Source organism: Bombina bombina, chromosome 3 (genome assembly GCF_027579735.1).
Source record: "Bombina bombina isolate aBomBom1 chromosome 3, aBomBom1.pri, whole genome shotgun sequence".
In the NCBI taxonomy this organism is placed as follows: Eukaryota; Metazoa; Chordata; class Amphibia; order Anura; family Bombinatoridae; genus Bombina; species Bombina bombina.
In genome coordinates, this window is record NC_069501.1 from 622,723,930 (window position 1) to 622,784,877 (window position 60,948).

Here is a 60,948-nt window from a genome sequence, read left to right on the forward strand (position 1 = left end):
AAGCTTAATATCTACGGAATGCATAGGTTCAAACGGAACCCCTTGGAGAACTTTAAGAACTAAATTCAAACTCCACGGTGGAGCAACAGGTTTAAACACAGGCTTGATTCTAACTAAAGCCTGACAGAACGACTGAACGTCTGGAACATCTGCCAGACGCTTGTGCAGTAGAATTGATAAAGCAGATATCTGTCCCTTTAAGGAACTAGCTGATAGCCCCTTCTCCAATCCTTCTTGGAGAAAGGACAAAATCCTAGGAATCCTGATCTTACTCCATGAGTAGCCTTTGGATTCGCACCAATAAAGATATTTACGCCATATCTTATGATAAATTTTCCTAGTGACAGGCTTTCGAGCCTGAATCAAGGTATCTATGACCGACTCAGAGAATCCCCGCTTGGATCAAATCAAGCGTTCAAACTCCAAGCAGTCAGCCGCAGAGAAACTAGATTTGGATGCTGGAATGGACCTTGAATCAGAAGGTCCTGTCTCAGAGGCAGAGTCCATGGTGGAAGAGATGACATGTCCACCAGGTCTGCATACCAAGTCCTGCGTGGCCACGCAGGTGCTATCAAAATCACAGAAGCTCTCTCCTGTTTGATTCTGGCAATCAAACGAGGAAGGAGAGGAAATGGTGGAAACACGTAAGCCAGGTTGAACGACCAGGGTACTGCTAGAGCATCTATCACTACTGCCTGAGGATCCCTTGACCCGGACCCATAACAAGGAAGTTTGGCGTTCTGACGAGACGCCATCAGATCCAATTCTCGTGTGCCCCATTGCTGAATCAATTGTGCAAACACCTCCGGATGGAGTTCCCACTCCCCTGGATGAAAAGTCTGACGACTTAGAAAATCCGTTTCCCAGTTCTCCACTCCTGGGATATAGATTGCTGATAGATGGCAAGAGTGAGTCTCTGCCCATCAAATTATTTTGGTAACCTCTACCATCGCTAGATAACTCTTTGTTCCCCCCTGATGATTGATATATGCTACAGTCGTGATATTGTCCGACTGGACTCTTATTAATCTGAATCGTTGAATATCGCTCTCAGTTCTAGAATATTTATCGGGAGGAGAGCCTCCACCTGAGTCCACAAACCCTGAGCTTTCAGGGAATTCCAGACTGCACCCCAGCCCAATAGGCTGGCGTCTGTCGTCACTATGACCCATGATGGCCTGTGGAAACACATTCCCTGGGACAGATGATCCTGTGACAACCTCCAAAGAAGAGAGTCTCTGGTCTCGATCCAGATTTATCTGAGGAGATAAATCTGCATAATCCTCGTTCCACTGTTTGAGCATGCATAGCTGCAGTGGTCTGAGACTGAAACGGAACTGAAACGGAACTATGTCCATTGCCGCTACCAATAGTCAGATTACCTCCATACACTGAGCCACTGACGGCCGAGGAATGGAATGAAGAGCTCGGCAGGTGGTGAAAATCTTTGATTTCCTGACCTTCGTCATAAAAATTTTCATGTCCACTGAATCTATCAGAGTTCCCAGGAATGGAACTCTTGTGAGGGGGATAAGTGAACTCTTTTTTACGTTCACCTTCCACCCGTGAGATCTTAGAAAAGCCAACACGATGTCCATGTGAGACTTGGCTAGCTGGTAAGTCGACGCCTGAATTAAGATATCGTCCAGATAAGGCGCCACTGCTATACCCCGCGGCCTTAGAACCGCCAGAAGGGACCCTAGCACCTTTGTGAAAATTCTGGGAGCTGTGGCCAACCCGAAAGGAAGAGCCACAAACTGGTAATGCTTGTCCAGAAAGGCGAACCTGAGGAACTGGTGATGATCATTGTGGATAGGGATGTGTAGATACACATCCTTTAAGTCCACGGTGGTCATATATTGACCCTCCTGGATCATTGGTAAAATAGTCCGAATGGTCTCCATCTTGAAGGATGGGACTCAGAGGAATTTGTTTAGGATCTTGAGATCTAAAATTGGTCTGAACGTTCCCTCTTTTTTGGGAACCACAAACAGATTGGAGTAGAACCCCTGCCCCTGTTCTGTTTTCGGAACTGGGCAGATCACTCCCATGGTATATAGGTCTTCTACACAGCGTACGAACGCCTCTCTTTTTGTCTGGTTTACAGACAATTGAGAAAGATGGAATCTCCCCCTTGTAGGATAATCTTTGAAATCTAGAAGATACCCCTGGGTTATGATTTATAAAGCCCAGGAGTCCTGAATGTCTCTTGCCCAAGCCTGAGCAAAGAGAGAAAGTCTGCCCCCTACTAGATCCGGTCCCGGATCGGGGGTTACCCCTTCATGCTGTCTTGGTGGCAGAAGCGGGCTTCTTGGCCTGTTTACCCTTGTTCCAAGTCTGGTTAGGTCTCCAGACTGACTTGGATTGAGCAAAATTCCCCTCTTGCTTTGCAGCAGGGGAAGAGGTAGAGGGACCACCTTTGAAGTTTTGAAAGGAACGAAAATTATTTTGTTTGGTCCTCATCTTATTTGTCTTATCCTGAGGAAGGGCATGGCCTTTCTCTCCAGTGATGTCTGAAATTATTCCTTTCAGTTCAGGCCCGAATAGGGTCTTACCCTTGAAAGGCATGGCTAAAAGCTTAGATTTTGATGACACATCGGCAGACCAGGACTTAAGCCATAACGCTCTACGCGCTAAAATGGCAAAACCTGAATTCTTTGCCGCTAATTTAGCCAGTTGAAAAGCGGCATCTGTAATGAAAGAATTAGCTAGCTTGAGAGCCCTAATTCTATCTAGAATATCATCTAATGGGGTCTCAACCTGAAGAGCCTCCTCCAGAGCCTCGAACCAAAAAGCAGCTGCAGTAGTTACAGGAACAATGCACGCTATAGGTTGGAGAAGAAAACCCTGATGAACAAATATTTTCTTTAGGAGACCCTCTAATTTTTTATCCATAGGATCTTTGAAAGCACAACTGTCCTCAATAGGTATAGCTGTACGCTTAAAGCACAAAAAGAAACACAGGAGCACCTGGAGATGGCCGTTACACAGTGATTTAATAGAAAACATGAACAGGGTACAAGTTTTGCAAAGACAATTCAGGGAAACGTCCCTATTAAGATAATATAATGCACCCAATACAGAGAATGGAGTGCAAAAAAATGTGAGCTAAATGACAGAACAGCGGCTAACGCGTTTCGGTGTGAGCCTTACTCATAGCCTCTTAAAACACAAGTGAAGAAAAACAGTTTAAAAAACTTAGCTCTAATCGTGATTGGAATAGGACAAACACACCCTCTAATCAATTAACCAATCAAATTCAAGCACACGCACACCCAAACCACCCCCTATCCTATTATTGTTCATTGGCTGACAGCTGACTACGTAATATCACATCCAATCAACGCATACACGTAAACAGGGAAACATCCTAATGGTAGTAATCATGATCCTATACAGAGATGTCCCAATATCCTTCATCACTGAGCACCCCCAAAATATAATCAAATTAGTTCCCAATAACTCAGGGCCCAACTGATGTCGGGGATCAGAGGATCAAAAATATATTGCGTTGACTGACCGCGTGATGCCTTAACGTCACATGATTCATATGTTCCAGAATTGGACGGGGCCCGCTGTCAGTGCTCACGAACAGGAAGGCTCTAATTGGTTGGCTTCCAAGGGCTCTACGCCTAGCCCACACATGGAGTCCGCTCCTGTAGTGCACGTCATCATGACAGGTAAGTAAATAAACACGGAACCCCGATGGGTAGCAGTAGGCAATCTAAGCGAACCAATTTCACCAGTAAACCAGAAAACCCGAATAACACTCTAGAGGCCAGTGGAGAAACAATACCTCCAAAGCAAATATATGTATGAATAAATAAATAAATAAATACGGAGGTTACAGCAATATGATCCCCAGGTCGGGACAACAAAACAAAACAAAACAATAGAAGTGTGAAGCTAGCCACACTCAGTACACACATATGACCTTAGCGATGAGTGTAAAAAGTTAGGTAATCTCAATCCATAAGCAAATACATATGTGAATAAATAAATAAATACAGAGGCTGCAGCGATAAAATCCTCAGATCGGGACAACAATAGAAGTGTGCAGCTAGCCACACTCAGTCCCCACGGATAACCTTAGCGTTGAATGTAAAAAGTTAAGTGGTCTCAATTCATTAGCTTAATCGGTTCTCCAAACATAGATTGTTTACCATTTACAACCAAGGAAAGTAAATTTAGAAAAGGACACATACAGGAACAAAACGAGATAATCCATATAGACCATCTGAAGCATGTAAAGTAAAGCAGGGACACTGAAAATGATTTGGCAAAACATCAATTAGGACCAATACTGAGAGAGCAGAGTAGCACTGCAAAATACTCAAAAGTAAAAATGCAAAAAGCAAAATGCTTGATGTATATAAATCCAAATACTAAAAACAAAAAATAGATCAATAAACAAATATGCAGATAGATAACCTCAATTGAGGAAAGACTGCACCAAGGAGGTTAGCAAGGAAATAACTAGTGGGGAAACATCACCATAGTATCTAGATACACAAGCTAGACAGAAGGATCTAGTAGATTGTCAGCGTGACCAAAAGTTGATCAAATCAAATTCTGAGTTCAGGCCCCCTGGAATCCTCGTCTTTAGCTTGAAGATCCAGAAGGCCTCTCTTTCACCAAGCTTATTCACTCTATCTCCCTGGCCACGTTTGGGGGGAACTTTATCGATAATGCTCCACACAAATGATCTTGCTGACTTATTGTGTATCTCTACAAAGTGTCTTACCAGGGGGGTAGTTTTGGACCCTATTCTGATGTCCGACAGGTGCTCCTTTATGCGGGTTCGGGCCTCCCTTGTCGAAAGCCCAATGTATTGCAAGGAACACACATTGCAAGTGATCAAATACACAATATACGTTTGTCTACAATTTAGACAGTGTTTTATCCTGTAGCTCGCACCTGTCGCTGAGGACTTGAATACATCCCCTACCACTACTTTTTCACAGGCAACACACATGTGATGGTGACACCTGAAGACCCCCACAGATGTCAACCAAGATGAGGCACTATGCCCGATAGGCTCCGACCAAATCTTGGTGGGAGCGACCATGTTTCCAATGGTCCTGTTCTTTCTATACGCAAATCTGATCCCCTTTTCCACCACATCAGCTAGTCCATCATCCGCTAGCAGGAGGCCAAAGTGTCTCCTCACTATTCAACAGATTTCTTCATACTGTTTAGAGTACTCAGTGATGAAAGACACTCTAGTAGTCATATCTAGATTGACCCCCTCTCTCCTTTTAGTTTCAGACAGTAATGTTTCTCTGGGGATTCTCCCTACATCTCTTCTGGCCTTCATAATCATTTGGGGATCATATCCCCTCTCCTTTAGTCTAAGGGTCAAGTCATCCACCTGTTTTTCATACACAGACTGAAATGTACAGTTCCTTTTCAGGCGGATAAATTGACCCTTAGCCACACCCCTAAACACTCTTCTAGGGTGGCAGCTTGATGCGTGCAATAACGAATTCCCCGCTATTGGTTTACGAAAAACCTCTGTACTAATTCCTTGGCCTTCTACACCTTCCAATGAGATATCTAGGAAGTTTACACACCTATCCTGTATCTCAGACGTAAACCTCAGACCACAGTTATTCTTGTCCAGATTTGCCACAAACTCACCAAGTTGTAAATCGGTTCCTCCCCAAATGAAAAGTAGATCATCAATAAAACGACCGTACCAAGCGATCTCTGATCTAAATGGATTCTGATCTCCAAAAACGTGGGACAGCTCCCACCACCCCATGAAGATATTCGCATAGGATGGGGCAAACTTGGCTCCCATGGCTGTCCCACGCTTCTGGAGATAGAACCGTCCCATAACTTAACTTTTTACATTCAACGCTAAGGTTATCCGTGGGGACTGAGTGTGGCTAGCTTCACACTTCTATTGTTGTCCCGATCTGAGTATTTTATCGCTGCAGCCTCTGTATTTATTTATTTATTCACATATGTATTTGCTTATGGATTGAGATTACCGAACTTTTTACACTCATCGCTAAGGTCATCTGTGTGTACTGAGTGTGGCTAGCTTCACACTTCTATTGTTTTGTTTTGTTGTCCCGACCTGGGGATCATATTGCTGTAACCTCCGTATTTATTTATTTATTCATACATATATTTGCTTTGGAGGTATTGTTTCTCCACTGGCCTCTAGAGTGTTATTCGGGTTTTCTGGTTTACTGGTGAAATTGGTTCGCTTAGATTGCCTACTGCTACCCATCAGGGTTCCGTGTTTATTTACTTACCTGTCATGATGACGTGCACTACAGGGGCGGACTCCATGTGTGGGCTAGGCGTAGAGCCCTTGGAAGCCAACCAATTAGAGCCTTCCTGTTCGTGAGCACTGACAGCGGGCCCCGTCCAATTCTGGAACATATGATTCCTGTGACGTTAAGGCATCATGCGGTCAGTCAACGCAATATATTTTTGATCCTCTGATCCCCAACATCAGTTGGGCCCTGAGTTATTGGGAACTAATTTGATTGTATTTTGGGGGTGCTCAGTGATGAAGGATATTGGGACATCTCTGTATAGGATCATGATTACTACCATTAGGATGTTTCCCTGTTTACGTGTATGCGTTGATTGGATGTGATATTACGTAGTCAGCTGTCAGCAAATGAACAATAATAGGAAAGGAGGTGGTTTGGGTGTGCGTGTGCTTGATTTTGATTGGTTAATTGATTAGAGGGTGTGTTTGCCCTATTCCAATCACGATTAGAGCTACGTTTTTTTAAACTGTTTTTCTTCACTTGTGTTTTAAGAGGCTATGAGTAAGGCTCACGCTGAAACGCGTTAGCCGCTGTTCTGTCATTTAGCTCACATTTTTTTGCACTCCCTTCTCTGTATTGGGTGCATTATATTATCTTAATAGGGACGTTTCCCTGAATTGTCTTTGCAAAACTTGTACCCTGTTCATGTTTTCTATTAAATCACTGTGTAACGGCCATCTCCAGGTGCTCCTGTGTTTCTTTTTGTGCTTTACTTCGTATCCAGGCCGGAGTGAGCACTGGTCCTGGGCCGTGAGTTGCTGGTTCACTGGATCGTCGAGGGACAGCTCGCAGGACTGGGGGTCGATGACAGTCCTCTGACTACAGCTTCGGTAATCAACTCTGCTATCCGGTGTGATATAAGGAAAGCCGCTGGAGCAGAATTTGACAAGGTATTTACCTAATGTATTCTCAAGAGGTGTCTGCCATGTTGCTATTTCAATAGTATTAGGCCTTAGCCTCTGGGATTGAGAGTGCTTATTTGGCGTATAACTATAGACCTGTTTCCCTGCACATAAATACCTGTACCCAGGGAGGGAGGAACCCTGCTGTACAGGACTGAACTTGAACTGTCCAACCTGAGGCAAATTTAGTGGTGGGTGTTAAAACGTTTTACTACTGTATCCATACACCACCATTATTGATTAACATTTCACTTGTGCCACATCTCCGTGTAAACACCCACTGTTCTTTGGTCCTCTTGTTTCTATAGCTGTACGCTTAGCAAGGGTAGAAATAGCTCCCTCCACCTTAGGGACCGTCTGCCACGAGTCCCGCATGGTGTCTGATATGGGAAACATTTTCTTAAAAGTAGGAGGGGGAGAGAACGGAATACCTGGTCTATCCCACTCCTTAGTAACAATGTCCGAAATCCTCTTAGGGACCGGAAAAACATCAGTGTAGGCAGGAACCTCTAGAAATCTGTCCATTTTCCACAATTTCTGTGGAACTACAATAGGGTCACAATCATCCAGAGTCGCTAAAACCTCCCTGAGCAATAAGCGGAGGTATTCTAGTTTAAATTTAAAAGCAGTCATATCTGTGTCTGTCTGAGGGAACATCTTTCCTGGATCAGAAATTTCTCCCTCAGACAGCAAATCCCTCACCCCCAACTCAGAACATTGTGAGGGTACATCGGATATGGCTAATAAAGCGTCAGAGGGCTCAGCATTTGTTCTCACACCAGACCTACTGCGCTTCCCCTGCAACCCAGGCAGCTTAGATAAAACATCTGTGAGGGTAGTATTCATAACTGCGGCCATATCTTGCAGGGTGAAAGAATTAGACGCACTAGAAGTACTTGGCATCGCTTGTGCGGGAGTTAATGGTTGTGACACTTGGGGAGAATTATATGGCATAACCTGATTCCCTTCTGACTGAGAATCATCCAGCGACATACTTTTAGTAGCTGAAATATGTTCTTTGCAATTTATTGACCTTTCAGTGCATGAGGCACACATTCTAAGTGGGGGTTCCACAATGGCTTCTAAACATATTGAACAATGACTTTCTTCAATGTCAGACATGTTGAACAGGCTAGTAATGACTACAAACAAGCATGAAAACACTTTATTTAGTGAAAAAAATAATCTTAAAAAACGGTACTGCGCCTTTAAGAGAAAAAAGCATACACGTTCTGTAAAACTGCTTTAAAATGCACCAAATTTTTCAAATTTTTGCATGCAGACTCAATATGTGTAGTTAAGTTTGCCCCACAAGGAAATTTAACATTTAACCCTTTAATGTGCAAACCGGATTGAAATGAGGCCTAAATCCGGAAAAAACACCCCCAGCACCTTGTCACAGCCCTGCTGTGGCTCCTACCTGCCCTCAGGGATAGTGTATATTGGGTTAAAGCTTCGATTTGGCCCAAAACATTCACAAGGGCCCTCAGGAGTTGGAGCTTGCTGCTTGAAAACAACTGCACATCTGAAGCGCGAAAATAGGCCCCGCCCATCTCAATCGATGTCTCTACAGCCTCAAAGAACCGCACCAGAGCGGTTTTAAACTAGCCATGTGGGTTCTGAGACCCAAAAAATAAGCCAAGTGTACCCTCAATAAAGTTGCCCAAAAACTTTATTGCCCACAAAAACGTTAACAGCACTCCCAGTTCATAAAATGTTTGCCCACAAACATTCAAAACTCAGTGTCAACCATTTTTTAATTAGCCCCTTATGCAAGCTTAGTAATGCCTGTCTATCTCTTAGGATTACTGCTTACCCTTATGGGGATACTATCAGTCTTTCTGAAATACACAGTCTCTCCAGAAAAAATGACTGAACATACCTCACTGCTATATAGCATGAAAATGTTCCTCACACTGAAGTTTCCTGTACTCCTCAGCCTCTGTGGGAACTGCACTGGATCTTAGTTACAAATGCTGAGATCATCATCCTCCAGGCAGAAGTCTTCATCCATCTGCTGCCTGAGAGTAAATAGTACACACCGGTACCATTTAAAACAAAAAACTCTTGCTTGAAGAAATTAAAAACTAATATTTTATCACCTCTTTCACTTTACCCTTCCTAGTACTTAGAGTAGGCAAAGAGAATGACTGGGGGGTGGAGCTAAGGGAGGAGCTATATAGACAGCTCTGCTGTGGTGCTCTTTGCCACTTCCTATTAGCAGGAGGATAATATCCCACAAGTAAAGGATGAATCCGTGGACTCGTCGTACCTTATAGAAGAAAATAAGACCTGGGTAAAAAATTTCAACATTTGTACAGAGTTTGGGTAGAGATTTCCAACCTTGTGGCTGGACAGAACTAGGAAGAGGAAGGGTGGTGCTTAGGAGTTACTTTCATACAGGAAACTGGGGGAGTGGTCAGCTCTGTCCACGCCCCTTGGCGGAGGGTTTTTCATTTTAATTATTAACAGGGAGGGCCAAGATATACATTTCCCATTGCTATGAGTCCATACAAGTCAAGCAATATATATATATATATATATACACACACACACACACACACACACACATACATATAAGATGCTCAAAAAACAAAGTAGTGCAGTATGCAGTGATACCTTTTTTATTGGACTAACATAATATTTCAAAGACAAGCTTTTGAGAGTTTTCCTCTCTTCCTCAGGTCTGAAGCAATCAGTGTTAATTTCGTCGACTAAAATGACTATAAAACTAAAGAAATTCTAATGACTAAAATACGACTAAAACTAAAATTACATTTTAGTCAAAAGACTATGACTAAAACTAAAATCAAAATTTTCTGACAAAAACATTTTATGCAAGGTGTTATAATCAATCCATATCCAATTTCTGCTCTTTTGTAAAATTTACGAAACTTAATTTTATTAAATTTTAAGAAAAATAAAGACATGTTATATACCACAACAGTTAAATCTGTTTTGCATGTTCAAACCTTAATACCATAAATAAAAACAGGTTAATAAACCTTAACTCCAGGAGTATATAATGAGTTTGGAAGTTCTAGAGCAGTGCTAATATCGTTGCCGAAAATTTTTCGAATCTGTGAACAATCAATTGATTCTTCTTATAGAAATAAGTATAACCTATGAATATGGGTTTAAGTTATGCTGTGCCTGTGCTAGCTGCAGAAACTTTTTGTTGTGTTGAGTTACTTGATACTTGTTTTAATTATTGCATTACACTTTAACTACACCCCTTAGATTTTAGTCAACTAAAATCTACTGGAGATTTAGTCGACTAAAATCTACTGGAGATTCAGTCGACTAAAACTAGACTAAAACTAAAAAAATTCAGATGACTAAAATACGACTAAAACTAAAATGGCATTTTAGTCAAAAGACTAAAACTAAGACTAAATTGAGACTTGCCGTCAAAATTAACACTGGAAGCAATACTGATCATTCTGATATAGATACACATCACATACAACAAATGGAAGGGATGTAGGGGGTGAGAGGGGTGTCATAAAAAGCAGAGAATGTGTCTGAAGGAGAAAATAGCTTAGAATAGCCAGAAAGAATAAACAGAGGAGAGTCAATTTGGCAAGATGAGAGGAAAAACAAAAAAGGAAAAAGAAACCAATATAGGACAAAAAGATGAGATTATAGAAAGTTATGGTAGTGTGTGAGAAAGCCAAAGTCTACATTAAGTCCTTAATTTCTGGTATTGAAATGTGTGATCATTTTCATCTCAAACGTCTTTCGTTCATGAGAGTCTGAAATTCCCTTTAAGGATTTTAATCCTGAGGTTAAGGATGGAGTGACCAGTCTAGGTGAAGTGATGACCAACAGGGGTACAATATTCATTTTCCTTGTTGTTTTTGATCGAGTGTCTGTGTAGATTCATTCTGAGATGCAGTTTCAGGCCATTTTCTCCAATGTAGCAACCTCTGTCACACGCTGTACACTGTATCATGTACACCACATTAGCAGATAAGCACGAATAGGATCCTTTAATATTATACGACGCGTTGTTGTGTCTGGCTGTGTTGTTGTCACATATATGTTGACACAGTTTGCAGAGTGATTTGTTGCATCGTGCAGTGCCATACTGTGTAAGCTTCTGTTCTGTGGTTAATTTGCTGCGGACCAATCTCTGTCTCAGGTTAGGCGGTTGTTTGAATGCTAGTATGGGGGGTTCAGGAAATATTTTTTTGAGTGTGGGGTCCTCTGAAATTACTGGTTGTAGCTCTTTAATTATTTTGCGTACTCCTTCCAGAATAGAGTTGTAAGTGACTACTATAGGGGTTCTTGTTTTGTTTTCATTTTCTTTGTATTGTAGGAGCCTTTCCCCTGGTGTTTTTAGGGCAGATTTGATTTTTTTTAGATATTGTCCTTTCCTTGTAGCCCTTTTGCCTAAATGACTCTGACAGTGTACTCAGGTGCTGAGCCCTGTCTTTTGTGTCAGAACAAATGCGGTGATATCTGATAGCTTGGCTGTAGATGATACCTTGTTTGGTGTGATTGGGATGGAAGCTGGAATTGTGGAGGTAGGTGTACCTGTCTGTGGGTTTTATGTATATAGATGAATGAAGGATGCCATTGGTGACAGTTATTGTGCAGACCAAGAAGTTCACACTATGATTTGAAAAGTCAATTTTAATGTTTATTGACGGGTGAAATTAATTAAATGATTTGTGGAAATCTAAAAGGCTTTCTTCTCCTTCTGTCCATATTATGAAAATATCATCGATGTAACGATAATATGTATAAGGTATTACTGCATACTGCAATACTTTGTTTTTTGAGCATCTTATCTACTGGACTAACACGGCTACTCCAATCTTCAATATATATATATATATATATATATATAATTTCATGTTTATTAAAAAAAAATCACTGTAAAGTTTATATATTTCAATAAGAAGCTCAGGAAAGTTTGTAATTTGTTGTTTATTCAGACTTTTTTTTTTTTTTTACAGAAAACATTTAAACTGTGTAAAACATGTATGCAAAATTGCACCCTTTTATGCTGCAGCAATATATTATAATTGACGCATAATGCACAAATGAAGAATTATCTGTGTTTCTAGCTGTTTTGGCTCTTTCTGACCCATTGTGTACAATGAAGACAATATGACCGCCTAAGGTAGACATCCTCAAACTTGGCCCTCCAGAGGTTTTGGAACTACATTTCCCATGATGCTCAGCCAGCTGATATGCTGGCTGAGCATTATGGGAAATGTAGTTCAAAAACCTCTGGAGGGCCAAGTTTGATGATGTCTGGCCTAAGGTGTTAAAAATTGCAAACTTAAAGGGACATGCCACCCACATTTTTTCTTTTATGATTTAGAAAGAGAATGCAATTTTAAACATCTTTCTAATTTACTTATCTAATTTGTTTTATTCTCTTGATATTCTTTGATGAAAAGCATATCTAGATATGCTCACTAGCTGCTGATTGGTTGCTGCACATAGAAGCCTCGTGTGATTGGCTCACCATGTGCATTGCTTTTTCTTCAACTAAGGATATTAAAAAAATAAAGCAAAATAAATAATGGAAGTAAATTGTAATATTGTTTAAATTTCTATTCTCTATCTGAATCATGAAAGAAAGATTTTGGGTTTAGTGGCCCTTTAAATTATTTCTCACAACAATTATCAAGACTGGGGACATGATAATTATGTGACTATATAAGTGTGTTATTTCTGCAAAAATGCTTGATTTTAAACAGTGGGTGACACATTTCAGGTGACATTTTCCTTGCATATATATCTATGTCCAATTATGAATAGGGATGATAATGATACATCTGAAGTTATATAACAATTTTAACATTGTTTTGTTCTGAAAGCAGCATCACAGCATAACGAAATATTCACATATAAGATTTCTCTTTTTTTTCCCAATGTACAATCTAATTGCATGCTATGTGGACTTATTACAAAGCTGGTAGTTTATTACATTGATATAACCCAATTTTCCCAAAGTATTGAGGGAGCGAGACAAGTATTTCATAGCTGCTATCTGTATAAAGACCATGCACTCACTTTGACAGTGTACTATAGAATATTTGCTGTCTTTTGTGCCCGTTGTAAACTCTTTTCCGCACAACAATCTTTACTCTCTAATTCTCTGCTGAACTCATGCTTTTGTTCTCCCGTACCACTTGTCTTGATCTGAATTCTATTATTCTCAGATTTGAATCCACTTTCTCAGTTACACATCAGTACACCAAGTTGCTTTACTAGGAAATTCTGGGGCTTCTCAATCATTAACAGAACTTGCAACACATAGTGTGATCCCCAGTATGGTGAGAAACATTCCAAGAAAAGCTCCTAGGATAAAAGACAGACAAAGAGTGAAGGCTAAATAAAATATTCACAAAACATACATATTAATATACTATGCTAGTACACACACTCTTCCATTAATGGGTACAATACATCCTATCCAAACCCAAATACCTGCATGCATATAACCAAAAACATACACATAGCAGAAACAAACATATTATCCCAGCACTGAGATGCCTTTAGGAAAGCTCATGGATACAATTCAAAATAACTGCTTTATAAATGTGGTTGCTTAAAGGGATATTGATTTGTTGGAATTAAATGTATTTTTAAGGATGTTTCTGTGCTGAAAAAAATAAGAATAAAACAGAGTAAAATTCAATTACTTAAAACAATAAATCTGGTGCACTCTTTTCCAAAGGGCTGGTGTGAGCTCCTAAACAGAAAATGGTAAAAAAGGAAATAAAGAGAGCTCTTATGAGAGAAGAATACAATAATCAATTAAAAATAAGATTGCAATTGAAGAGCGGTTTAACATTTATTTAATAAATACCCTTGGGATATTATAAAATAATCATATAATATATACTGATATTACATTTACATGGTTAAGGCATCTATTTTCACACTCTACTATTAATGTTAATATCCATAATTAGGTTAATTAATGATGGATTTTATAATAACATGTATCATTTGTAAATATTTGAAGTGGTGCTATGTATCAAATGAATACTAAATGAAAGTAGTTTTGTAAAGGTACCGGTAGTTACATCACTGTGAAATGATCTAAACCACCAATGGCCAACTTTCTAACACATAGGGGTACCGATAAATACCTTAAGGGCCAAATATAGATTTATGGCTATTAACCCCTTAATGACCGGACCATTTTTCAATTTTCTTACCCTTAATGACAATGGCTGTTTTTAAATTTCTGCAGTGTTTGTGTTTAGCTGTAATTTCCCTCTTACTCATTTACTGTACCCACACATATTATATACCGTTTTTCTCGCCATTAAATGGACTTTCTAAAGATACCATTATTTTCATCATATCTTATAATTTACTAAAAAAAAAAAAAAAAAAAATATGAGGAAAAAATGGAAAAAAACACACTTTTTCTAACTTTGACCCCCAAAATCTGTTACACATCTCCAATCACCAAAAAACACCCATGCTAAATAGTTTCTAAATTTTGTCCTGAGTTTAGAAATACCCAATGTTTACACGTTCTTTGCTTTTTTTGCAATTTATGGGGCAATAAATACAAGTAGCACTTCGCTATTTCCAAACCACTTTTTTTCAAAATTAGCGCTAGTTACATTGGAACCCTGATATCTGTCAGGAATACCTGAATATCCCTTGACATGTATATATTTTTTTTTAGAAAACATCCCAAAGTATTGATCTAGACCCATTTTGGTATATTTCATGCCACCATTTCACCGCCAAATGCGATAAAAAAAAAAGTTCACTTTTTCACAAAATTTGTAACAAACTTTAGGTTTCCCACTGAAATTATTTACAAACAGCTTCTGCAATTATGGCACAAATGGTTGTAAATGCTTCTCTGGGATCCCCTTTTTTTCAGAAATAGCAGACTTATATGGCTTTGGGGTTGCTTTTTGGTAATTAGAAGGCCGCTAAATGCCGCTGCGCACAACACGTGTTTTATGCCCAGCAGTGAAGGGGTTAATTAGGGAGCTTGTAGGGAGCTTGTAGGGTTAATTTTAGCTTAAGTGTAGTGTAGTAGACAACCCCAAGTATTGATCTAGGCCCATTTTGGTATATTTTATGCCACCATTTCACCGCCAAATGCGAGCAAATAAAAAAAAAAAAACTTTACATTTTTCACAATTTTAGGTTTCTCACTGAAATTATTTACAAACAGCTTGTGCTATTATGGCAGAAATTGTTGTAAAAGCTTCTCTGGGATCCCCTTTGTTCAGAAATAGCAGACTTATATGGCTTTGGCGTTGCTTTTTGGTAATTAGAAGGCCGCTAAATGCTGCTGCGCACCACACGTTAATTATGCCCAGCAGTGAAGGGGTTAAATTAGGTAGCTTGTAGGGAGCTTGCAGGGTTAATTTTAGAGATCAGCCTCCCACCTGACACATCCCACCCCCTGATCCCTCCCAAACAGCTCTCTTCCCTCCCCCACCCCACAATTGTTCCCGCCATCTTAAGTACTGGCAGAAAGTCTCCAGTACTAAATAAAAGAGTTTTTTTTTTTTTTTTTTTTAAATAAAAATGATAAAATATTTTAGCTGTGATGGACCCCTGCCTTAGCCCCAACCTCCCTGATCCCCCCTCCAGCTCTCTAACCCTCTCCCCTACCTAATTACCGCCATCTTGGGTACTGGCAGCTGTCTGCCAGTACCCAGTTTGGCCCCCAAAAAACCCCAAAAAGTATTTTTATTTTATTTTTTACTTAAAAACTGTAGTGTAGCAGACCCCCACAATACCCCCACCCCCACCTCCTCCCAGATCCTTTTATATTTTATTTTTTTTAAAAATCCCTTTTTTTTTTTGCCCTTTCTGCCCTCACCTCATTGGTGTCAGTGTGGCTAATGGGTGCACGTGCACCCTCACCCCATCGTGCACGCGCGCGCACTCTCACACCCGGCGGACACTGGCACCATCGCTACCGGTGCAGAGAGGGCCACAGAGTGGCTCTCTCTGCATCGGAGGCTTGTAAAGTGGTATTGCAGGATGCCTCCATATCGAGGCATCACTGCAATACCCTCAGAGCTGCTGGAAGCGATTGTGATCGCTTCCAGCACTCTGTTAGACAACTGACGTACCAGGTACGTCCATTGTCATTAACTGTTAGTTTTTGAATGACGTACCTGGTACGTCAGTTGTCATTAAGGGGTTAAACAAACAAATATTATGTTGCCTAAACATTTTCAGTGGCACAGGGACAGATTTATATAAAGTTGCAGGGTGTCCTTTGACTGCTTTTCAAACTCCAGAGAGCTATTTTCAGTTGCGGTCATCCCCAGAGCGCACATTTTTAGTTTAGCTTTTTCTTATGACCAATAAAAATGTTGGCAAGTGTTGTTAGTTCTGCTTTTCCCAATGGGAAGCAACAGTTAGTGCCAGATGTAGCCCTTAAGCCGCCAGTTGTCCACCCCTGATTTAAACTATTTTTCTTATAGCAGCAGCCTGTAATATACCGATACCAGATAGTGTAACTATATAGTATAAAGTAGCATCTGGATCTGATAATATTGTTGCCAATTGGTGTAACTGCAATAAACATTGAACAACTGCTAAAATGGGGAATTGTAAATATAAATATGACCACTGGGCACAGTGAAATTCAATGATAGTGTAGTGTGTGGTGTTTCAGTTGTATCGATAACAGCTTACACACTGTGCTGATACATTTTATAATATTGATTCTAATTTTTAATGACAGTGTATTGCAGATGAAAAGTAGATTCTCAAAAAATGAAATTAGTATGGCATTGAAAATTGGTGTTAGTGGCATGCCAATAAGAGTATAATCAGTGTCCCATTAAAATAAGGAGCCCTTGTGATCCCCAGCAACCCCCTTGATGCATTTTGCCATAAATTAATTTATCAAAGGCAGAAAGCTGCCACTCTCGCAGGTATGTAACTCTGCTCATGAACCAAAGTGACAGATCACTTCACAGGGATTAATTACCAGTAGTACTATTAGGGATATCTCGTCAAACTTAAATTTGACAGGTACCACGCCCCTTTATATGCAAATTCCCGCCCCTTTATAGGCAGATCCCCGCCCCTTTATAGGCAGATCCCCGCCCACTCTCCTCCCAATATTTTCACCCTATCCGCCCACTCTTTTCCATAGTTTACGCCCCTTTTAAGAGCATTTTAACTTGCAATTAAATTTAAAAAAACAAAACAGAACACATTTTAATTCAATGTATTCCTAATAAGGGTATTTAAAAAAAAAAAGAAGAAAAAATACAAAATATCTTCTCTGCGTAATGCCCGGGGGTATTACACAGAGAAGATATAAAATATATAGCTTCTCAGCGTGATGGGGGCTCGACCATTAGACAAAGAAGATATTTTGTATTTTTCTTCATTAACCAAGAGAAGATATTTTGTATTTTTTCTTTTTTTTAAATACCCTTATTAGGAATACATTGAATTAAAATGTGTTCTGGTTTTTTTTTTTTTTATTTAATTGCAAGTTAAAATACTCTTAAAAGAAGCCATAAAAGGGAATTATTTTAACATTAAATAAATGTTAAAATGCTCTTAAAAGAAGCCATAAAAGGGAATTATTTAAACATTAAAATAAATGTTAAAATGCTCTTAAAAGAAGCCATAAAAGGGAATTATTTTAACATTAAAATAAATGTTAAACTGCTCTTAAAAGAAGCCATTAAAGGGGCGTAAAATATGGAAAAGAGTGGGCGGATAGGGTGAAAATATTGGGAGGAGAGTGGACGGGGATCTGCATATAAAGGGGCGGGAATTTGCCTATAAAGGTGTGGGGTTTTGCATATAAAGGGGCGTGGTGCCTGTCAAATTAAGTTTGACGAGATATCCCTAATAGTACTACTCACGCCCCTTTATATGCAAAACCATATCCCTTTATATGCAAAACCCTGCCTCTTTATAGGCAAATCCCCGCCCCTTTATATGCAGATCCCCGCCCACTCTCCTCCCAATATTTTCACCCTATCTGCCCACTCTTTTCCATATTTTACGCCCCTTTTTTAAAGGGGCGGGGTTTTGCATATAAAGGGGCGTGGTACCTGTCAAATTAAGTTTGACGAGATATCCCTAACAGTACTACTATTACCATTACAAAACTACTTTCAGATGGGGAAATTAGTATTGCAAACAGACTATACAGTACTCGTTCCTAATTTGTAAATATTTCCTTGGATTTAAATGTAATTCCATTAAAGGTTAAAGGGACAGTGTACTGTAAAATAATTTCAAATAACTTGTTATACCAGCTGCTGAGTATAAAAATGTATGAGAAATTTCTTCACTGTGTTTATTTTGTACATTAAATTGCTAGTTTTGTTCTTTGCAACCAAAATCCATTAAAATGGGTTGAGGTTGCAGAAAAGTCGATTTCCTTATTTTTTTAACTTTCTGTTATCTGTATCAAAGCACAAAACCGAGAGAGAACTATTGAAAATTAACATTATATTACTTATCTCTCTCCTAACCACCACATAACTTTTCAATAGCCAATACTTTGGTATACAAACTTTCAGTATAGGTAGGGATAGCACAGGCATCTGCTATCTAAATTGCCGTAATAAAAGGTAAATTAGCTATTAAAGGGAAGAAAATTTGGAATATACTGTCCTTTTTAGTTTTAACTCCATTTAGTATTCATCTAGGATCCAAGGCACACAGTGCTAACAAAAGCATCCTTTGAGGGAATTATTTTTCTCTTTCAACTTATTAATTCTTTTATCTAGGATATCTCTCTCTTTCTCTCGCTCTCTCTAAACCAATAACCTTAAAAGGATATTAAAAACTAAATAAGTAAATGCTAGATACAATAATGTATTTAAAGCAAAGATTAGCATGATAATAATATGCAGAAGTACTTAAATCTGGAATCGAAAAAGAAATGTAAATCCTAGTAAATCATACAATTTTAAGAAATAAATCACATGAAAAGAGGACAAAATAAATCATGAAACATATTGCAAAGAATTTTTACTACACATAATTCGACATTTTAAATCAAAAGTATTTAATGTCCCTTTATATTTAACTGTTTTACATTGTAATCTTGATTAATGTTCACAAATACCTTCACAATATGTAATTACTCACCCTTCCCTCCAATGTCCTCTCCAATAATTCTTCCTGTTATCAATGTGAAGATCAAAGCCATAGAGTTACAGAGAGGCACAGCCAAAGACAACTCTGTAAGGAACACAAAAATGAAATTAGACCATCTATCACATAGGTACACCTTGCTAGTACCGGGTTGGACCCCCTTTTGCCTTCAGAACTGCCTTAATTCTTTGTGGCATAGATTCAACAAGGTGTTGGAAACATTCCTCAGAGATTTTGGTGCATATTGACATGATAGCATCACGCAGTTGCTGCAGATTTGTCAGCTGCACATCCATGATGTGAATCTCCCATTCCACCACATCCCAAAGGTGCTATTAGATTGATATCTGGTGACTGTGGAGGCCATTAGAGTGCAGTGAACTACTTGTCTTATTCAAGAAACCAGTTTGAGATGATTTGAGCTTTGTGACATGGTGCATTATCCTGCTGGAAGTAGCCATCAGAAGATGGGTACACTGTAGTCATAAAGGAATGGACATGGTCAGCAACAATACTCGGGTAGGCTGTGACATTTAAACAATGCTCAATTAGTACTAAGGGGACCAAAGTGTGCAAAGAAAATATCCCCCACACCATTACACCACCACCATTAGCCTGAACCGTTGATACAAGGCAGGATGGATCCATGCTTTCATGTTCTTTACGCCAAATTCTGACCCTACCATCTGAATGTCACAGCTGAAAGAAATCGAGACTCATCAGAAAAGGCAATGTATTTTCAATCTTCTATTGTACAATTTTGGTGAATTGTAGCCTCAGTTTCCTGTTCTTAGCTGACAGGAGTGGCACCCGGTGTGGTCTTCTGCTGCTGTAGCCCATCTGCTTCAACGTGTTGTGCGTGCAGAGATGGTATTCTGCATACCTTGGTTGTAGTGGTTATTTGAGTTACTGTTGCCTTTCTATCATCTCAAACCAATCTGCCCATTCTCCTCTGACCTCTGACATCAACAAGGCATTTTTGTCCATACAACTGCAGCTCACTGTATATTTTCTCTTTTTTTGACCATTCTCTGTAAATCCTAATGATGGTTGTGCATGAAAATCCCAGTAGATCAGCACTTTTTGAAATACTCATACCAGCCCGTCTGGCACCAACAACCATACCATGTTAAAAGTCACTTAAATCCCCTTTCTTCCCCATGCTAATGCTCGGTTTGAACTTCAGCAAGTCATATTCACCACATCTAGATGCCTAAATGCATTGAGTTGCTGCCAGTGTGAGTATGTATGTATGTATATATATATATATATATATATATATATATATATATATATATATATATATATATATATATATATATATTTATTTATTATTCCTTACCTGCCGAGGCTAAAGTGAAGTAAAACACCAGAGAGCCACACTGGTTCAGCAAGAAGGGGATCACATACTGAAAGACAGGAGGGAGACAATTTGACATTCAGAGGGTAAGAGCAATTTTGTTTTTTGTTATAGCACATTCAGTAACTAATTGGTAAGAATGAAATACTATTATTATTATTATTTAGAGCCACAAAAAGAGAATACAAAACAGAAGGATAAGAGTGACATCCAGATTTCAGAGCAAAGGAGAAGGTAGATGGGAAGGTAGAGTCAAAAACAAGGAGAGCAAAATACTTTTGCAACACCATACACAAGACATATGATAGATCTGCACAAATCCAGTCTGGTTACAACCTAGTCCACTTGAGCACTTCTTGAACCATACCCTGTAATTGGAAATCAGGAATGCTGCATCAAAGAGAAGCTGCCTCAGACTCCTTTGCTCTCTTACAACCTCCAGACCTTCTGCTCCTTTACGCAAAAATGGGTTTGTAGCTCCCCAGAGCAAGGACACCAAGAGCAGACAGCACAGATCCCCTGTGCAGATAAAGACAGGCAGTTGAACAGACAATATAAAACAAAACAGAAGAACACTCCAGTAAAACAAATATATCTAAGTCTGTTTCCGGTGGAGTTGGTTCACGTAATGTGAGGTAGCAACTTAAAGAGACAGTCATGATTCAGATAGGGCATGCAATTTTAAACAACTTTCCAATTTATTTTTATCATCATATTTGCTTTGTTCTCTTGGTATTATTTTTTGAAAGCTAAACCTAGGTAGGTTCATATTGAAATTTCTAAGCCCTTGAAGGCAGCCTCTTATCTCAGAGCATTTTGACAGTTTCACCGCTAGACGGTGCTAGTTCATGTGTGCCATGCAAATAACATTGTGCTCACTCCTGCAGAGTTATTTATAAGTCATCGATTGGCTAAAATGAAAGTCTGTCAAAAAAACTGTAAAAAAGGGGGTAGTCTGCAGAGGCTTAGATATTTACAGAGGTAAACAGTGTATACATATTACAGTGTTGGTTATGCAAAACTGGGGAATGGGTAATAAAGGGATTATCTATCTTTTTAAACAAAAAAATGTTCAAGTAGACTTTCCCTTTAAAACATAGTAGCTCAGTGCTATAGTGTTTTTACTGTAATTTTCATGCTAAAATGTCAATATTCAATTCAGGGAGTAGGAAATATAGTGCTGCTGCAATAGCATTATTTATTTTGGCAGGGATTGAAATGTTTTAATTTTTTTTGTCAACTTTGTGGTACAAAACAAAATGACATGAAGTCTCCACAAAGTGGGGTGCTCTCTGGAGCCCCGGATTGCTTCAGTGACAACAGACACTGCCAGCTTGTAGGTTTACTCACTAATACCTCAAACATTTGTGTTAGTGCAAACTTATTTTAATGTTTAAATGAACCAAGAACACAACACTTTTGTCATAAAATGTATAATAAATAAAAACAAAAAAAACTTTGCAATACATTTTTTTGCTCTCTTTTCCTGTACTTTACTGTTGGAAATGGTGTTCTTGTGAGCACCGAAATGCATATTTTACTTTAGAAGGTTAACCCTGCTACACTTGTTTATTAGTCCCTAACAGGCATCAGCAGATGAGATAAAAAGATTAAAGGGTCATGTACTTCAAAACAATGAAAATTGTGCAGAGACAGTTTAAAGGGACAGTCTACTTGAAAAACATTATTGTTTTTAAAGATAGATAATCCCTTTATTACCAATTCCACAGTTTTGCATAACCAACACTGTGTTATTAATTCACATATGACCTCTGTGATTACCTTGTATCTAAGCCTCTACAGACTGACCCCTTATCTCAGTGCTTTTGACAGACTAACTGTAAAAAAAAATTCAAAATGCACTGAGATAAGAGGATGCCTTCAATGATTTAGAAATCAGTGTGAGTCGACCTAGGTTTAGCTTTAAAAAAAGAATAACAAGAGAACAAAGCAAATTTGATGATAAAAGTAAATTGGAAAATTGCATGCCCTATCTGAATCATGAATATTTAATTTTGAGTAGACTGTCCCTTTAAATGAGTGGCTAGCAATTTTTTAAGTGAGCTATCAACCAGCATTTGGCTAGATTACGAGTTTTGCGTTATGAGTAAAAAAGCAGTGTTAAGGCTCATAACGCTGCTTTTTTACTACCGCTGCTATTACGAGTCTTGTAGGTACAGCTGTCCCGCACACTTTTTAGGCCGTACCGCAAATTAACTTACGCAATTTGTGTAAAGTCTTTTTTCAATGGGACTTCCATAGCGCCGGTATTACAAATTTTTTTTTTTAGGCCAAAAAGTGAGCGGTACAGCCTATCCCGCAAGATTCGTAACGCATTCTAAAGTCAGTAGTTATGAGTTTTACGCTACAAAGCTGTAACATAAAACTCATAACTGAAGTGCTACAAAGTACACTAAACACCCATAAACTACCTATCAACCCCTAAACCGAGGCCCTCCCGCATTGCAAACACTAAAATAAAATTATTAACCCCTAATCTGCCGCTCCCGACATCGCCGCCACTATAATAAACATATTAACCCCTAAACCGCCATACTCCCGCATCACAAACACTAGTTAAATATTATTAACCCCTAATCTTCCGCCCCTAACATTGCCACCACCTATCTACATTTATTAACCCCTAATCTGCCACCACCAACGTCGCCGCCACTATACTAAAGTTATTAACCCCTAAACCTAATTATAACCCTAACACCCACTAACTTAAATATAATTAAAATAAATCTAAAGAAAACCTACTATTAATAACTAAATAATTCCTATTTAAAACTAAATACTTACCTATAAAATAAACCCTAAGCTAGCTACAATATAACTAAAAGTTACATTATAGCTAGCTTAGGGTTTATTTTTATTTTACAGGCAAGTTTGTATTTATTTTAACTAGGTAGAATAGTTACTAAATAGTTATTAACTATTTTATAACTACCTAGTTAAAATAAATACAAATTTACCTGTAAAATAAAACCTAACCTGTCTTACACTAACACCTAACCTTACACTACAATTAAATAAATTACCTAAATTAAATAAAAATGACCTAAATTAAATACAAATACATAAATTACAAAAAAAACAAACACTAAATTACACAAAATAAAAAACAAATTACAAGATATTTAAACTAATTACACCTAATCTAATAGCCCTATCAAAATAAAAAAGCCCCCCCCCAAATAAAAAAAAAACCTAGCCTAAACTAAACTACCAATAGCCCTTAAATAGCCTTTTGCGGGGCATTGCCCCAAAGAAATCAGCTCTTTTACCTGAAAAAAAAAATACAACCAACCCCCCAACAGTAAAACCCACCACCCACACAACCAACCCCCAAATAAAACCCTAACTAATAAAAACCTAAGCTCCCCTTTGCCCTAAAAAGGGCATTTGGATGGGCATTGCCCTTAAAAGGGCATTTAGCTCTATTGCTGCCCAAACCCTAATCTAAAACCCACCCAATAAACCCTTAAAAAAACCTAACACTAACCCCTGAAGATCCACTTACAGTTTTGAAGAGCCGACATCCATCCTCAACGAAGCCGGGAGAAGTCCTCAGCGAAGCGGCAAGAAGTCCTCAATGAAGCCGGGAGAAGTGGTCCTCCAGACGGGCAGAAGTCTTCATCCATCCGGCACGGAGCGGGTCCATCTTCAAGACATCCGGCGCGGAGAAATCCTCTTCTTCCAACGACTCCCGACGAATGAAGGTTCCTTTAAGTGACGTCATCCAAGATGGCATCCCTTAGATTCCGATTGATAGAATTCTATCAGCCAATCGGAATCTAAGGGACGCCATCTTGGATGACGTCACTTAAAGGAACCTTCAATAGACAGGAGTCATCGGAAGAAGAGGATGCTTTGCGCCGTATGTCTTGAAGATGGACCCGCTCCGCGCCGGATGGATGAAGATAGAAGATGCCGTCTGGATGAAGACTTCTGCCCATCTGGAGGACCACTTCTTTCGGCTTGGATGAAGACTTCTCCCAGCTTCGTTGAGGACTTCTTGCCGCTTCGCTGAGGACTTCTCCCGGCTTCGTTGAGGATGGATGTTGGCTCTTCAAAACTATAAGTGGATCTTCAGGGGTTAGTGTTAAGTTTTTTTTAAGGGTTTATTGGGTGGGTTTTAGTTTTATAAATAAAAAGGGAGAAGCGCTCAACCTGGGAACGCACAATAGCATAATAGCTTGTTCTGTGCCTAGTTACCACCCAAGAAGCAGCCTCTTTTTGCTCAACATGTGCCTTTCACAGAGAAGAAGTTTCCTGAAGCATATCAGTCTGATCATGACTTCACAGTACAGTCCAGCCCCGAAATACCAGGCAAGTCCTCTCTGAACGAGAGAAACAACAAAACCCCAGACGTACGTTTTGGCCTATTGTGGGACTCGTCAGTGAGGTGCAGCCATATCCCTCTAGGCACACTGAGCAATGGGTCCACGTCTTGATTCCCGCATCACACTTAGGGAGACTTCCATAAGAGTCATAATTTGCATAAATAAAAAGGGAGAAGCGCTCAACCTGTTTTAGTTTTAGATTAGGGTTTGGGCAGCAATAGAGCTAAATGCCCTTTTAATGGCAATGCCCATCCAAATGCCCTTTTTAGGGCAATGGGGAGCTTAGTTTTTTTTAGTTAGGGTTTTATTTGGGGGGGTTGGTTGTGTGGGGGGTTGGTTTTACTGTTGGGGGGGTTGTTTGTATTTTTTTTTTACAGGTAAAAGAGCCGATTTCTTTGGGGCAATGCCCCGCAAAAGGCCCTTTTAAGGGCTATTGGTATTTTAGTTTCAGCTAGGGTTTTTTTTAATTTTGGGGGGCCTTTTTTATTTTGATAGAGCTATTCGATTAGGTGTAATTAGTTTAAAGATCTTGTAATTTGTTTTTTATTTTGTGTAATTTAGTGGGTTTTTTTTTGTAATTTAGGTATTTCTATTTAATTTAGGTCATTTATTTAATTGTAGTGTAAGGTTAGGCGTTAGTGTAAGACAGGTTAGGTTTTATTTTACAGGTAAATTTGTATTTATTTTAACTAGGTAGTTATTAAATAGTTAATAACTATTTAGTAACTATTCTACTTAGTTAAATAAATACAAACTTGCCTGTAAAATAAAAATAAACCCTAAGCTAGATACAATGTAACTATTAGTTATATTGTAGCTAGCTTAGGGTGTATTTTACAGGCAATTATTTATTTTTAAATAGGAATTATTTAGTTATTAATAGTAAGTTTTCTTTAGATTTATTTTAATTATATTTAAGTTAGGGGGTGCTAGGGTTAGACTTAGGTCTAGGGGTTAATAACTTTAGTCTAGTGGCGGCGACGTTGGGTGCGGCAGATTAGGGGTTAATAAATGTAGGTAGGTGGTGGTGGTGGCGACGTTGGGGCGGCAGATTAGGGGTTAATAATATTTAACTAATGTTTGTGATGCAGGAGTGCGGCGGTTTAGGGGTTAATATGTTTCTTATAGTGGCGGCAATGTCCAGAACGGCAGATTAGGGGTTAATAAGTGTAGGTAGGTTGCAGCGACATTGGGGGCGGGAGATTAGGGGTTATAAGTATAATGTAGGTGTCGGCATTGTCCGGAGCGACAGAGTAGGGGTTAATAAATATAATGTAGGTGTCGGCGATGTCGGGAAGGCAGATTAGAGGTGTTTAGACTCAGGGTTCATGTTAGGGTGTTAGGTGTAAACATAACAATGGGGCTGCGTTACTGAGCTTTACGCTACTTTATTGCAGGAGTTAGACTTTTTTTCAGCCGGCTCTCCCCATTGATGTCTATGGGGAAATCGTACACGAGCACATACAACCAGCTCACTGCTGACTTAAGCAGCGCTGGTATTGGAGTGCGGTATGGAGCACAATTTTGCTCTACGATCACTTCTTGCCTGTTAACGCCGGGTTTATAAAAACCTGTAATACCAGCGCTGTAGGTAAGTGAGCGGTGACAATAACGTGCAAGTTAGCACCGCACCCCTCTTACTGCAAAACTCGTAATCTGGCCGATTGTTAGCTGAGCATGACAGAAGCTGATCGGTGGCAGATGAACTTTGGGCATTTAATAGTGCTGACCTTAAAGGGTCAGCACTAGATTGTTCTTTGCATACATGTTTTGTAGATGATCCATTTAGGGGGGGGGGGGGGTGATGTAAAAATGTAAATTTTTACTGATGTATACAGACTTCAGATTGCTTTGGTTTGCATAATGGGTCTTTTTATATGCAGGAGTCGGTCTGCTCTCTGTTGCTTTCAGTAGGTGTCCCAGCTTAATCTCATCAACAGTGCTAAATTGGGAGCTTCTAATTACGTTTTTAAAAGGTTTTATACTGGATTTTCATATCAGTATCTGTGCAAGAGGCTGAAGTTGGCTTCTTATTCGGCCAGCTTCTTATTGGGCAACTGATTACAACCAGACAAAAAAAAAAAAGCTGCTTAAACAAAATATCTACAATTATTTGTATTTTAAATAAAATAATAGACTTCCCCAAAACCTAAAGAAACTTACATTTTATACATATGCATGTTATATTGCAATAAACAGATGGTAAACATGGCACAATTTGAATCCACATGTTTTCAGACTGGCCCAACGCAATTTATGGCAAATAAACTGGTGCCAACCTTGCCACTTCATATATTTTACCTTCTCTGAATAAGTAACTGGTATTTTGAAAGGTTTAAAATCCTTTGGGCCACTCATTTCAGTGTGGATATATACAGCTCCTGAGCACCTTCATCGGACAGACATGTTCTCAGCCTGGCCCAATGCTATTTATGGCAAAGAAACTGGTGAAAACATTGCCACTTTATATATTTTACCTTTCTGAATAAGTAACTGGTATTTTGAAAGGGTTAAAATCCTTTGGGCCACTAATTTCTGTGTGGATATATACAGGGCTTGAGCCCCTTCATACAATCCACATGTTTTCAGACTGGCCCAACGGTTTCTATAGCAAACAAACTGGTGCCAACCTTGCCACTTCATATATTTTACCTTTTCTGAATAAGTAACTGGTATTTTAAAAAGGGTTAAAATCCTTTGGACCACTCATTTATGTAAGGATAAATACAGGGCTTGAGCCCTTTTATAGGACAGACCTGTTCTCAGCCTGGCCCAACGGTTTTTATGGCAAGTAAACTGGTGCCAACCTTGTCACTTAATAGATTTACCCTTTTCTGAATAAGTAACTAGTATTTTGAAAGGGTTAAAATCCTTTGGGTCACTCATTTCTGTGTGGATATATACAGGGCGTGAGCCCCTTCATGCAATCCACATGTTTTCAGACTGGCCCAATGGTTTCTATAGCAAACAAACTGGTGCCAACCTTGCCACTTCATATATTTTACATTTTCTGAAAAAGTAACTGGTATTTTAAAAGGGTTAAAAATCATTTGGGCCACTCATTTCTGTGTGGATATAAACAGGTCCTGAGTCCCTTTCATAGGATAGACATGTTCTCAGCCTGGCCCAACGCTGTTTATGGCAAATAAACTGGTGCCAACCTTCATATATTTTACCTTTTTTGAATAAGTAACTGGTCCTTTGGGCCACTCATTTCTGTGTGGATATATACAGGGTGTGAGCCCCTTCATACAAGCCACATGTTTTTAGACTGGCCCAATGGTTTCTAGGGCAAACAAACTGGTGCCAACCTTCTTGCTTGAAATATTTTAAAAAGGTTAAATTTATGTGTGGATATATACAGGGTTTGAGCCCCTTCATAGGACAGACATGTTTTCAGGCTGGCTGAACAGTTTCTCAGGTAAACAAACTGGTAAACATGTTTTCTGACTGGCCCAATGCCTTTTTATGGCAAACTGGTGCCAACCTTGCCACTTCATATATTTTGCCTTTTTTTGAATAAGTAACTTGTATTTTAAAAGGGTTAAAATAATTTTGGCCACTGATTTCTGTGTGGATATACAGGGCGTTAGCCCCTGTATACAACCCACGTGTTTTAAGACTAGCCCAAATATTTCTATGGCAAAGATTTCCTTTCAAATTACCAGTTACTTATTTAGAAAAGGTAAAATATGTGATCTGACAAGGTTTGCACCAATTTGCTGTTTGTCAAAAAAAGCGTTGGTCCAGTCTGAGAACATGTCTATCCTATGAAGTGGTTCATGCTCTGCACATCTCCATACAGAAATAGGTTTTACAAAGGACTTTAACCCTTTTAAAATACCAGTTACTTTTTAGAAAAAGTAAAAATAAATGATGTGGCAAAGTTGGCACAAGTTAGTTTGCCAAAGAAATCATTGGGCCAGTCGTAAATAAAAGAAAAGATTGTATGAAGTGGCTTATACCCTGTTTATATCACTATAGAAATCAGTAGCCCAAAAGATTTTAACCCTTTCAAAATACAAGTTACTTGTTCAGAGAAGGTAAAATATATGCAGTAGCAAGGTTTGCACCGAACAGTTTGCCATAAAAAGCATTGGGCCAGTCTGAAAATATGTTGTTTGTATGAAGGAGTTCATGCCCAGTATATATCCACACAGAAATGAGAGGACCAAATTATTTTAACCCTTTTTAAATACCAGTTACTCACCAGTTTACCATAAAAAGTGTTGGGCCATGCTGAGAACATGTTTATCCAATGAAGGAGTTTGTGTCCTGTATTCAGAAAGGCAAAATATATGAAGTGGCAAGGTTGGGCCCGGTTTCCCATAGAAACCATATGTCCAGCCTGAAAACATGTTGATTGTATGAAGGGGCTCATGTCCTGTATATTTCAACCCTTTAAAAATACTGGTTACTTATTCAGAAAAGGTAAAATATATGAGATGACAATGTTGGCGCCAGATTTTTTGCAACAAAAAGCGTTGGGCCAAGCTGAGAACATGTTTAATCTATGAAGGGGCTCAGGACCTGTATATATCCACAAAGAAATGAGTGGCTCAAATGATTTTAACCCTTTCAAAATACTTATTCAGAAAAGGTAAAATATATGAAGTGGCAAGGTTGGCACCAGTTTGTTTGCCCTAGAAACCATTGGGCAAGTCTGAAAACGTGGATTGTAATCTGTCCTGTTTTATTATTAACAGTTCAGAGTGACAGTTTAGGGAATATGAAAGGGCATTATACACGACTTAATTGACTAGATTAATAAATAGAAAATATTTTTTAAAGCCTATGACACAAAGTATGTCAGCTTTATTATTCAGAAAAGCAAAAATATATTAAGTGACAAGGTTGGCACCAGTTTGCCATAGAAACCGTTGCGCCAGGCTGAGAGCATGTCCTGCCCTGTATATATCCACACAGAAATGAGTGGCCCATCGGATTTTAACCCTTTCAAAATACCAGTTACTTGTTCACAAAAAGGTAAAATATATGAAGTGGCAAGTTTGGCACCATTTTGTTTGCCATAAAAAGGCATTAGGCCAGTCTGAAAACATGTGGATTGTATGAAGGGATTCACATCCTGTATATGTACACCCAGAAATGAGTGGCCCAAAGGATTTTAACCCTTTCAAAATACCTGTGACTTATTCAGAAAAGATAAAGTATATGAAGTGGCAAGGTTGGCACCAGTTTATTTGCAATAAATAGCGTTGGGCCAGTCTGATTCTGTGAAAGGGCTCACACCCTGTATATATCCCTACATAAATCTGTGACCCAAAGGATTTTAACCCTTTCAATATACAAGTTACTTATCCCAAACATAACCAAAATTGTGCCATGTTTACCATCTGTTTATTGCAATATAACATGCATTTGTATAAAATGTAAGTTTGTTTAGGTTTTGGGAAAGTCTAATATTTTATTTAAAATAAAAATAATTGTAGATATTTTGTTTAAACAGTTTTTTTTTGTCCGATTGTAATCAGTTGCCCAATAATAGGCTGGCTGAATAAGAAGCCAACTTCAGCCTAGTTATCTGTGCATATTATTCTTTATAGTAGTGTCTATTACATGCAGTTACATGAAAATTGATGTATACTGTCCGTTTAATATTAAACAAGTCTACCGAAGTCTTTTAAAAACACGCATGAAATTGAAAGTTCTTTCCTTTTGTACGTTGAAGTGCGCTGTAATGGGATAGTTGTATGTCCTTTTAATACAAATCAGCGGTTGATACAATCTTAGTTTAGCGTTCTAAATTATTTTCTCAGCCATATCTTATTATTTTCCTACTAAAATTGGTATAGGGGTTCAGATGAGGGCTACCAACAATGCTGCAATGTTTGTGTCTCCAGGAACAAAAAGGGGAGCCATATTTTGGGGTGTAAAGTCCCTGTTTTCCCCATAGATTTTCCACAGCCAGCCAGCTCTGCTCACCTACATGGATACATTGTATCAAATTCTCAGCCTCTCAGTAACAACTGTACAAACTGCTGAGGAAATAATGTTCACAAAGCCTTAAAGGGCAGGATAGCACCTGGTCAAACAGTCTTAAAGGACAGACAAAAAAACCACACAGCCTTAAAAGGATCAACTAGCACCACACGCACACAGTCTTAAAGGGACAGATCGCAGTAATGTTCATGCAGCGCAACCTTAAAGGGCAGCTTGACACCTGCGCACAGAGCCTTAAAGTGACAGATCACCATAATGTATACGCAGCGCAACCTTAAAGGGCAGCTTGACACCTGCGCACACAGCCTTAAAGGGACAGATCACCGTAATGTGCACGCAGCGCAACCTTAAAGGGCAGCTCAACCCCTGTGCACAGAGGCTTAAAGGGACAGATCACCGTAATGTACATGCAGCGTAACCTTAAAGGGCAGCTCGACACCTGCACACAGAGCCTTATAAGGACAGATCACCATAATGTGCATGCAGCGTAACCTTAAAGGGCAGCTCGACACCTGCGCACAGAGCCTTAAAAGGACAGATCACCATAATGTATACGCAGCGCAACCTTAAAGGGCAGCTTGACACCTGCGCACACAGCCTTAAAGGGACAGATCACCGTAATGTGCACGCAGCGCAACCTTAAAGGGCAGCTCAACCCCTGTGCACAGAGGCTTAAAGGGACAGATCACCGTAATGTACATGCAGCGTAACCTTAAAGGGCAGCTCGACACCTGCACACAGAGCCTTATAAGGACAGATCACCATAATGTGCATGCAGCGTAACCTTAAAGGGCAGCTCGACACCTGCGCACAGAGCCTTAAAAGGACAGATCACCATAATGTGCATGCAGCGCAACCTTAAAGGGCAGCTCGACACATGCGCACACAGCCTTAAAGGGACAGATCACTGTAATGTGCACACAGCACAACCTTAAAGGGCAGCTTGACACCTGCGCACAGAGCCTTAAAGGGACAAATCACTGTAATGCGCATGCAGCGCAACCTTAAAGGGCAGCTCAACACCTGCGCCCAGAGCCTTAAGGGAACAGATCACCGTAATGTACACGCAGCGCAGCCTTAAAAAGCAGCTCGACACCTGCGCACACAGCCTTAAAGGGACAGATCACTGTAATGTGCATGCAGCGCAACCTTAAAGGGCAGCTCGACACCTGTGCACACAGCCTTAAAGGAACAGATCACTGTAATGTACACGCAGCGCAACCTTAAAGGGCAGCTCAACACCTGTGCACAGAGCCTTAAAGGGAAAGATCACTGCAATGTGCACGCAGCGCAACCTTAAAGGGCAGCTCGGCACCTGCTCACAGTCTTAAAGGGGCAGGCACACACAACCTTTTAGTGAGTTTGCACGCACAGTTTTAAATGGAGCAATAGTATGCATCCCCATGTGATGCACACAGCCTTAAAGGGACGCTCTGTCTTAACGGGACAGTGGCACGTGCACGCACACAAACACACAGAGAACTCTCAGCCTTTAAAAGGACAACTTGCACCACACGCATGCAGCCTAAAAGGGACAGATCACCGTAATATTCACGCAGCGCAACCTTAAAGGGCAGCTCGGCACCTGCACACACAGTTTTTAAGGTACAGGCACACACAACCTTTAGTGGTTAAACGCAGACAGTTTTCAAGAGAGCGATAGTATGCATCCACACGCAAAGCACAGCACCTTAAAGGGACACTCTGTCTTAAAGGGACAGGGGCACATGCACAGCCTTTAAAAGGACAACTTGCACCATAACCACACAGTGTTAACGGAACAGCTCACACCTAGCGCAGCCTTAAAGGGCAGCTCACCGCCTGCTCACACAGTCTTAAAGGGGCAGGCACACACAACCTTTAGTGGGTAAAGTCACACCACACGCACACAGTCTTAAAAGGGAGCGATAACAGTATACATCCACACTCAACGCACACAGCCTTACAGAAACATCTCACACAATGCTCAGTCTTTAAGGGGCAGGCACACAGGCTTTTAAGCACACCCAAATGCACACAGCCTTAAAGGGGCACCCAGTATTAAAGTGACAAACGCAGACTTTAAAGGGGGAGCTCACACCACACACACACACAGTTTTAATGGTACAGGTGCCACAATGTTCACACACACAGCTTTAAAAGGACAGCTCATGGCATTCACGCACAGCCTTAAATGCTTTAAATGAATGGTTTATGGTACACACAGACTTTGGGGTCGAATTATCAAGTTCCGAATGAAGCTTGATGCCCCCTGTTTCCACCCAAGCCTTCAAGCTCACCAGAAATGGCAGTTATGAAGCGGCGGTCTAAAGACCGCCGCTCCATAACTGATCTGCTGCCTCTGAGGCTGCGGTCTTCAATACGCCCGATCCTATACAACCAGGCTGATTGACACCCCCTGCTAGGGCCGATTGGCCGTGAATCTGCAGGGGGTGGCATTGCACAAGCAGTTCACAAAAACTGCTTGTGCAATGATAAATGCCGACAGCGTATGCTACGCTACATTGTATAATGTCCGTCCACACTTTAGTAAATCGGCCCCTTAGAGATGGCTCAAGGCAATCATAAAAAGAGTTATAGAGATTTTATGGCATTCACACAAAGCCATGAGCTGTGCTTTTAGTCTGTGAGTGTGTGTGTTTTTTGTTGTTGAGCTAACAGTTTGAAGGGTTCCCCAATCAGCCCTCTAGTCATACAGCACCTTTGTTTTAGTGGGATGATTGGAAAATATTTCAAACTGTTAGTTCAATAAAAAATATTACTTTTCAAGTTTGTGGCCAGAGGGCAGGGTATTTGGATTTCAGCGCTACATTAAAAAGTAAGTTATAGCACATCTTCATAACAACTGAAGAGTTAAACTCCTTCTAAAATATCTATAACATTACAGATTTGTTTAGACAAAGGGGAAAAGTTTACTATCACTTTAAGGACTGTGTGCATTGTGTGAGGGTGTCCGTGCCTTTAAGACTGTGCAAGCATAATGTGATCTGTGCTGTTAAGGCCGTGTGTGCTGTGTTTGTGCACCTGTACCATTAAAACTGTGTGTGTGTGTTGTGAGCTCCCCCTTTAAAGTCTGCGTTTGTGTCTGTCACTTTAATACTGGGTGCCCCTTTAAGGCTGTGTGCATTTGGGTGTGCTTAAAAGCCAGTGTGCCTGCCCCTTTAAGACTGAGCATTGTGTGAGATGTTCCTTTAAGGCTGTGTGCGTTGCGTGTGGATGTATACTGTTATCGCTCCCTTTAAGACTGTGTGCGTGTGGTGTGACTTTACCCACTAAAGGTTGTGTGTGCCTGCCCCTTTAAGACTGTGTGAGCAGGCGGTGAGCTGCCCTTTAAGGCTGTGCTAGGTGTGCATGGTGTGAGCTGTTCCATTAACACTGTGTGGTTATGGTGCAAGTTGTCCTTTTAAAGGCTGTGCACGTGCCCCTGTCCCTTTAAGACAGAGTGTCCCTTTAAGGCGCTGTGCTTTGCATGTGGATGCATACTATCGCTCTTTTTAAAACTGTCTGCGTTTAACCACTAAAGGTTGTGTGTGCAGGGACCTTAAAGACTGTGTGTGCAGGTGCTGAGCTGCCCTTTAAGGTTGCGCTGCGTGAATATTATGGTTATCTATCTGTCCCTTTTAGGCTGTATGCGTGTGGTGCAAGTTGTCCTTTTAAAGGCTGAGAGTGCTCTGTGTGGTTATATGCGTGCACGTGCCACTGTCCCGTTAAGACAGAGCGTCCCTTTAAGGCTGCGTGCATCACATGGGGATGCATACCATCGCTGTGTGTAAACTCACTAAAAGGTTGTGTGTGCCTTCCCCTTTAAGACTGTGAGCATGTGCCGAGCTGCCCTTTAAGGTTACGCTGCGTGCACATTGCTGTGATCTGTCCCTCTAAGGCTCTGTGCGCAGATGTCGAGCTGCCCTTTAAGGTTGCGCTGTGTGCACATTACAGTGATCTGTCCCTTTAAGGCTGTGTGCACAGGTGTCGAGCTGCCCTTTAAGGTTGCGCTGCGTCCATGTCACGGTGATCTGTCCCTTTAAGGCTCTGTGCGCAGGTGTCGAGCTGCCCTTTAAGATTGCGCTGCATGCACATTACGGTGATCTGTCCCTTTAAGGCTCTGTGCTCAGGTGTCGTGCTGCCATTTAAGGTTGCGCTGCGTGCACATTACAGTGATCTGTCCTTTTAAGGCTCTGTGCGCAGGTGTCGTGCTGCCATTTAAGGTTGCGCTGCGTGCACATTACAGTGATCTGTCCTTTTAAGGCTCTGTGCGCAGGTGTCGAGCTGCCTTTTAAGGTTTGGCTGCGTGCACATTATGGTGATCTGTCCCTTTAAGGCTCTGTGCGCAGGTGTCGAGCTGCTGTTTAAGGTTGCGCTGCGTGCACATTACGGTGATCTGTCCCCTTAAGGCTCTGTGCGCAGGTGTCAAGCTGCCCTTTAAGGTTGCGCTGCATGAACATTACTGCGATCTGTCCCTTTAAGACTGTGTGCCTGTGGTGCTAGTTGACCCTTTGGTAAAATATTAGTTTAGCGTTCTAAATTATTTTCTCAGCCATATCTTATTATTTTCCTACTAAAATTGGTGTGGGGGTTCAGAGGAGGGCTACCAACAATACTGCAATGTTTGTGTCTCCAGGAACAAAAAGGGAGCCCTATTTTGTCGAGCTGCCCTTTAAGGTCATGCTGCATGCACATTATGGTGATCTGCCCCTTTAAGGCTCTGTGCGCAGGTGTCGAGCTGCCCTTTAAGGTTGTGCTGCATCCACATTACGGTGATCTGTCCCTTTAAGGCTCTGTGCGCAGGTGTCGAGCTGCCCTTTAAGGCTGCGCTATGTGCACATTATGGTGATCTGTCCCTTTAAGGCTCTGTGCGCAGGTGTCAAGCTGCCCTTTAAGGTTGCAATGCATGAACATTACTGCGATCTGTCCCTTTAAGACTGTGTGCGTGTGGTGCTAGTTGACCCTTTCAAGGCTGTGTGGTTTTTTTTGTCTGTCCCTTTAAGACTGTGTGAACATTATTTCCTCAGCAGTTTGTACAATGTATCCATGTAGGTGAGCAGAGCTGGCTGGCTGTGTAAAGTCTATGGGGAAAACAGGGACTTTACACCCCAAAATATGGCTCCCCTTTTTGTTCCTGGAGACACAAACATTGCAGCATTGTTGGTAGCCCTCATCTGAACCCCCATACCAATTTTTGTAGGAAAATAATAAGATATGGCTGAGAAAATAATTTAGAACGCTAAACTAATATTTTACCCAGCGGTTAGTGTACGAGTGTAAGGAAGCTGGCTATACAGGAAGTTGGTTTGGCATGTAATTGTAGCGTATTAAATGTATCACTTTAATAAGAGGAATGCATTATTTAAAATTATAACGTTATGTGGCAACAAATGGCAGCATAAATCAAGAATATAAGAAATGTATCCAAACAGGTAATATCTAAAAAAAGAAGTAATGGCTAACAAGCAACAAACTTACACACAAGCACCATAATAACAACACTTCCGCCTCCGAAAACCATAGAGAGCAGCAGAACAGCGGGGCATCTAAGTTGAAGTTCTGGCCTCCTAACTTCCGGTCCTTTCTTGCATGCGACTGCAGTCTAGGCCGCTCAGGATACTACAATGGTGTGTAATGTGTTCGATTATTGGGTTACGTGGGAGCGGGAACAAAACAGAATATACAATGTGACACCTGCACGCGAACTACAGCCCATGTAGAATCGTTATCCTAATGTTAAGCGACTTTTTCCAACGTACAGCTGATACATCAGTATGAGGCTCACACCGCGATCATGCGCTACTTCGTATTATTTTACCCAGTGTACCACGTTTTATAAAATATTCTACTTTCTTCTCAGAGACCCATCCTGCTCCAGGGCCACGAAAGAGCCATAACGCAGATCAAGTACAATCGAGATGGGGATCTCATCTTCACTGTTGCCAAAGATCCTGTAAGTGTGACCCTTATCTTAAAGATGAGACTCGCACCATTTCCACTGGTTCGAGCTTTAATTACGCCACAACATTTGATTAGTACTGTAACAATGTTTATATGTTTCTGCAGGTGGTTAATGCTTGGTTCTCTGTGAATGGAGAACGTCTGGGGACCTATAACGGACACACAGGAGCTGTGTGGTGCGTGGACGTTGATTGTATCCTAATTAATACCCGAACATGTAGCTTTTTCGTTCACAGTTTATGGGGATTATTAGATTTAGGAGTAAATTGGTATTTATCGGATGATACAGAATACGATATTGTTTTCCAATTGGTTGGTACATTGTGTAAAGGTATATTTATAGATTTGCAGTGTTCTCCACAAAAAATGTTGCCACCTGGGTGACATTATGAAGTTGCCGTATGTAGGCAGTGTAATATTTTGTGACCTAATACTCATATGCTAAATCACTTCAAAGTGATGCAGCATAAATTATAAAAAGATCACCTGAACATTTCTATGTAAAAAGTAAATATATTTTATCTCAATTTCTTCAGCTCACCAGAGTAAGTGCTATGTGAACAGCTAGAGCTGCTGTAAAGATGCAAGTTAAAAAAAACAGCACACAATAGTCAATCAGCATCAGCAGTGTTAAGGTCATGCATTGCTTTGCTGTGATCACATGAGATTTCAATTTAATAATTTGAGGTTAATAACTTCCTTTTTTACATAGAGATGTTCAGGTGATATTTCTTGTCAGCTTTTTACAGCTACGCTGCATCACTTTCAAGTGCTTCAACTTTAGGGTATCATTTCCCTTTAAGCTATCCAAAGCATACATTGTTTAATGATGACTTTGAAGCAAACAGTTTAAACATTAAAGGGAGAGGAAACCCCCAAATGTTCTTTCATGATTTAGATAGAACATAAAATTTTAAGCAACTTTCCATTTTACTTATATTATCAAATTAGCTTAATTATCTTGTTATCCTTTGCTGAAGGAACAGCATTGCATTACTGGCAGCTAGTTGAACACAGCTTGTTAGCCAATCACAAGAGACGTGTGCAGGCACCAATCAGCAGCTAGCTCCCACTAGTGTATGATATGTGCATATTTTTCCATAAGAGATATCAAATACAACGAGCACATTTGAAAATAGAATTGAATTTAAAAGTGTCTTAAAATTACATGCTCTATCTGAATCATGCAAGTTTAATTTTGACTTTCCTATCCCTTTAATATTAGATAATTTGTAGCTTAAAGGGACACTAAACACCTGCTGCAAATTCTGCAAACTAACTTCTGCTTTTAATTCATAAATGTACTCCAAATCTAGAAAAAAGGATATTTAGGCAATCTGTGCATCTTACCCCCAGTTTATTCAAGAAGAGTGTTGTCAAACAGAATGGTGATACTGAGCTCAATGCTGCTATGTATCCTGCCATGTTGTAACGCACGTTGCTCACAGTTGTAGTCACATGATGTGAATGACAGATAATGGTATAAATAAAGTTAAGAGGATTATCAGAATGCTCCCTCACTGTGGTGCTAATCGAGTGCTGTATAAACATCATATGTGCCTCATTCATATAAATAAACATTCAGTTTGTGCATTCGTTGTTTTAAAATCAAAGCACTGTGTTTTTTTTCGGTGTTAGAAGAAATACGTCTCCACAGCTAGAGGAATGTTTATTTTTGCCAATAGCTAGCTACACGGGGATTAGGGAGGAGGAAGAAGGGGGAGAGGCATGCTCATAGCTGAATAACGCTGTATTTACATTCGACTACTACAAGATTTATGCACTTATTGCCATAGATTAGCAAGCTACACCGGGAGGAGAGGGGAGGGGCATGCTCCATGGGAAGAAGGCAGCTGTATAACACAGTACTTCAAACATTTTACGGACTAGACATTGAAAAGATACTTACACTTAGTGCATAAATCTTGTAGTAAAATGTAAATACATCGTTATTCAGCTGCCTTCTTCACACGGAGCATGCCTCTCCCCCTCCTTCCTCCTCCCCGTGCAAAATAGTAAGGGGGTGACTGGACCCTTGTGGTAGCAAGCCCATGGAGGACTCCACATGTTAAGCAAACATTACATGTTGGTGTGCAAGCTTCACAATGATTTTTATGTATGCAATTCTTGTAAAATCAACTTTATTTTTTTTATAATATAGATTATTTCATTAGGTCCATAAATTGTCACACCTCTATAAGATTTACTCTCCCCCTCCTTCCTCCTCCCCGTGTAGCTTGCTATTTGCAAAAATAAACATTCCTCTTTCTTCTAACACAGAAAAAATAACAGTGCTTTGATTTTAAAACAATGAATGCACAAACTGAATGTTTATTTATATGAATGAGGCACATATCATGTTTATACAGCGCTTGATAAGCACCACAATGAGGGAGCATTCTGATAATCCTCTTAACTTTATTTATACCATTATCTGCCATGCACATCACATGACTGCTGTGCCCGTGTGGCAATATGGAGGCATACATAGCATTACCAAGCACTGGATCAGCAGTCTGATTGAAGACACTCTTCTTGAACTGTTTAGGGTAAACTGAGCATCAAGGATATGGATTAATGCTTAGTTTGTTATTATTAGTAAGTATAAGTTAGTTTAAACAATTTTTATAAGGTGTTATAGGTCCCTTTAATACTGATTTAACTCTTAGCTGGGTGGTAAGTAAAATCAGCTGAGGAGAACACTGAATCTGTGCACTTAATGCTTAAAGGGTCTAGTCAAAATTAAACTTTCATGATACAGATAAGGCATTCAATTGGCTAAAATGCAACTATCTCAAAAGAACTGAGATAAGGGGGCAGTCTGCAGAGGCTTAGATACAAGGTAAACACAGGGATAAAACGTATATTAACCCTTTCGTGACAGGGTTAAAGTGCCTACATCGGAACAACTGTTCCGATGTAGACAAATTGAAACTACGCGATAGTGCATACGATCTCAAGATTTCAATTATTGGATCGCATCTGGGGGGCGTCCCTACAATCCTAGGAACGCCCTCCAGACCGCGATTAAATCCTAGAAGCACAGAAGGCTTCAGGACAGCCGTTAGCTATGACGTTCTATTCCGTCATAACGGCTTTAAAGCCCAGTCTAATTATGACGGAATAGAATGTCATAACAGCTTTAAAAGGTTAATAAAACCGTGTTGGTTATGCCAAACTGGGGAATGGGTAATAGAGCTATTATCTATCTCTTTAAACACAAATTCTGGAGTAGACTGTCCCTTTTAATGAGAAGGTGTTGTACAGATGCTTTGAATTACAGTGGATGTTGAAGAGCTAGTATCACAGACACTGTTTTGGTCAGTATGTAGATATTTTTCTTGTTGTAGTTTCTTTAACTACCCATACAGGGGACACAAGCCATTTGCTGACAGGATCTGCAGATAATTCTTGCCGACTGTGGGATTGTGAAACTGGTGAGTACAAATACTCTGACATCTGTTGGCTTTTTTTCTCAGTACTATTCTTGTTTGACATTAGTCAAAATGTAATTTGTCGTAACCATTCAATTGTGTTTAAGAAACAAAAAAGAATACACTTTGCAATATATTTATTTTGACCATTTTTTTGTGCAAGTTTACCTCCTTAAACATTGCGATTTTTACTACTGCCCCAGAAAGGCTTTTGTCGCACTTTATTCAATTGCTTGATCAGCACAGGATCATACTTGCTTATATCCAGGTATTTTTAACATTGAGTGCATCAGTAACTTGTTCCCTCTGGGTTAGTAGCTTTTAACCCCTGACTAGTAAAATGTAGTGATATTTTGTTACCCCTTCTTATATCTGTCACTAATCGGCCTCAGAGAATGTGATAAGATAAACATACTTGAGGAATTTCAAGTTGCTTGTCCATGGACTGCAAAACTATGCAAACTTTGCTTACAAAATTAATTTAAAACATTTTGTTTGTATGCAGAAATTTTGTCGTTCAGTGTTTAAAATTGCTGATATATATAAAATGACACTCTTTTATCTTCCCTCTCCTTTTTATACTGTCCTGTTGGTTCATTTTCCTGTCCTTCACTTCCAGTAGGCTGTTAACCTTCTCTGTCCATGGTAATTTCTTCTCCATGAATTTCCTGTACTCTGGCTTGGTGCAGATGCCATGCAGTTTACTGCCTCTGTGGCACAACCCTGCCATATTCCAATGCTAATAACCTGTTGTATACGTTTTTTGTCCCCTTCTTGAAATGTCTGTTCTTTTATCTAGCAATTGCGTATTTGCTTTTATCTAATGCTCTGTTTTATTTGTAGGAAAGCAGCTAGCCCTTCTTCAAACCAACTCCGCTGTTAGAACATGTGGCTTTGACTTTGGTGGCAACATTATTATGTTCTCCACAGACAAACAGATGGGTTATCAGTGCTTTGTGAGCTTCATTGACCTGAGGGACCCCACTCAAATTGGTGAGTACATTGAGGTTGATGTTGGGGGGATGGCATTAGCATTGGAAGTCCTTTTTTGTTGTAGTGTTGCAGCCTGTTTACTCAGGATATCTCTCTCTCTGCTTGTACGGCTACTTTGGGCAAAATTTTAAGAAAATTCTTGATTTAAAGGTACAAAAAAGTAAACATTTAAAGGAACATCAAAGCCAAATTTTTCTTATGATTCAAACAGATCTCACAATTTTTAAAAAAAAATACTTCTATTATTAAATATATACGGCTTTTCTCATTGTTTGTTGAAAACAAATACTTCCGTAGACCGCATGCATGTGTCTGGAGAACTATATGGCAGCAGTTTTTTAAGAATTCTTTTAAGCACTAGTTGGCAGCAGTGTTTTTCAGTGTATAAGACTGCTAAAAGCTTTCTTGCAAAAGTGCTACCTTATAGTGCTCCAGACATGTGCCCATACATGAGCCTGCCTACCTGCTTTTCAACAAAGAATATCAAGAGGTCAAAGTAAATTTGGAAATTTGTATTTAAATATTTTTAACTCGAACCAAGCATTTTTGAAACACTAGTATTTACCAGTGTTATAAATAAAGGGGACTTTGTCATGACGTATAAAGGAAATTTCAGCATGAAGTTTTATTTGCCTGCAGTTTATGCTGAGCTGAGTGCCAGCCTCCCACAGAAAAACGCTCTTTTCTCATTGAGGTGATGTTTCCACCTCTTAGCCAATAGCGTGCTAGCCATCCAGTATAATGCCAATTGGCAAGCACGCAGGGGCGTATTAAGGCCTAGGGCAGCAGAATTTTGAGTCCCTAGGGCCACTCTACTGAACTCAGGGCCGGATGGCTAAATCAACCAATTACTAATGACTTAAATGGCTGGCCCGGCTATTGCTATCCTATGGGATTGTATGTGGAGGCGGAGCGCACTTGCGCAGCCTGGCCTTGACTGAGAGGGAATGCAGTATTCTTCCTGTCTCCACCGCGTGATTGAGACTCACACAGACTACACAGTGCAGTGTGCACTACACTGTGACCACTGTGAAACAGCATATGCCTTTCTCCCTTCAATACATCTTTACCATCACTTTAACAATCTCACAGCTTTTTTTCTTTACATTCTTTTTATTAGAGCCGTTTTAAACAATAACCAAATTATACAAACAGAAAAGAGTCAAACCTCATGTATATTGCGAGATATATTTAAGAGCGACACATAGATTAATTTAGTTACTCAAACACAAGAAATACTATTAAATACAACTGAGGCTGTGTTTGTTACTATAAAGTTGTGGTTTATCCACTTAAAGGACAATTCAACAAAGTAAAATTGCATAATCAATACTCATAATAATAAAAAGACATTCTGAAAACACTTATTCTGAATTTCACATGAGCAGTTGACTTTTTTTATTTTATTTTTTGACGAATTTCTAAATTTACAGACTCGTCTATACGCTGAGTTCTTGCTCATGCTCAGTAGGAGCTGGGGCCTAAGAACATATAAAAAGATTGTGGACAAATGTAAATTGGAAAGTCTGTGCTATATCTGAATCATGAAAGTTTAATTTGACTTTAGTATCAACCATATAGCACACCCTATGGTAAGGGGGTAGAAGCCAATGGGGTAATTAAAGGAACAGTCAACACCAGAATTTTTGATGTTTTAAAAGATAGATAATCCATTAATTACCCATTCCCCAGTTTTGCATAACAAACACAGTTATAATAATTAGGAATGCACCAAAATATTCGGCCGAAAATGGGGCTGTCTCATTCGGGCCGAAAGTGAGGCAAACTGGCCGAAAATTGCATGCTCTATCTGCCCCACACAGACACTTGCTGGCCGCGCTTACTGCATCCACCCGCACCTAAAATTAAGGCCGGTGCAGCTAGAGGCCTTCTAGGCCATTTGATTAGCAACTACATTTCCCACAACGTCACTCACGCATTAAGTCACTGCAGCACAGCCTCCTCCCTCCTTTCTTACCTAGAGGGAGCGGTTCTTCTTTCTGCAGAATCTGCACTTCCTGAAAGGCTCCGGTGTACTGTTGGTTTAGTGCTGTTAGTGCGGAAGAGGAGTTGCTCTGGTTCAGCAGTTCAGCTCTGTTAGAGACAACAGAGGCTTGATTTACAGCTGTGTAGAGGGGGTTGCTCTGTGTTAGGCTGCTGTAAATCAAACCTCCGTTGTCTCTAATGAACTGGAGCAACTCTTCCCCACACAATGCTGAATGATAATTGCATAAATAGACAAAGCTTCTACGTTTTTAAATCCCTAAACAGTTATGCAAATAGGACTTGACTAAACAGATTTTGTTATGGAGAAATGCTTCTCGTGCCATAATCAGCAGAATATAAAACTTTTTCCAACTTCATAACGCCCATTAAAGGGACAGTCTACTCCAGATTTATTGTTTAAAAAGATAATCCCTTTATTACCCATTCCCCAGTTTTGCATAACCAACACTGTTATATAAATACACATATTACATCTGTGATTACCTTGTATCTAAGCCTCTGCAGACTGCCCCCTTACCTCAGTGCTTTTGACAGACATGCAGTTTAGTCAATCAGTGCAGACTCCTAAATAACTCCACGGGAGTGAGCACAATGTTATCTATATGACACACATGAACTAGTACTGTCTAACTGTGAAAAACTTTCAAAATGCTAAGAAGTGGTTTTCAACTGTTTTAGAAATCAGTTTGAGCCTACCTAGGTTTAGCTTTTCAAAAATGTCACCAAGAGAACAAAGCAAATTTGATGATAAAAGTAAATTGGAAAGTTGTTTAAAATTGTATGCCATATCTGAATACGGAAACTTTAATTTTGACTAGACTGTCCCTTTAATACTTCATTCTAACTAGGGTTGCACTGATAACATTTTTTTAAGACCGTGTACAAGTACCAATAATTCTTTTTCAAATACTCACCGATACCAATTACTGATGCTTTTTTTATGTTGTATAACAGTTTACCAAGCACAATACAGACTAATGATTTAAGATAGCTTCTTTATAATTATGAACTGTATCTCAAAAGACATTTTTAAATAAAGTTTTATTTGATTGTTGTCACAAAGTTCACATAACATGTTTATAAATAAAAAATATTACAATAAAATATATTAATAATAACAACAATAAATAACAGCTGCAGCAGTTGGGGCTGGAAAGTTGCAATTTAAAGGGTTGATTACTGGATGCAATTGGGTTGTAGGGTTCCTATATAATATTAATCTGACATTTGCATTTAACACAAAGTAATTTAATTCTGGAGTGTCCCAGTAATCCTCTTTGAGAAAAATGGGACATTTACATTCCACTGACTCAACAGAAAATAGGGCAGGGCTTCATATTTTTCCAGGGCTGCTTTTTATTCCCAGTGCAGCCCTGTCTAAGTAGAACAGTGGCAAGTTCTTATTAAGGAACAATAGCATATCTGCATGTTCAGCTATAAGTCTGTTTCTTTTATCAGTAAGGAAGTTTGACTCCAAGCTGAACAGTTTTTCACTTTTCACACTACTGCATGGGGCAGAAAAATATATTTTTGGGCCATTTTAGCCAGAGCTGGAAATCTCAGTTTATTTAACTGCCCAGTACTTCAGGGGTTTGTCTGAATGAGGTACAGTGATCTCTCCCAGAGAGGCTTCCAGCTGTATAGTAGCAGCTTTTGGAGCACTGCTCTTAAACGTACAATAATACAAATAACAGCAATTTGTATTGTCAGAACAGAAGTGAACAATTTTTAGTTAAGTCTTCACTCCAGCTTAAAATGAAATGGGAACATGCAGTTTGAAAAAAAGCCACAAGGTGGCGTATGGGTAGGAAGTTAAGGTATCAGTTTAAATTGGTGCATTTGCATGAGTACAAGTACTCATGCAAATACTTGGTATCGGCACAGATACCGATACTAGTATTGGTATTGGTACAACCCTAATTATAACCAGCCTACATACTGTTTAATGGAGTGTAGCAAAGAATGAAACTACAGTGATTTATTTTTCTTTAAACAAACACTGGCTAAAAACAAGGGGTATAGGCTTAGACTGAACTTAAATATTAAAACAAAAAAACACCCTAAGGTAAACTGAACAAAGTGTTAAATAATTTCCAGGAACATTTTACAGAGAGAAATGAGAGGCATTTTTTAATTGTAAAATGGCACAAGCACTCCAGGAGGAGGAGCTGGTGATTACTCAGTCATATTTATTGCACGGAGAGGTCTGGCTGCCTATAAACATGACACAGTCAAAATAATTGTTATGAATGTAATTAAAGATGACATTTTAATAAATAAGAATATTCATTTAAAATAATGAGCATATTAATTTATAAAATTGTTTTGTTCATATTAAAAAAAGGTCCAAAATAAACTTTTTTAAAAGGGATATTCATTTCTGCATTGAACAAGCCTAGTTCATGCCACCTTTGTTGTTTAACACACATGCAGTAGTCCTGATCTGCCAATAAATATTAATACCGCAGTGTAAACCATTTCCTGCAAGTTTTGATTTTAACAGCTTTCATTAATCAGACAGAGCACTGGTAAAGCTTAACAATCAACTGTAATCTATCTAGACCTTACGTTTTTGCATAGATATAAAAGTTTTCTAGGAATATACTTAATTTAAATAACTGGTAAACAAAAAAAAAAATCTCTTCAATCTGATTCTGTTGCATAGAACTGAATGAAAAATGTATATTGATATTAAATTATCAACAATATATTATTCTTATTTCAGTCATATATAACAGAAACAGATCTAACAGATTTTTATTTATATTGCTTTTTATAGTTATTTTTCTGTCCAATTTCGGTGTGTTACTTTCAATAAAAGTGTGGTTAATGGTTATTTTTATTTTATTGGCTTGTAGTTTTTCATTTCAGATTCATTAAATTCATTAAAAACTCTAATATAATAAAATTATAGAAAAATACTATTTTAAAATAGGTTTAGACGTGAAATGTATCTGTCCTATTTTAAGTGTAGGTGCTAAACATTCTAGTGAACCTGCTAGCAGTACACATTTCACTTGTTCAAGCAAGACTTCTCAAGAACTGTCGCTTCCTTCTCCACTCTCACTGCGCCACGTTTTTCAGATACTGCAGTGTATTTATGATCTGCATCCTGATTGGCTCGTTGGAAGTAAAAGTATTTTATAAAACTAATAAAGGGTAGCATTTAACTCTTTGTACTGTGAAATTAAATATAGCTTGACTTGTTTACAAGGTTTTTGCAACATTCTAAAGAAGCCAGTTTAAATGAGCTATATTTTTTATTTTTAAAATTAAAAATCCCTTCCTATTTTATCGTCATAGGGTTTTGGCTATGTTTTATATAAATGGTTGGATATACCTCTATTGCTTTGTATCTATGATTATTATATACAGTCTATACTTTATATGATCCTAATCAATGAGCAGTACCTGTACACTCTGGAATATAACTATATGACACAGTACTCAATAAGTGATTCTCACATTGTTGCCTGAAAAATCTTGTAATACTGTTAGATTTAGTTTATTTTCCGTAATTTCTAGGTTACATGATCTACAGTAATTCAAGTAAACTGGTTTGAACTGATATGTAAGCTTTTGGATTTATTTCACCTTTTGGGTAAATCTGGATAATCTCACATTAATCATTAATATTATAAACAAAGTATTTTGTATTTGAAACCACAGATTCAGACAAGTCAAACAAGCTTTATTTCTTTAAAGGGACGGTTAACACCTGAATTTTTGTTATTTTAAAATATAGATAATCCCTTAATTACCCATTCCCCAGTTTTGCATAACCAACACAGTTATAATAATACAAGTTTTACCTCTGTAATTACCTTGTATCTAAGCCTTAGCAGACTGCCCCCTTATTTCAGTTCTTTTGACAGATTTCCATTTTAGCCAATCAGTGCTCACTCCACGGTAAATTCACGTGCATGAGCTCAATGTTATCTATATGAAACACATGAACTAATGCCCTCTAGGGGTGAAAAACTGTCAAAATGCATTCAGATTAGAGGGGGCCTTCAAGGTCTAAGAAATTAGCATATGAACCTCCTAGGTTTAGCTTTCAACTAAGAATACCAAGAGAACAAAGCAAAATTGGTGATAAAAGTAAATTGAAAAGTTGTTTAAAATTACATGCCCTATTTGAATCATGTAAGTTTTTTTTGGACTTGACTGTCCCTTTAAAAATATATACTTGAATACATTCTTTCAGGCAGCTATAACCTGTCTGAATCCTATAAAGCAAAATCTAAAGCATTAAACATACATTGATGTGGGACTTTTTATATTTATGAGTTACACACAAGGATTTGGCAGTGTCTATTTTCCTACATGCACTAGGTATTGGATCACTTAGAAATTAGCTTGTGCCACCTAGTGGTCCAGGAAGATTTTGCAGTGTCATAAAGATAAAATTATTCAAATAATGATGTTACAGTATGAGTAAAACGCATCAGCTTAACACTCACACTGCAACACTGACATTAATAGGCTACGGCAATTAAATATTTACTCTTTATTATACATTAAAGGAGTGATGCTTTGGCACTCTATAGTGCTTTTATCAAATGTGTAAATTACATAGTATAGTGTGTGTGTGTGTGTATATATATATATATATATATATATATATATATATATATATATATATATGTATATATATATATATATAGTGTGTGTGTGTATATATATATATATATATATATATATATATATATATATATATATATATATAGTACTAATCCATGGAATACACTCGCTGGTCTTTTCAAAACAAACGTGCTTTAATGTAACGTTTCGGGGACCGTATCCCCTTCCTCAGATATATATACCCGAGGGGCAGTGTAATTTTTTTGGAATATTATTTCATTGACTGCTATTTATAAATGTTATTTTTAGCGAACCAACGTACTAGTTAGTTGCATAAATTGATTAAATTAGATGTACTGTATATAATATAAAATATTGGTTAAAACTCTACTTCATGATACATTTATTCTTCATTTTCCTGACCTAGCAGAAGGGAGGTGGTCATGTTGTAAAGTCTGCTTGTTTTATTTATTTTTTTATTATTGTATTATTTCACTAGCTTCTCTGCAGATTGATGCTTCTCAACTGCTAAAGCTGGAAATTTGCTTAGCTCACAAATGCAGCATTCTTCCCTTGTGCAATTACCTTTGTATTATTTTGTTTCTTGGCTCCCACTGAATGTCTGTTTCTCATCTCTTTTGTAGAAGATAACGAGCCATACATGAAAATCCCATGCAGTGAATCCAAGATAACCAGTGCCGTTTGGGGCCCATTAGGGGAGACTATCATTGCTGGACATGAAAATGGAGAGCTAAACCAGTACAGTGCTAAGGTAGGTAGTGATGATGCTTTATCTGTTACTCATCCGTCATAACTTGAGGACTTTTTCTGTTCTGTTTAAAAAAGAATAGAAAAGCAATTTCTTCTGGATATCTTGGAATGCACAAAAAAGTATTTAACAGATATATTCAGATTGCAGTTTCCTGGCTTTTATACTGATGAGTTCTGTCTTCTTTGACCTCCTGACCACTAATGTGATTTTTCTTAACAGTCAGGAGAGATTGTAAACAACATCAAGGAGCATTCAAAGCAGGTCAATGACATTCAGACCTCACGGGACATGACCATGTTTATCACAGCATCTAAAGACTGCACAGCCAAGGTAAGGAGCTTTTTGACTGAACGCTTGTCTTACCCATATGGAAGGGGTGTATTTTGTATCTTAATTGAATGGGAGGATCATTATTGCCATAATTGGTAGCTGTGTGTACCGTTAACTTGACCAACCAGCAGTGCAAGTATTGTGTATGAATACATTGGATATTTATTTCTGTTTTGTCTGCAGCTGTTTGACTGTACAACACTGGAGCATCAGAAAACGTTTAGAACGGAGAGACCAGTCAACTCTGCTGCTCTTTCCCCCATTTATGATCATGTAAGACATCTACTATGTAGCTTAGCGATTTGTTGCCAGTATAGTTTTCAGCAATTGCTGCTGTTTATACCTAACTTGCTCTTATTTGTAGGTTGTTTTGGGAGGAGGCCAAGAAGCTATGGATGTGACCACAACATCAACTCGGATAGGAAAATTTGAGGCCAGGTGTGTTGTCTGATAAATTAACCATGTATTTTAGCTCAACACTTCCGGCTCTAAGTCTTTCTAACTTTATTTATTTTTTACATAAAGGTTTTTTCATGTGGCAATTGAAGAGGAATTCGGGAGGGTGAAAGGACATTTTGGACCCATAAACAGCTTGGCATTCCACCCAGATGGCAAAAGGTGAGTGTACTCGTGGTGTACAAACTTATAACCCCTTGTACTATGCATAATTGTCTAAATCTCTTCCACCCTTTCTTTTCACAGTTACAGCAGCGGAGGAGAAGACGGATATGTTAGAATACATTACTTCGACCAGCAATATTTTGAATTTGAACCTGAATATTGAGGAAATTTCACAATTCTAAATGCTTCTGTGGGGCATTTAAAATAAAAATAAAAAAACCCTCTTTCTTCAAATATGGGCCAAAAATAAATATATTTATTAACCGAGAATGACACAGAGGCTTTCCTTTTGTTCAGATTAAATATTTGCTCCAGGTTAAAGGGAGACACAAGTGAAAATTTAAACTTTCATGATTCAGATAGGGCATGCGATTTTAAACAACTTTCCATTTTACTTTTATCACATTTGCTTTGTTCTCTTGGTATTCTTTGTTGAAAGCTAAACCTAGGTAGACTCATATGGTAATTTCTAAGTCCTTGAAGGCTGCCCCTTATCGTAGTGCATTTGGACAGTTTTTTTACAGCTAGAGGATGTTAGTTCATGTGTGTCATTTTAGATAACATTGTGCTCACTCCTTTAGATTTACCTATGAGTCAGCACTGATTGGCTAAAATGAAAGTCTGTCAAAAGAACAGAAATAACGGACAGTCTACAGAGGCTTAGATACAATGTAATCGGAGGTAAAAAGTATATTAATATAATCGTGTTGGTTAAAGGGACAGTCAACTGCAAAAAATTGTATTGTTTAAAAAAGTTTTGCACAGCCAACATGGTTATATTAATATACTTTTAACCTCAGATTATCCTGTATCTAAGCCTCTTCTGCCAGCCACCTGATCACATGGCTATTATCTATTGACTTGCATTTTAGCCAATTAGTGCTGTGTCCTGCACAATGTTATCTATATGGCACAAATGGATTAGCAGTCTCTTGTTGTGAAAAGCTAATAAAAAAGCATGTGATGAGAGGCTGTCTGGTAGTGGCTTAGAAACCGGCAGAAATTTAGAGGTTTAAATGATATAAAATATATTAATATAACAATGTTGGTTGTGCAAAGCTGGGGAATGGGTAGTAAATTTATCTTTTTAAACAATAACAATTTTGGTGTTGACTGTCCCTTTAAGCTAAAACTGGGGAATGGGTAATAAAGGAATGATTAAAAAAAATTTTATTTTTTTTTATTATTTTTTATTGAGATATTTGGCGATAACAAACAATAACAAAATGTCCAATTACAGGGGGAAAAGAAAAAACAACAACAATGTACATATTACAGACCGTATCTTGATCAAGTTAATTTTGCTGGCTACTAACTATCTATAAAAAAACAACAATAGTAATAGTAAAGATGGACATATTATGATATCTTTTTATTTTTTTAAGAGACGTCTGGAATACCTCTCATAGTGAACCGGGTGACTTTTGTACTAAATTTTTAAAGTTTGTTGCATAAGGGAGGTTTTTCCCCTTACTCTATATGCCAATCTTTCAATAGAACCTTTGTATCATGTTTTGCTACCTATTAGGATGATACTTTATGCTAAACTACTATAAGCAAAGACATACAATCTTATTTGAGAGGCACAATTTCTTACCACAGACATGTTACAGGTTATATCAAATGTTGAAAAGGTAAGTGATATAGACGGTCGCTCTTGGATCATTGTATAACACCAGTATCCTATAAAAGCTGGTGATATGCATTTGTCAAGTAGAAGAAAATATTACTAGACAACGTATGATATACAACCACAAGTATGAAGTATATAGTAATAATCAAAGGATCTAAGAATTATGTGGTGTAACTATGAAATACTTCTATATGAAACTGGCATACCAAATATATCTGTAAAGCGATGAAGCGTTGGCCTGTGTTATAGTATAAGGAGAAAACCAGAGAACTACTGGAAACCTGAGTCAAATTCCATAAAGTAGTGGTATATAAATCTCTGTACTAGGAATGGCCTATTATAAATGGGGCTATAGGGTATCTCCCCCCTCTGAATGGGTAGCTTGAAATTGTTCTATTTACAGGAAAGAGATAATGTACATAAGGGAAAGATTATTTTCCCTACTCAAATTAGTTCCTCATGCTGATAACTAGTCACTACGGTGTGCTAACTGGGTCTAACGTCATGATGGAGAAATAACAATTCCGATGAAAACTACCATGAAAGAATTTATAACAATCGGAGGGGCTAGTAGAAAAATACCTATGTGAGTGTGAAAGCTGTGCCGAACTGATGTTGATTCCCATTAGTCTAACAAATAGCTAGATAAGGAAAGCATAGTTTTGTTACACTAGAAACTTATATAGCTCCTCCCTCTCCATAACAATTGCATAGGTTTGGAAGTATAGATCCTCCTTACGTGTTTGCAAAAGCTAGGGAAGTTAAACAATATGGTTGCACCTTTATACCTATATACATTAAATGAATAACATTCTGTAGGAGGAAGGCAAATTTAAGAAACAATCTTCATACCCAGGATATCAACCTTCTAGGGCAGGGACACGTTATAACAAAAGTTATGCAAGTCTAAAAACGTTAACTTCTGATCTTAGCTGCCAAGTATTAGAGACGATGATTTGAATATAGAGTGGACAGTATGATATGGAACTTAACATGAATATGTAACAACAAAAACTTGACAGTCTGTCATTAACTTAAAAACATAGAAGTGTAGGTTTGTAGGGGGCGCCTAAGGCAATCTGGTTGTTTGACAAGTAATATAAAATTAATAGATGTGGATTTATAGATTTAGTCAATAGAAGATTAAGTTATATATCCAGTGATAAATTAAATTTGGTGATAGAGTGTATTAACATATATATATATATATATCCTATTATATAAAAGGCCAAGTGTGTTTGTCCGAAGTTGTCATGCACAGTAGAGACAGCACGAGGACAAACGCATCTGGCCTTTGAGATCCCTACTTGATCTGTGGCAGAGGCGGGCGTGATTGGGGGCGTGGCCGGACGTGAAGGGGACGTGGCCAGGCGTGAAGGGCAGTAAAGGGGGCGTGACCAGGCGCAGTCTTTTGCAAGATAATGGGGAGAGAGAGGGAGGAGAGAAAAAGAGAGGGGGGGAGAGCGTGCAAAAGAGAGGGAGGGGAGAGCTCAAAAGAGGGGGGAGGGAGAGAGAGCTCAAAAGAGAGTGGGAGAGAGAGCAGAAGAGGGGGGATAAAGAGAGGGAGAGATACAGCAAAAGAGAGGGGAGAGTGCACAAAAGAGAGGGAGAGAGAGCGCAAAAGAGAGTGGGACAGAGAGAGCAGAAGAGGGGGGATAAAGAGAGGGGAGAGTGCACAAAAGAGGGGGGGAGAGCACAAAAGAGGGGGAAGAGAAAGAGCTCAAAAAAGAGGGGGGAGAGCGCAAAAGAGGGGGAAAGAGAGGGGAGAGCGCAAAAGAGAGGGGGGGGCGAGAGTGCGAAAGAGAGGGGAGAGAAAGAGAGCACAAAAGAGAGGGGGAGAGCATAAAATAGATGGGGTGAGGGAGCGCAAAAGAGGGGAGAGAGCGCAAAAGAGGGTGGGAGAGAGAGCGCAAAAGAAAGGGGGAGAGCGCAAAAGAAAGGGGGAGAGTGCAAAAGAGAGGGGAGAGAGCACAAAAGAGAGGGGAGGGGAGAGACAGCGCAAAAGAGGGAGAGAGAGCCCAAAAGAGAGGGGGAGAGAGAGTGCAAAAGAGAGGGGGGAGAGAGAGCGCAAAAGAGAGGGGGAGAGCGCAAAAGTGAGGGTGGAGGGAGCGCAAGGGGTGGGACCGCTGTACTGCAAAAAATGGCCCCTGTGAACGGGCTTTAGGACTAGTATATATATATTAGATCATAGTGAATACATATAAAAAATGTCACAAATTAGAAAAAATGCTCAAATGTGGTGTGCAATATTATTTAGGTGTTTGTGATACCTTCCATAAAATTCCTACTTATACTAATATAATTAAACACAAAATAAAATATAGTGTTGAAATATCTGAGATTGTGAACTTGATAGTGCAAATTGATTCTTTAGCTATAAATGGTGATAAGTTGTCTTAAACCATGGGCTAATCTTAATAAATTGCAAATTTTGGCTTAGCACAATATACGACAAATTAATTATTATGAAATAAAGGTTCTCAACAATATAAAATAACATTATTTAATAAAGCTAATACATTCAATATGGTATAAAAGATTTTATGTTAAAAAATGATTATAAATAATGACACCGGTGTCAGTTCCTAAAAAGTCCTAAATCCTACTTAATAACAAACTACTCAATTAGATCTATATACCATTAATTTGATAGACATTCATAAAAATGAATAAAAAAGCACTAGACAATATCTCTGTCGAGTCAGTCTCTGACAAAAAAAAACCCAACAGTATCCAGGTAAGTTTCTTATCCAGACCACAAGTTTGAGAATAGTTCTGAATCTATCGCCCAAATTAGCTCAGTTTAGGGCAGATAATTACAGTTACCGTTGAAAAAGTCAATTGGTTGCCAGTCTCAATGGTATAAGTGTAGCTGATGTTAGGCAATTGCATTCACTCTTATAAATTTTAATAATATAGCTTCACCTTATAGAGTATCCTTTAGCAATGTATGCTGTTTGTATCCTCTCTTGCTTTGGCGTCCTTAGCCTTTATTGTGTTTCCAAGCTGGATCTCCGATCACATGGGTTCCAGCAACCAATCAGCGGTGACGAAATGTCTGTGAGTGCGCGCACTTTTGAATTAGATTCTGACAAGTTTGTTTATTGCTCCAATCGTTCATAAACCAAGGTTCCTCCGTATATGCTATATAATACAGCAGGTGTTATGGTTATAACGGTCCTGGGAGCTATATAAACTTTCTCTGAATAGAGTGATCTTCTTTAAATAGAACTATAGGGTAGTATACACGCGTATCGGCTCTTGCAAGCCTTTATCACCAAATTTAATTTATCACTGGATATATAACTTAATTTACTATTGACTAAATCTATAAATTCACATCTATTAATTTTATATTAATTTTATATTACTTGTCAAACAACCAGATTGCCTTAGGCACCCCCTACAAACCTACACTTTTATTCATTTCATACCGTGGAATTTTTTGTGAGAGATTCCACAAGTAAGGGAGGCTTTTTGATTTGGTATAGAGTTGATACAGTTTAACTACACTTTTTTACATTAACTTAAAAACAACCACATAACGGAAAGAACAATTCTCTAATAAAATAATCTACTGTTTTTTAGTCAATTATATTAAGAGGAAGAGTTATAATAAACCGTCTTATATGGCATAGAGGCTAACCTATGCCTTTCCTATCAGGAATGTTCAGTTGCAAAAGTACCTTCATCCAGCTAAAGATATATATCGGATGCCTGCTGCCCCACGAAGGAGCCCCACCATCTCAGCGGCATACCTAGCCGAGAGAGATACGGCCCGAGGCGGGGAGACTTGGACCTCAGCTTCAGGGTATGTTATGCTGGTTTTTTTCACCAACGCTGTTGCCAGTACTCTGTTCTCGTGAGAGCGAGGAGTCGCCACCATACTAGTAGAACCGGATGGGTCCTCTGAGGAAAATAGCATGTAATTCACCCTCCGGTCCAGCGGGCCGGCCACACCCTCCGGAGCTTGAAGGAGGTATAGAGCACGAGGGCCCCTCAATTTAGCAAATTTCCAATAGGACACTGTCAGCGTGGCTCAGCAAAAGTGATGAAGCGGGTGCTATCTGCGGCTCTGACATTTGTTTAGCAGGCCCCTCTTTTTGCGTCCGAAATGTAACTGTGTCTTTTTCTTTTCCATCTGGATATTGAATGTAGGTTATGAGCTGGTTAAATCTCTCCGTCATTAGGATGTCTAAGTTTGATAGTAGGGCTTTCACCACAGCGTAGTCTTCCTCCATAGTTCTCTAACATCTCCCAAATTCACAACTATATTATTCAATGGTAGAAATGAATCTGGTTTTCTCTTTTATAAAAATAGTTTGTTGTCGGGGGCGGAGCTTAGCCGTTCTGGAAAATGGCTGCGTGAGAGGATAGCTCCCAGGCCCATGCCACCTAAGCCTGATAAATAAAATTAGCCAGTGACCTTTTTCTGTCCTACAAGGAGCCTTTATACATGACAGGAGCAGGAGGACCGAACAGACTGCAGAGGGGATCAACGGAGCTTGAGACACACCGCAGGGAGTCGGCAGGCCGACGCCCTGTACCCAGGCCACAGACGGTGTAGTTGTGGGAGAGCGGAGGCATCCGTCTTAAAGACCGGGCAAAACAACAGGCCCGCATAGCAACCGGACACACTTTAGCCGGATGGCAACAGCAGGGAACAGACGCAACTACGGCAAGTAAGTTCCAGGACCCTGGGGGCGCAATGACACTGCGCTTAACCACGTGGTGGGGACCAGCATAAAAATAAACAGCCACAACACCAGCTAAAGGGCCCACAACACACCCGCAAAAGAAATTAGACACCTGGTATATAACAAAAAAAAAAAATATACAATAAAAAACAATTCAGCAAATAAACACAACGGCAGCCTAAAAATAAAAAAGAAGGGCCAGGGGAGCTGACAACTGCAAGTAAACAGAACAGGGGCCCAAGCAACTTACAGAGACATTATAAATTGCATGAAAACAAGCCGCATCTTAGCACTAGTCACCAAGAGATTCTGCACAGATTACCAATTGCTGCAACAGACCCTGGACTTTATTAGGGGGGATCTTTTTTATATTTGATGGACAAGACCCACAACGAGGATAAAGCTACTACTGCCTGCACAACAGTAAATACATAGCTAACACCAGAGATATAGTACACCCTGAACCGGAGGGGTAGAACTCTGGGAAAACACAAAGAAAGGGCATTGCAGTAATTTGGTGACTTTATTGATACTGTTATACACTCCCAGCCCAGATATACCCACACTGGGGAGACATAAGCTAAGATTGTTGCACAACTGACAAGGCCTGCTCCCTACTCCACTGTACTAATTATTAAAAGCATGCCAGCACGTAAACAAGGCAAATCTGACGGTGCTACAAACACAAAAATGCTGCAGCAATATTTAAAACCAATAGATCCGCAGACACCCACTGCTACAACTACCCCCAAGGCTCCTACACCAGCAGAGGACATACAGGCAACACTATCACATCCAACAAACTCTGATGGTCTAACAAAAGAAGATTTAAAATCTCTCTGCACTAAAGATGATGTAAAAGAGATCATGTCAGAAGTCAAAACCTGGTACACTGAGTTGAAACGTGATCTGACTAGAGTAACTCAAAGAGTAACCAATCTAGAAGAGAGTCACAATACAACACATAATGATATTGAACACATATCACGTCTGGCATACGAGCAAGAGGAGACCATACACCACCTATGGGAGAAAGTGGAGGACTTGGATAATAGAGGTAGAAGGAACAACCTCCGGATACAGGGCATCTCTGAGACCATACAACCAGCGGCCCTGGAGGCCCTTAAAGGGGACAGTGGCGCACCTGAGGTCCCAATAGAGAGAGCCCATCGAGCCCTGAGAGCCAAGCCTCCCCCTAAAGCACCACCCAGGGATGTCATTCTTAAACTCCTACACTTTAAAGACAAAGAAGAAATCCTCAAATATGCCAGACAAAAACAGGACTTCACACACGCGGGTAACCGCATTCAGATCTTCGCTGACTTGAGCCCAGCAACTTTACAAAAAAGGAGAGACCTCAGCTACATCACCATCGCTCTGAGATCACAGAATATACCCTACAGGTGGGGATTTCCAGTCAGCATCATCGCTACAAGAGCACCACTGCGGTGTACAAAACCAGGGAAGACATCACACTTCTGCGAATCCCTACAGATTAACATACCACATCCAGAACATGCAGATGAAGAGAACGTGACAAATCTAAGATCACGCATCAGACCTCCATCACCTTCAGAGAGAAGGACAAGGACAGAATCTGAAAAACGAGCCAACGTGCCAAGTGCATGTCCAAACCAAGCGGACTCTTGCAAGCACTCAGATAACGGGTAGGCACTGGCACAAAGGGACTCTTAACGGTCAAAAATGGCTACAGGTTGTATATTTTGCATTAATGTTTGAGTTATCGGGCTTAGGGGTGGGGATATTGTCCTATCTTGTTATTTCATTTCAGCTTGTTCTTATTGCTTGTTGATTGATACTGTTACCTTACTGTTAACCCATTGTTATATTGCAAGTTAATCTCATACCACTTTACTTTAGGTTCACCTGTGGAACTAACTGAGCCCTCCTTCATTGCTCCTTAACTACACAGACGCGACAACTCTGCCTATACGAACAAACGAGTCCTTACATCTACGACGTAAACACATCTAAATACCCGACTTGGACCCGACCAAAGATACGCATCTTAAAAAGGTACTAGACATCCTCCACCCACAGACGAAAGTTATAACATTGAACTGTCCCCACACACTTTAGACTAGTGAAAACAGTAACATGACAGACCAAAGAGATTCACAGGGACGACCCCTCTCACTGATATCCATAAACGCCAAGGGCCTTAATAGCCCCGAAAAAAGGTCAATAGCGTTTAACCAACTACATAAAGCCAAAGGGGACCTACTCTTTATACAAGAGACTCACTTTAAAAAGGGAAGGGAACCTAAGTATATGAACAACAAATATAAGACCTCTTTCCTAGCCTCAGGGCCGTCTAAGAAAGGGGGAGTTGGCATATTCCTCAAAAACACTGTACTCTTCCAACCGAAACATGTTATTAAAGACCCCAAAGGAACATATCTAATAGTAATAGGGCTTCTCTTCAACACATATGTCACGCTGGTTAGTGTCTACCTGCCCAACCAGGGACAGCACCTAGTTTTTAGATAGGTCACACAGCTACTACTCGAACATATGAAAGGGGTGTTGTTCATCGCGGGCGACTTTAACCTGCCATTAGACCCTACCCGAGACACATCGACAGGGAAGACAAGCACACTGATGAAAGTTATAAAATCCATAAACTCCCAATTGCAACTACTAAAACTACATGACACATGGAGAACAGAACACCCAGATGCCTCAGACTTCACATTTTACTCGCACCCACACCATACATACACCAGAATTGATTATATAGTGACGGATCAGATAGGACTGACTATGGTGGAAACAGCTGAAATTCTGCCAATAACATGGTCTGACCATGCACCAGTAAAGTGCTTGATCAAATGGCCAAGTGCACCGCTGCATCCCTTTATGTGGAGGCTGGACGAAACTGCCCTAACTGACCCATTAGTTCAGTTGGGCATTGACGAAACACTAGGACATTTCTTTAGGGAAAATACACCCTCTGACACATCAACGACAATGACATGGGAAGCACACAAATGTGTAGTCAGGGGGGAGTTCATTAAACACAAAGCCAGAAAAATAAAAAATGACAGACAATTTGTGAACTCCACCCTCTCTCAAATAAGATATTGGGAGACCCAACACAAACAACACCCGACCTCCACACTCTTCCTAAAAAATTTAACCAAAGCCAGACACGAGCTTAACAATCATTACATTAGGGAATATCAACACAAAGCCGTCATACTACAACAAAAATACTTTGATGTAAACAACAAATCAGGGTCCTCACTGGCCAAGGCGCTAAAACGTCAGCAACTAACAACACATGTGCACGAGTTAGCAGATACAGCAGGAGACATGCACAGAGATAGCATAAAAATAGCGGAGACATTCAGACAGTACTATGGAAAACTATATAACATACGAAATGACTATGACCTGCAAGATGTAGACAGATACCTGGAGGGGGTGACTCTACACACACTTGACACAGAAAGCGCCGAAGCTTTAGATTCACCAATCACAAAAGATGAAATTGCAGCTGCCATTAAATCCATGCCAAACGGCAAGAGCTCAGGACCAGACGGTTTGGGGATCAAATACTATAAAACCTTTATCCACCACCTGTCTACACCATTAATATCCCTATTTAATTCATTATTAAAGGAGGGGGTTTTTCCAGACAGCATGCTAGAGGCCTACATCACAGTTTTACCTAAGCCAGGCAAAAGCCCAAATAAACCAGAAAATTTTCGTCCCATTTCTCTTTTGAACTGTGACATTAAAATCTTCGCTAAGATCCTGGCCACTAGAATTAATAAATATCTGCCCGCACTGATCCACCCGGATCAGGTGGGTTTTGTCCCTGGGAGGGAGGCGAGGGACAACACATTAAAGGCACTGCAACTAATGAGCTATGTCTAGCAAAACAAAATCCCGTCAATCTTTGTGTCGACAGACACAGAGAAAGCCTTTGACAGGGTACATTGGCCTTTTCTAAAAGCAGTTCTGCACAAAATGAAATTCAGCGATCCCACTATCTCCCAAATCTTCACACTATATAGGTGCCCAACAGCACGGGTCAAGGTAAATGGACTACTATCTGATAAATTTTACATTCACAATGGCACGAGACAGGGCTGCCCCCTCTCGCCGATCCTCTTCGCTATAACTATAAAGGTGCTGGCTCAGAAAATAAGAGAGGACACACTGATATCAGGGGTCCCTGTAAGCTTAAGCGAACACAAGCTGGCGCTTTACGCAGATGATGTCTTACTCACTTTAACTAAAACGGAAACCTCTATGCCCAGGGTCTTGGAGGTGTTCGGGGAATATGGGCGGGTATCAAATTTTCATCTTAACACAACTAAATCCGAGCTGCTAAATATTACATATGACCCCAATACTTTATCAGAGATACTTCAAGATTGTCCACTTCGCACACAACAGATTAAAATGAGGTATTTAGGCATACACTTATCACCAGACCCACAGGTACTATTTCAAGCCAACTACAAAGCACTAGAGCACACCCTTGTGTCAGACCTATCTAGTTGGAAAAAGAAGACAATTTCTTGGGTAGGGAGAATTAACGTTGTCAAAATGAACGTAGTTCCAAGGATATTATACTTACTCCAGACCACCCCAATCCCATTGCCAACAAATTACCTACAGAAACTACAAAGCATTCTGGAACACTACATCTGGGGAAACATTAGGCCAAGGATAGCAAAGAGAACTCTATATCTCCCCAGAGACAGAGGGGGCCTCGGAGTCCCCAACATTTATACTTACAAACAAGCTACCACATTACAGAGATTACTAGACTGGTGCTATAATGACCCCAACAAGAAGTGGGTGCAGCTGGACTGCGACATCCTTGCCACAAGAAATGCAGCCCTCCAGGCCTGGGTCTCAGAGAAACACAGATCCAAAGCCACCTCCACATACCCATTACTAATAGACTTCTACACACACTGGGATAAAATCCAACG

General features: G+C 39.5%; 2 protein-coding genes across 2 annotated transcripts; one reads left to right on the forward strand and one right to left on the reverse strand.

Moving 5' to 3' along the window:
* Window positions 1–12,111: 12,111 nt before the first annotated feature.
* Window positions 12,112–36,739, reverse strand: TMEM234 (transmembrane protein 234). The gene is made up of 5 exons (XM_053707250.1): window positions 36,422–36,739; window positions 21,019–21,170; window positions 20,634–20,700; window positions 19,286–19,378; window positions 12,112–13,516 (listed from the first exon to the last, which is right to left on the reverse strand). The coding sequence occupies exons 1-5, from the start codon at window positions 36,462–36,464 to the stop codon at window positions 13,446–13,448; spliced, it is 426 nt and encodes a 141-aa protein (XP_053563225.1). The 5' UTR covers window positions 36,465–36,739; the 3' UTR covers window positions 12,112–13,445.
* EIF3I (eukaryotic translation initiation factor 3 subunit I) lies at window positions 36,460–49,915 on the forward strand. The gene is made up of 11 exons (XM_053707249.1): window positions 36,460–36,570; window positions 36,804–36,896; window positions 37,010–37,097; window positions 40,276–40,341; window positions 41,182–41,331; window positions 48,567–48,694; window positions 48,914–49,024; window positions 49,208–49,297; window positions 49,389–49,462; window positions 49,550–49,642; window positions 49,727–49,915. The coding sequence occupies exons 1-11, from the start codon at window positions 36,568–36,570 to the stop codon at window positions 49,806–49,808; spliced, it is 978 nt and encodes a 325-aa protein (XP_053563224.1). The 5' UTR covers window positions 36,460–36,567; the 3' UTR covers window positions 49,809–49,915.
* The last annotated feature ends 11,033 nt before the right edge of the window (window positions 49,916–60,948 follow it).

Excerpts from the sequence above, each read along its gene's own strand:
- TMEM234 (XM_053707250.1), bottom strand. The coding sequence starts at position 36,464 with ATGGTTTTCGGAGGCGGAAGTGTTGTTATTATGGTGCTTGTGT. Across the intron at positions 20,701-21,018 it reads TCCTGATTTCCAATTACAGG|TATGTGATCCCCTTCTTGCT; the intron begins GTATGGTTCAAG and ends CCTGTCTTTCAG. Across the intron at positions 19,379-20,633 it reads CTTCACTTTAGCCTCGGCAG|AGTTGTCTTTGGCTGTGCCT; the intron begins GTAAGGAATAAT and ends TGTTCCTTACAG.
- EIF3I (XM_053707249.1), top strand. Across the intron at positions 41,332-48,566 it reads GAGGGACCCCACTCAAATTG|AAGATAACGAGCCATACATG; the intron begins GTGAGTACATTG and ends TCTCTTTTGTAG. Across the intron at positions 49,463-49,549 it reads ATAGGAAAATTTGAGGCCAG|GTTTTTTCATGTGGCAATTG; the intron begins GTGTGTTGTCTG and ends TTTTACATAAAG.